This window comes from Drosophila eugracilis, unplaced genomic scaffold, assembly GCF_018153835.1.
Source record: "Drosophila eugracilis isolate 14026-0451.02 unplaced genomic scaffold, ASM1815383v1 contig_656, whole genome shotgun sequence".
Classification (NCBI taxonomy): Eukaryota; Metazoa; Arthropoda; class Insecta; order Diptera; family Drosophilidae; genus Drosophila; species Drosophila eugracilis.
Window position 1 is genome coordinate 13,254 of NW_024573543.1, and position 62,805 is coordinate 76,058.

Genomic DNA, 62,805 nt, shown 5'->3' on the forward strand with positions numbered 1-62,805 from the left:
ACAATGCCCGACCCAGATCCACAGTCAGCAGTGGTGGACTAAGGGTAAAATAAAAAATAAATGCAAAATAATAAAAAAATCGATTTGAAACAGGCTCCAATTGGAATTGAATAGACTCGACTCAACTCAACTCAGCGCCATCGTTCGATCCGCAGGATGTGGCGATGCCGAGCACTTTGCACGTTGTCATTTGATAACCCATTGTGGCAGACGCAAATTGAAAAAAGTGCCGTCCGTCGGGCAGAATGTGCGAAATAGGGATGTGGATGTGGCTGTGGGGTTCAAAAGCTCCATTCCATTTTAGACAAAAAGGGATCGGAGGACATGTGGCGGATATGTGTGAAAGTGAGGTCTAACATGGATATAATAGTGTGCAGCCTGCCGCTAGTTCAACTGCTTACCATTCTAATACGAGAAAAATATTCATGCAAAAAGGGTTCTGGGTTCTGGGCCATTGCCTTCCACCAATCGACGAACTTTGAACTTTCCGGGCGACAAGCGTCGCCAAACCGCAACAGAAAAGCAATTAACATGGAATGACACTTTGATTGAAATGTCTAATGTGCTGGACAGTCCAACAACCCCCCCGTTGGTCAAGGGATTCGGATTTGGGGTTCATCAGCACTTCGAACCGAAAGAACTAAGGTCGATGGAATAAAGCCGTTCTGGCTGCATTAACACGAACTATCATATCAAATTAATCTGACTTTAGACACTGAAAAGGATTTCAAGTTGATTTATTTATATTTAAAGAGAACCTAAATAACTCCTCTAAATCTATATTTTAAAACAAGAATCAGTCACATTAAAAACAATCATAATCAAAATTTTCATTCAGAATATAGAAATGTACTATATAGAATATCTATGCACAATATTTAAAAAATGAAATCTTTTTGAAAAGGTAAATTTGTTCCTTGTGTAGAAGTTGCAATCCCCCATTTCACATCCAACGTCAGTCAGGCGAAAAGATAAGCGGCATAAAATATCTTTGTGCCCACCTCTTTCTGGCCAAAAACGTAAGCCAAAAATCCGGCAATGCCAAGAGCCCGCACAATTTTTGGCCTTGGCATCAGCCGGAATTGGGAGCTCAGGAATTGCACAAGTCGAAAGCGATACGTGCCCAGGCATTTGCATTTGCATCTCCATCCGTATGTGATACTCAGCTACCCAAAAGTCGTTTATTATCTCAACTGGCCGAGAACATCGGCTCTTTTGGCTGGACTCCATTGCGTATGTGTGTTTCCAGAAATGCGGGAAATCGAAAGCAAACAGTGGTCATTTTGCTCGGTCAGAAGTTTACGGTCACAGGCAGAATCGAGATCTTGAGGATGCTTAAACTCAGTGAGGCGGGCACGTGTTAACCATTTAATGACATTCGTAAAGTAGGAAAAGTCGTTATTCACAACCATCGAACTAGACAAATTAAATTTTACATCTCTCTTTAAGGTTCTGCGACCCAGTTAATACTCTTTGGACTTTCGCCCAAAAGTAGACTGTGCCAATTGGCTACGCTTAAAATGAGATACCTGAAATGCCCCAGGAAATTGGCAGCTGCCTCTTGTCAAATCTCTGCGATTAAAATCCAACTGTAATTTGGATTCTACGACACCAAAGGCCTTTGCCTACGCCTCCGCCTTCGAATCCGCCTTCGTTTTGATTCAACAATCCACACCATGTTTAAGATTTAATTTAAATGTATATGTAGGCCTGTAAACTGGCATTCGCATGGCAAAACTGGCAAATCCTAAGCATGCTCTTTGGCTCGGAAATAAACAGAAAAGCAAACCCTTGCTCAACTTTGTCCGGAGTTTTTTGTCTGGGCATAAAATTAAAGGAAGTCGGCAACGGCAGCGGTGGTAGTGGCTATAGGGGCAACTTTTATGATTGGGTTGCTGGGGCCGCGTCCCCGCGTCCTGAACCGGCTGTTTGGGTTAATAAAATATGCAAAAATTCAACACAAAAATTAAGTTTACTTTTCGCTGTAGCGACCTTTCGCACTCGACTCTATATTTCGGTAAGGATGAAGAGAAGGAGGAGAAGCAACATATGCTTATCCTAGGATCCTATCATCACACGTTCGCCCTGTTGCTCTCACCCGTTGACTAATAATCAAATTATTTTATAAAACTAAAACTTTTCAGAGGCTGTCACGTCTCGGTTTTCTAATGGGTTAACTGTGTTTTTACCGCACAAATCTGATGTCATTATAATTATCATGTTGTTGAGTTAATTACACATGCAGAGTGGATTCTGTTTTTAGCTGAAAGCTATTTTGACAGCTTAAAGCTTAAGTTTTTGAAATTGACAGCAGCAACCCTTGTGGCGGTTGAAATTTGTAAGCTACTGAATTCAGATGATTACAGCCGGTCATAATTTGAGGCCATTCATACCCCGCCATTCAATGGTAAATTCATTTAGCACACAAACAACGCAATTCTATTAAATAAATTGAATATATGCACACGGGCCCAGAAGGAAGCCTTTTAAACTAATGTGTGGGTGGTGTACCTGAACCTGCTCCCTGATACTGCTTCGGCCCATCCTTTCTCATCCAACTTAGCTCAGCACACAAATGTTGGCGAGCGAAAACGCCATAAAATGAAATGAACGGAATAAGCCAGAAAGTCAAGGGCCTTTCATTCCAGTCGATTCGATTGTTGTACACCCAGGCATGAGGCCCAATATATCAATACATGATGCTCGGAAAAGAGCCCCTACTCCAATACCAAACAATCCATGGACTCACAAAGGTATATATTATTTATGGGTGTGTATTTTAACTAAACAGAAATCGAATTGTTGTTCCTCGGCCTGTTTGCTATTTGTGCCTGCACGTGGCTTTTCGCCGCCAACAACGTCAACAATTCCTTTACTCGCATTTCCCATTTTTATTATATTTTTGCGGTTTATTTATAAGTGAGCAAAATAAGAGCGGAACGTGTTTATGGGACAAATGAAGTACTTTAGATTCAATTATGCATTCGTCAACAGAACACATAATGGAATCCCAAATTGTGTCATCCGTTTCGGGACGGAATCTTATGTTTGTTTATGCCGCTTAAATATCAACCGAAATTTTTACGTCATTGTTTTTGCCCCTGCAAAGGAGTTTGGTTTAAAGCCACTGATGAGGTCTCTATGTCTCAGTTTTGGCCGTAAATCAGATTTGTGATTTATGCTCCTACCGGTATGATGAAGTAGTCCTGGGGCCAGTGATGCTAGGAGGCGGGATACCCTTGCCAACCGCAGTCGGAGATTTCTGGCGGGCTTTCAAGAGGTTTCATGTCTTAATGTTAAACGATAACTTTTGTGTACACTCGACAGAAGCAGCAGCAGCAGCAGCAGCAGCAGCAGCAGCAGTAGCAGCAGAACGACTTCAAATCAAAGTTCCGCCCTATCTGTCTGATCGCTTCAGTGTTTATTAATGGTTACCAACAACATCAACTAGACGCCGTTATCGAAAGAACATCCCAAGACCACAACACTGCCGAACAAAGGAAAACTAAGTGAAGCCGAAATCCTTTGAGAAATTAGTCGACTCGACCAAGTGGCTTTTCACTTATTTGGACATTTTCAAGTTGGTGAAAGCGCTTTCGTGAAAGCGGTTTAGTAGCTAGCTATGTCAAGTCACTGCTGCAAATGTGGTACTTTCTGCAAAATTTAAAATTCCAACCTATCAACAAATATGAGATTTGCCAACAAAATTTTCAAACGACGCCAAAAAATGGTATGGGCTTTAAGTTCCGGTTGAAAGTTACACATAACATTCTTTGACATAGCCTGGGATTGGCTGAATTATGGCATAAAAACCAAGAAAAATTAGCATTTTGTGGTTTGGCGGTTTTTGCAAAAATTGATTACCCCAACCTATCAAAAAAGCTAAAATTTGGCAAAAAATTAAGTTTCCGAATGCGGCCACAGCAGTTTATGGGGTAAAATATGCGGTCGAAAGCTGCACAAAACAGTCTTTGACTTAGCTCTATTACTTGTTTTGGCTGAATTATGGCATAAAAACCAAGAAAAATTAGCATTTTGTGGTTTGGCGTTTTTTGCAAAAAATTATGACCCCCGACCTGTCAAAAAAGTTAAAATTTGGTCGAAAGCTGCACAAATCAGTCTTTGACTTAGCTCTATGACTTGTTTTGGCTGAATTATGGAATAAAAACCAAGAAAAATTAGCATTTTGTGGTTTGGCGTTTTTTGCAATAAATTATGACCCCCAACCTATCAAAAAAGCTAAAATTTGGCAAAAAATTAAATTTCCGAAATGGGCAACACAACAGTTTATGGGGTAAAAGATACGGTCGAAAGCTGCACAAAACAGTCTTTGACATAGCTCTAGGACTTGTTTTGGCTGAATTATGGCATAAAAACCAAGAAAAATTAGCATTTTGTGGTTTGGCGTTTTTTGCAAAAAATTATGACCCCCAACCTGTCCAAAAAGTTTAAATTTGTCCAAAAATTAAATTTCCGGAATCGGCCACAACAGCTTATGGGGTAAAATATGCGGTCGAAAGCTGCACAAAACAGTCTTTGACTTAGCTCTAGGGCTTGTTTTGGCTGAATTATGGCATAAAAACCAAAAAAAATTAGCATTTTGTGGTTTGGCGTTTTTTGCAAAAAACTATGACCCCCAACCTGTCAAAAAAGTTAAAATTTGTCCAAAAATTAAATTTCCGAAATCGGCCACAACAGTTTATGGGGTAAAATATGCGGTCGAAAGCTGCACAAAACAGTCTCTGACTTAGCTCTAGGACTTGTTTTGGATGAATTATTGCATAAAAACCAAGAAAAATTAGCATTTTGTGGTTTGGCGTTTTTTGCAAAAAATTATGACCCCCAATCTATCAAAAAAGCTAAAATTTGGCAAAAAATGAAATTTCCGAATGCGGCCACAGCAGTTTATGGGGTAAAAGATGCAGTCGAAAGCTGCACAAAACAGTCTTTGACTTAGCTCTAGGACTTGTTTTGGCTGAATTATTGCATAAAAACAAAGAAAAATTAGCATTTTGTGGTTTGGCGTTTTTTGCAAAAAATTATGACCCCCAACCTATCAAAAAAGCTCAAATTTGGCAAAAAATTAAGTTTCCGAATGAGGCCACAGCAGTTTATGGGGTAAAATATGCGGTCGAAAGCTGCACAAAACAGTCTTTGACTTAGCTCTAGGGCTTGTTTTGGCTGAATTATGGCATAAAAACCAAGAAAAATTAGCATTTTGTGGTTTGGCGTTTTTTGGAAAAAAATTATGACCGCCAACCTATCAAAAAGCTAAAATTTGGCAAAAAATAAATTTCCGAATGCGGCCACAACAGTTTATGGGGTAAAATATGTGGTCGAAAGCTGCACAAAACAGTCTTTGACTTAGCTCTAGGACTTGTTTTGCCTGAATTATGGAATAAAAACCAAGAAAAATTAGCATTTTGTGGTTTGGCGTTTTTTGCAAAAAATTATGACCGCCAACCTATCAAAAAAGCTAAAATTTGGCAAAAAAATAAATTTCCGAATGCGGCCACAACAGTTTATGGGGTAAAATATGTGGTCGAAAGCTGCACAAAACAGTCTTTGACTTAGCTCTAGGACTTGTTTTGGCTGAATTATGGCATAAAAACCAAGAAAAATTAGCATTTTGTGGTTTGGCGTTTTTTTGTAAAAAATTATGACCCCAACCTGTCAAAAAGTTAAAATTTGTCCAAAAATTAAATTTCCGAAATCGGCCACAACAGTTTATGGGTAAAAATATGCGGTCGAAGCTGCACAAAACAGTCTCTGACTTAGCTCTAGGACTTGTTTTGGATGAATTATTGCATAAAAACCAAGAAAAATTAGCATTTTGTGGTTTGGCGTTTTTTGCAAAAAATTATGACCCCCAATCTATCAAAAAAGCTAAAATTTGGCAAAAAATTAAATTTCCGAATGCGGCCACAGCAGTTTATGGGGTAAAAGATGCAGTCGAAAGCTGCACAAAACAGTCTTTGACTTAGCTCTAGGACTTGTTTTTGGCTGAATTATTGCATAAAAACAAAGAAAAATTAGCATTTTGTGGTTTGGAGTTTTTTGCAAAAAATTATGACCCCCAACCTATCAAAAAAGCTCAAATTTGGCAAAAAATTAAGTTTCCGAATGAGGCCACAGCAGTTTATGGGGTAAAATATGCGGTCGAAAGCTGCACAAAACAGTCTTTGACTTAGCTCTAGGGCTTGTTTTGGCTGAATTATGGCATAAAAACCAAGAAAAATTAGCATTTTGTGGTTTGGCGTTTTTTGCAAAAAACTATGACCCCCAACCTGTCAAAAAAGTTAAAATTTGTCAAAAAATTAAATTTCCGAAATCGGCCACAACAGTTTATGGGGTAAAATATGCGGTCGAAAGCTGCACAAAACAGTCTTTGACTTAGCTCTAGGACTTGTTTTGGCTGAATTATGACATAAAAACCAAGAAAAATTAGCATTTTGTGGTTTAGCGTTTTTTGCAAAAAATTAATACCGACCTGTCAAAAAAGTTAAAATTTGGCAAAAAATCAAATTTCCGAATGCGGCCACAGCAGTTTATGGGGTAAAATATGCGGTCGAAAGCTGCACAAAACAGTCTTTGACTTAGCTCTAGGACTTGTTTTGGCTGAATTATGGCATAAAAACCAAGAAAAATTAGCATTCTGTGGTTTGGCGTTTTTTGCAAAAAATTATGACCGCCAACCTATCAAAAAAACTAAAATTTGGCAAACAATTAAATTTCCGAATGCGGCCACAACAGTTTATGGGGTAAAATATGCGGTCGAAAGCTGCACAAAACAGTCTTTGACTTAGCTCTAGGACTTGTTTTGGCTGGATTATGACATAAAAACCAAGAAAAATTAGCATTTTGTGGTTTGGCGTTTTTGCAAAAAAATTATGGCCCCAACCTATCAAAAAAGATAAAATTTGGCAAAAAATATTAAATTTCGGAAATCGGCCACAGCAGTTTATGTGGTAAAAGATGCGGTCTAAAGCTGCACAAAACAGTCTTTGACTTAGCTCCATGAATTGTTTTGGCTGAATTATGGCATAAAAACCAAGAAAAATTATCATTTTGTGGTTTGGCGTTTTTTGCAAAAAATTATGACCGCCAACCTATCAAAAAAACTAAAATTTGGCAAACAATTAAATTTCCGAATGAGGCCACAGCAGTTTATGGGGTAAAATATGCGGTCGAAAGCTGCACAAAACAGTCTTTGACTTAGCTCTAGGGCTTGTTTTGGCTGAATTATGGCATAAAAACCAAGAAAAATTAGCATTCTGTGGTTTGGCGTTTTTTGCAAAAAATTATGACCCCCAACCTGTCAAAAAAGTTAAAATTTGTCCAAAAATTAAATTTCCGAAATCGGCCACAACAGCTTATGGGGTAAAATATGTGTGGTCGAAAGCTGCACAAAACAGTCTTTGACTTAGCTCTAGGGCTTGTTTTGGCTGAATTATGGCATAAAAACCAAGAAAAATTAGCATTTTGTGGTTTGGCGTTTTTTGCAAAAAACTATGACCCCCAACCTGTCAAAAAAGTTAAAATTTGTCCAAAAATTAAATTTCCGAAATCGGCCACAACAGTTTATGGGGTAAAAATATGTGGTCGAAAGCTGCACAAAAACAGTCTCTGACTTAGCTCTAGGACTTGTTTTGGATGAATTATGGCATAAACAAAAACCAAGAAAAATTAGCATTTTGTGGGTTTGGCTTTTTTGCCAAAAAAATTATGACCCCAACCTATCAAAAAAAGCTAAAATTTGGCAAAAAATGAAATTTCGAATGGCTACACAACAGTTTATGGGGTAAAAGATGATGCAAAGCTGCACAAAAACAGTCTTTGACTAGCTTAGGACTTGTTTTGGCTGAATTATTGCATAAAAACAAAGAAAATTAGCATTTTGTGGTTTGGCGTTTTTTTGCGCAAAAATTATGACCCCCAACCTATCAAAAAAGCTCAAAATTTGGCAAAAATTAAGTTTCGAATGAGGCCACAGCAGTTTATGGGGTAAAATATGTGGTCGAAAGCTGCACAAAACAGTCTTGACTTAGCTCTAGGGCTTGTTTTGGCTGAATTATGGCATAAAAAACCAAGAAAAATTAGCATTTTTGGTTTATGGTTTTTTGCAAAAATTATGACCCCAACCTATCAAAAAGCTAAAATTAGGTAAAAATAAATTTCCGAAATGTGGCCACAACAGTTTATGGGGTAAAATATGTGGTCGAAAGCTGCACAAAAACCGTCTTTGACTTAGCTCTAGGACTTGTTTTGGCTGAATTATGGAATAAAAACCAAGAAAATTAGCATTTTGTGGTTTATGCTTTTTGCAATAAATTATGACCCTAACCTATCAAAAAGCTAAAATTTGGCAAAAAATTAAATTTCCGAAATGGGCAAACACAACAGTTTATGGGGTAAAGATATGGTCGAAAGTTGCACAAAAACAGTCTTTGACATAGCTCCAGGACTTTTTTTGGCTGAATTATGGTATTAAAACCAAGAAAATTAGCATTTTGGTGGTTGTGTTTTTTTGTAAAAATTATGACCCCCCAACCTGTCCAAAAAGTTTAAATTTGTCCAAAATTAAAATTTCCGGAATCGGCCACAACAGCTTATGGGGTAAAATATGGTCGAAAGCCGCACAAAACAGTCTTTGACTTAGCTCTAGGGCTTGTTTTGGCTGAATTATGGCATAAAAACCAAAAAAAAAATTAGCATTTTGTGGTTTGGCGTTTTTTGTAAAAACTATGACTCCCAACCTGTCAAAAAGTTAAAATTTGTCCAAAAATTAAATTTCCGAATGCGGCAACAACAGTTTCTTGGGTAAAATATGTGGTCGAAAGCTGCACAAAAACAGTCCCCTCTTGACTTAGCTCAGGGACTTGTTTTGGATGAATTATTGCAGATATAAAAACAAGAAAATTAGCATTTTGTGGTTTTGTGTTTTTTGCAAAAATTATGACCCCAATCTATCAAAAGCTAAAATTTGGCAAAAATGAAATTTCCGAATAAAATACAGTAGTTTATGGGTAAAAAAGGTGAATGAAAGCTGCAACAAAACAGTCTTTTGACTTAGCTCTAGGACTTGTTTTGGTGAATTATTGCATAAAAACAAAAAAGAAGTACCAGATTTGTGGTTTGCTTTTTCAAAAAATTATGACCCCCAACCTATCAAAAGCTCAAATTTGGCAAAAATTAGTTTCCGAATGAGGCCAAGCAGTTATGGGCAAAAAATGCGGTCGAAAGCCGCACAAACAGTTTTGACTTAGCTCTAGGGCTTGTTTTGGCTGAATTATGGTATATAAAAACTAAGAAAATTAGCATTTTGTGGTTGATGTTTTTTGCAAAAATTATGACCGCCAACCCATCAAAAGCTAAAAATTTGCCATAAAAATAAATTGAAGTATGGGCCACAACAGTTTATGGGGTAAATATATGTAAGTCTAGCAATAACAAAAGCCTCTTGACTTAGCTCTAGACCTGTTTTGCTCTGAATTGTGGAATAAAAACAAGAAGATTAGGTATTTGTGGTTTGCGTTTTTTTAAAAAATTATGACCGCCAACCTATCAAAAGGCTAAAATTTGGCAAAAAATAAATTCCGAATGGTCACAAATAGTTTAGTGGGGTAAAATATGTGGTCGAAAGCTGTGGCACAAAAAACAGTCTTTTGACTTAGCTCTAGACTTGTTTTGGCTGAATTATGGCATAAAAACCAAGAAAATTAGCATTTGTGGTTTGGCGTTTTTTTGCAAAAAATTATGACCCCCAACCTGTCAAAAAGTTAAAATTTGTCCAAAAATTAAATTCCGAAATCGGCACACAACAGTTTATGGGGTAAAATATGGGTCGAAAGCTGCAACAAAAGAAGTCTCTGACTTAGGTCTAGGACTTGTTTTTTTGATGAATAAGCATAAAAACCAAGAAAAAATGAGATTTTTGTGGTTAGCCTTTGTTTGCAGAAAATTATGACCCTAATCTATCAAAAAGCTAAAATTTGGTAAAAAAATTAAATTTCTGAATCGTACACAGCAGTTTATGGGGTAAAAGATGCAGCGAAAGCCGGTAATCAAAAACAGTCCTTGACTTAGCTTTAGGACTGGGTTTTTGGTTGAATTATTGCTATAAACAAAAGAAAATTAGTATTTGTGGTTTGGAGTTTTTTAAAAAATTATGACCCCCAACCTATCAAAAAAAGCTCAAATTTGGCAAAAATTAAGTTTCGAATGAGTTACAGCAGTTTAAGAGGGGTAAAATATGGTCGAAAGCTGCACAAAACAGTCTTTGACTTAGCTCAGGGTCTTGTTTTTTGAATTATGCATAAAAACCAAGAAAAATTAGCATTTTGTGGTTTGGCGTTTTTGCGCAAAAAACTATGACCTCCAACCTGTCAAAAAGTTAAAATTGTCCAAAAAAATTAAATTTCGAAATCGGTCACAACAGTTTATGGGGGTAAAATATGCGGTCGAAAGCTGCACAAAAACAGTCTTTTGACTTAGCTCTAGGACTTGTTTTTGTGGTGAATTATGACATAAAAACCAAGAAAAATTAGCATTTTGTGGTTTAGCGTTTTTTGCAAAAATTAATACCGACCTGTCAAAAGTTAAAATTTGGCAAAAATCAAATTTCGAATGCGGCCACAGCGGTTTATGGGGGAAAATATGTGGTCGAAAGCTACACAAAACAGTCTTTTGACTTAGCTCTAGGACTTGTTTTGGTGAATTATGGCATAAAAACCAAGAAAAATTAGTATTCTTGTGGTTTGGCGTTTTTTTAAAAAAAATTATGACCCGCCAACCATCAAAAAAACTAAAATTTGGCAAAACAATTAAATTTCGATGGCCACAACTTAGTTTAAGGGTAAAATATGGGTCAAGCTGCACAAAACAGTCTTTGACTTAAGCTCTAGGACTTGTTTTTGGCTGGATTATGACATAAAAAACCAAGAAAATTAGCATTTTGTGGTTTGGCGTTTTTTGCAAAAAATTATGGCCCCAACCTATCAAAAAAGATAAAATTTGGCAAAAAATTAATTTCGTGGAAATCTGGCCACAGCAGTTTATGGTAAAAAGATGCGGTCCTAAAGCTGCACAAAACAGTCTTTGACTTAGCTCCATGAATTGTTTTTACTGAATTATGGCATAAAAACCAAGAAAAATTATCATTTTGTGGTTTGGCGTTTTTTTGCAAAAAAAAATTATGACCGCCAACCTATCAAAAACTAAAATTTGGCAAACAATTGGAATTTCCGAATGAGGCCACAGCAGTTTATGGGTAAAATATGGTCGAAAGCTGCACCAAACAGTCTTTTGACTTAGCTCTAGGTTTGTTTTGGCTGAATTATGGCATAAAAACCAAGAAAAATTAGCATTCTGTGGTTTGGCGTTTTTTGCAAAAAATTATGGCCCCCAACCTGTCAAAAAAGTTAAAATTTGTCCAAAAATTAAATTTCCGAAATCGGCCACAACAGTTTATGGGGTAAAATATGCGGTCGAAAGCTGCACAAAACAGTCTTTGACTTAGCTCTAGGGCTTGTTTTGGCTGAATTATGGCATAAAAACCAAGAAAAATTAGCATTTTGTGGTTTGGCGTTTTTTGCAAAAAATTATGGCCCCCAACCTATCAAAAAAGATAAAATTTGGCAAAAAATTAAATTTCGGAAATCGGCCACAGCAGTTTATGTGGTAAAAGATGCGGTCTAAAGCTGCACAAAACAGTCTTTGACTTAGCTCCATGAATTGTTTTGGCTGAATTATGGCATAAAAACCAAGAAAAATTATCATTTTGTGGTTTGGCGTTTTTTGCAAAAAATTATGACCGCCAACCTATCAAAAAAGCTAAAATTTGGCAAAAAATTAAATTTCCGAATGCGGCTACAACAGTTTATGGGGTAAAATATGCGGTCGAAAGCTGCACAAACAGTCTTTGACTTAGCTCTCTAGGACTTGTTTTGGCTGAATTATGGCATAAAAAACCAAGAAAATTAGCATTCTGTGGTTTGGCGTTTTTTGCAAAAAATTATGACCCCCCAACCTGTCAAAAAAGTTAAAATTTGTCCAAAAATTAAATTTCCAAATCGGCCACAACAGTTTATGGGGTAAAATATGCGGTCGAAAGCTGCACACAAAACAGTCTCTGACTTAGCTCTAGGACTTGTTTTTGATGAATTATTGCATAAAAACCAAGAAAAATTAGCATTTTGTGGTTTGGCGTTTTTTGCAAAAAAATTATGACCCCCAATCTATCAAAAAAGCTAAAATTTGGCAAAAAATGAAATTTCCGAATGCGGCCACAGCAGTTTATGGGGTAAAAGATGCAGTCGAAAGCTGCACAAAACAGTATTTGACTTAGCTCTAGGACTTGTTTTGGCTGAATTATTGCATAAAAACAAAGAAAATTAGCATTTTGTGGTTGGAGTTTTTGCAAAAATGATGACCCCCAACCTATCAAAAAATCTCAAATTTGGCAAAAAATTAAGTTTCCGAATGAGGCCACAGCAGTTTACGGGGTAAAATATGCGGTCGAAAGCTGCACAAAACAGTCTTTGACCGCCAACCTATCAAAAAAGCTGAAATTTGGCAAAAAAATTAAATTTCCGAATGCGGCCACAACAGTTTATGGGGTAAAATATGTGGTCGAAAGCTGCACAAAACAGTCTTTGACTTAGCTCTAGGACTTGTTTTGGCTGAATTATATACATAAAAACCAAGAAAAATTAGCATTTTGTGGTTTGGCGTTTTTTGCAAAAAATTAATACCGACCTGTCAAAAAAGTTAAAATTTGTCCAAAAATTAAATTTCCGAATGCGGCCACAACAGTTTATGGGGTAAAATATGTGGTCGAAAGCTGCACAAAACAGTCTTTGACTTAGCTCTAGGACTGTTTTGCCTGAATTATGGCATAAAAACCAAGAAAAATTAGCATTTTTGTGGTTTGGCGTTTTTTTCCAAAAATGATGACCCCTAACCTATCAAAAAGCTAAAATTTGGCAAAAAATTAAATTTCCGACTGCGGCCACAGCAGTTTATGGGGTAAAATATGCGGTCGAAAGCTGCACAAAACAGTCTTTGACTTAGCTCTAGGACTTGTTTTGGATGAATTATTGCATAAAAACCAAGAAAAATTAGCATTTTGTGGTTTGGCGTTTTTTGCAAAAAATTATGACCGCCAACCTATCAAAAAAGCTAATATTTGGCAAAAAATTAAATTTCCGAATGCGGCCACAACAGTTTATGGGGTAAAATATGTGGTCGAAAGCTGCACAAAACAGTCTTTGACTTAGCTCTAGGACTTGTTTTGGCTGAATTATGGCATAAAAACCAAGAAAAATTAGCATTTTGTGGTTTGGCGTTTTTTGCAAAAAATTATGACCGCCAACCTATCAAAAAAGCTAAAATTTGGCAAAAAATTAAATTTCCGAATGCGGCCACAACAGTTTATGGGGTAAAATATGCGGTCGAAAGCTGCACAAAACAGTCTTTGACTTAGCTCTAGGACTTGTTTTGGCTGAATTATGGCATAAAAACCAAGAAAAATTAGCATTTTGTGGTTTGGCGTTTTTTGCAAAAAATTATGGCCCCCAACCTATCAAAAAAGATAAAATTTGGCAAAAAATTAAGTTTCCGAATGCGGCCACAGCAGTTTATGGGGTAAAATATGCGGTCGAAAGCTGCACAAAACAGTCTTTAACTTAGCTCTAGGACTTGTTTTGGCTGAATTATTGCATAAAAACAAAGAAAAATTAGCATTTTGTGGTTTGGAGTTTTTGCAAAAATTATGACCCCAACCTATCAAAAAAGCTCAAATTTGGCAAAAAATTAAGTTTCCGAATGAGGCCACAGCAGTTTATGGGGTAAAATATGCGGTCGAAAGCTGCACAAAACAGTCTTTGACCGCCAACCTATCAAAAAAGCTAAAATTTGGCAAAAAATTAAATTTCCGAATGCGGCCACAACAGTTTATGGGGTAAAATATGTGGTCGAAAGCTGCACAAAACAGTCTTTGACTTAGCTCTAGGACTGTTTTGCCTGAATTATGGCATAAAAACCAAGAAAAATTAGCATTTTGTGGTTTGGCGTTTTTTGCAAAAAATGATGACCCCTAACCTATCAAAAAAGCTAAAATTTGGCAAAAAATTAAATTTCCGAATGCGGCCACAGCAGTTTATGGGGTAAAATATGCGGTCGAAAGCTGCACAAAACAGTCTTTGACTTAGCTCTAGGACTTGTTTTGGATGAATTATTGCATAAAAACCAAGAAAAATTAGCATTTTGTGGTTTGGCGTTTTTTGCAAAAAATTATGACCGCCAACCTATCAAAAAAGCTAAAATTTGGCAAAAAATTAAATTTCGAATGCGGCACAACAGTTTATGGGGTAAAATATGCGGTCGAAAGCTGCACAAAACAGTCTTTGACTTAGCTCTAGGACTTGTTTTGCTGAATTAGTTGGCATAAAAACCAAGAAAAATTAGCATTCTGTGGTTTGGCGTTTTTTGCAAAAAATTATGACCGCCAACCTATCAAAAAAACTAAAATTTGGCAAACAATTAAATTTCCGAATGCGGCCACAACAGTTTATGGGGTAAAATATGCGGTCGAAAGCTGCACAAAACAGTCTTTGACTTACCTCTAGGACTTGTTTTGGCTGAATTATGGCATAAAAACCAAGAAAAATTAGCATTTTGTGGTTTGGCGTTTTTTGCAAAAAATGATGACCCCCAACTTGTCAAAAAAAGTTAAAATTTGTCCAAAAATTAAATTTCCGAAATCGGCCACAACAGTTTATGGGGTAAAATATGCGGTCGAAAGCTGCACAAAACAGTCTTTGACTTAGCTCTAGGGCTTGTTTTGGATGAATTATGGCATAAAAACCAAGAAAAGTTAGCATTTTGTGGTTTGGCGTTTTTTGCAAAAAATTATGACCCCCAACCTGTCAAAAAAATTAAAATTTGTTCAAAAATTTAATTTCCGAATGCGGCCACAGCAGCTTATGGGGCAAAAGATGCAGTCGAAAGCTGCACAAAACAGTCTTTGACTTAGCTCTAGGACTTGTTTTGGCTGACTTATGGCATAAAAACTAAGAAAAATTAGCATTTTGGGTTTGGCGTTTTTTGCAAAAAATTATGACCCCCAACCTATCAAAAAAGCTAAAATTTGACAAAAAATTAAATTTCCGAATGCGGCCACAACAGTTTATGGGTTTTGGCGTTTTTTGCAAAAATTATGACCCCCAACCTATCAAAAAGCTAAAATTTTGCAAAAAAATTAAATTTCCGAATGCGGCCACAACAGTTTATGGGGTAAAATATGCGGTCGAAAGCTGCACAAAACAGTCTTTGACTTAGCTCTAGGACTTGTTTTGGCTGAATTATGGCATAAAAATCAAGAAAAATTAGCATTTTATGGTTTGTCGTTTTTTGCAAAAAATTATGACCCCCAACCTATCAAAAAAGCTCAAATTTGGCAAAAAATTAAGTTTCCGAATGAGGCCACAGCAGTTTATGGGGTAAAAGATGCAGTCGAAAGCTGCAAAAACAGTCCTTGACATAGCTCTAGGGACTTGTTTTGGCTGAATTATGGCGCATAAAAACCAAGAAAAATTAGCATTTTGTGGTTTTGGCGTTTTTGCAAAAATTATGACCCCCAACCTGTCAAAAGTTAAAATTTGTCCAAAAATTAAATTTTCGAAATCGCCACAACAGTTTATGGGGTAAAATATGCGGTCGAAAGCTGCACGAAACAGCCTTGACTTAGCTCTAGGACTTGTTTTGGCTGAATTATGGCATAAAAACCAAGAAAAATTAGCATTTTGTGGTTTGGCGTTTTTTGCAAAAAATTATGACCCTCAACCTATCAAAAAAGCTCAAATTTTAAAAAAAAAATAAAATTTCCGAATGCGGCCACAGCAGTTTATGGGGTAAAAGATGCAGTCGAAAGCTGCACAAAACAGTCTTTGACTTAGCTCTAGGACTTGTTTTGGCTGACTTATGGCATAAAAACTAAGAAAAATTAGCATTTTGTGGTTTGGCGTTTTTTGCAAAAAATTATGACCCCCAACCTGTCAAAAAAGTTAAAATTTGGCAAAAAATTAAATTTCCGAAATCGGCCACAACAGTTTATGGGGTGAAAGTAGCGGTCGAAAGCTGCACAAAACAGTCTTTGACTTAGCTCTAGGACTTGTTTTGGCTGAATTATGGCATAAAAACCAAGAAAAATTAGCATTTTGTGGTTTAGCGTTTTTTGCAAAAAATTATGACCCCCAACCTGTCAAAAAAGTTAAAATTTGGCAAAAAATTAAGTTTCCGAAATCGGCCACAACAACAAAAAAGTTAAAATTTGTCCAAAAATTAAATTTTCGAAATCGGCCACAACAGTTTATGGGGTAAAATATGCGGTCGAAAGCTGCACGAAACAGCCTTGACTTAGCTCTAGGACTTGTTTTGGCTGAATTATGGCATAAAAACCAAGAAAAATTAGCATTTTGTGGTTATGACCCCCAACCTGTCAAAAAAGTTAAAATTTGTCCAAAAATTAAATTTCCGAAATCGGCCACAACAGTTTATGGGGTAAAATATGCGGTCGAAAGCTGCACGAAACAGCCTTGACTTAGCTCTAGGACTTGTTTTCGCTGAATTATGGCATAAAAACCAAGAAAAATTAGCATTTTGTGGTTTGGCGTTTTTGCAAAAATTGATGACCCCGACCTGTCAAAAAAGCTAAAATTTGTCCAAAAATTTAATTTCCGCATTCGCCACAACAGTTTATAGGATGAAAGATGCGGTCGAAAGCTGCACAAAACAGTCTTTGACTTAGCTCTAGGACTTGTTTTGGCTGAATTATGGCATAAAAACCAAGAAAAATTAGCATTTTGTGGTTTGGCGTTCTTTGCAAAAATTGGTGACCACCGACCTGTCAAAAAGCTTAAATTTGTCCAGTCCTTGATTTAGCTCTAGGAGTGGTTTTGGCTGAATTATGGCATAAAAACCAAGAAAAATTAGCATTTTGTGGTTTGGCGTTTTTTGCAAAAAATTATGACCGACCTGTCAAAAAAGTTAAAATTTGTCCAAAAATTAAATTTCCGAAATCGGCCACAACAGTTTATGGGGTAAAATAAGCGGTCGAAAGCTGCACGAAACAGCCTTGACTTAGCTCTAGGACTTGTTTTCGCTGAATTATGGCATAAAAACCAAGAAAAATTAGCACTTTGTGGTTTGGCGGTTTTTGCAAGAAATTATGACCCCCAACCTGTCAAAAAAGTTAAAATTTGTCCAAAAATTAAATTTCCGAAATCGGCCACAACAGTTTATGGGGTAAAAGATGCGGTCGAAAGCTGCACAAAACAGTCTTTGACTTAGCTCTAGGACTTGTTTTGGCTGAATTATGGCATAAAAATCAAGAAAAATTAGCATTTTATGGTTTGTCGTTTTTTGCAAAAAATTATGACCCCCAACCTATCAAAAAAGCTCAAATTTGGCAAAAAATTAAGTTTCCGAATGCGGCCACAGCAGTTTATGGGGTAAAAGATGCAGTCGAAAGCTGCAAAAAACAGTCCTTGACATAGCTCTAGGACTTGTTTTGGCTGAATTATGGCATAAAAACCAAGAAAAATTAGCATTTTGTGGTTTGGCGTTTTTTGCAAAAAATTATGACCCCCAACCTGTCAAAAAAGTTAAAATTTGTCCAAAAATTAAATTTTCGAAATCGGCCACAACAGTTTATGGGGTAAAATATGCGGTCGAAAGCTGCACGAAACAGCATTGACTTAGCTCTAGGACTTGTTTTGGCTGAATTATGGCATAAAAACCAAGAAAATTAGCATTTTTGTGGTTTGGCTTTTTTTGCAAAAATTATGACCCTCAACCTATCAAAAAAGCTCAAATTTTAAAAAAAAATAAAATTTCCGAATGCATCACAGCAGTTTATGGGGTAAAAGATGCAGTCGAAAGCTGCAAAAAACAGTCCTTGACATAGCTCTAGGACTTGTTTTGGCTGAATTATGGCATAAAAACCAAGAAAAATTAGCATTTTGTGGTTTGGCGTTTTTTGCAAAAAATTATGACCCCCAACCTGTCAAAAAAGTTAAAATTTGGCAAAAAATTAAATTTCCGAAATCGGCCACAACAGTTTATGGGGTGAAAGTAGCGGTCGAAAGCTGCACAAAACAGTCTTTGACTTAGCTCTAGGACTTGTTTTGGCTGAATTATGGCATAAAAACCAAGAAAAATTAGCATTTTGTGGTTTAGCGTTTTTTGCAAAAAATTATGACCCCCAACCTGTCAAAAAAGTTAAAATTTGTCCAAAAATTAAATTTGCGAAATCGGCCACAACAGTTTATGGGGTAAAATATGCGGTCGAAAGCTGCACAAAACAGTCTTTGACTTATCTCCATGACTTGTTTTGGCTGAATTATGGCATAAAAACCAAGAAAAATTAGCATTTTGTGGTTTGGCGTTTTTTGCAAAAAATTATGACCCTCAACCTGTCAAAAAAGTTAAAATTTGTCCAAAAATTAAATTTCCGAAATCGGCCACAACAGTTTATGAGGTGAAAGTAGCGGTCGAAAGCTGCACAAAACAGTCTTTGACTTAGCTCTATGACTTGTTTTGGCTGGATTATGGCATAAAAACCATGAAAAATTAGCATTTTGTGGTTTGGCGTTTTTTGCAAAAAATTATTACCCCCAACCTATCAAAAAAGCTAAAATTTGGCAAAAAATTAAGTTTCCGAATGCGGCCACAGCAGTTTATGGGGTAAAATATGCGGTCGAAAGCTGCGGCCACAGCAGTTTATGGGTTAAAAGATGCAGTCGAAAGCTGCACAAAACAGTCTTTGACTGAGCTCTAGGACTTGTTTTGGCTGAATTATGGCATAAAACCAAGAAAAATTAGCATTTTGTGGTTTGGCGTTTTTTGCAAGAAATTATGACCCCCAACCTGTCAAAAAAGTTAAAATTTGTCCAAAAATTAAATTTCCGAAATCGGCCACAACAGTTTATGGGGTAAAATATGCGGTCGAAAGCTGCACAAAACAGTCTTTGACTTATCTCCATGACTTGTTTTGGCTGAATTATGATGACCCCGACCTGTCAAAAAAGATAAAATTTGTCCAAAAATTTAATTTCCGCATTCGCTACAACAGTTTATAGGGTGAAAGATGCGGTCGAAAGCTGCACAAAACAGTCTTTGACATAGCTCTAGGACTTGTTTTGGCTGAATTATGGCATAAAAACCAAGAAAAATTAGCATTTTGTGGTTTAGCGTTTTTTGCAAAAAATTAATACCGACCTGTCAAAAAAGTTAAAATTTGTCCAAAAATTAAATTTCCGAAATCGGCCACAACAGTTTATGGGGTAAAATATGCGTTCGAAAGCTGCACGAAACAGTCTTGACTTAGCTCTAGGACTTGTTTTGGCTGAATTATGGCATAAAAACCAAGAAAAATTAGCACTTTGTGGTTTGGCGTTTTTTGCAAAAAAATTATGACCCCCAACCTATCAAAAAAGCTCAAATTTGGCAAAAAATTAAGTTTCCGAATGCGGCCACAGTAGTTTATGGGGTAAAAGATGCAGTCGAAAGCTGCACAAAACAGTCTTTGACTTAGCTCTAGGACTTGTTTTGGCTGAATTATGGCATAAAAACCAAGAAAAATTAGCATTTTGTGGTTTGGCGTTTTTTGCAAGAAATTATGACCCCCAACCTGTCAAAAAAGTTAAAATTTGTCCAAAAATAAAATTTCCGAAATCGGCCACAACAGTTTATGGGGTAAAATATGCGTTCGAAAGCTGCACAAAACAGTCTTTGACTTAGCTCTAGGACTTGTTTTGGCTGAATTATGGCATAAAAATTAAGAAAAATTAGCATTTTGTGGTTTGGCGTTTTTTGCAAAAAATTATGACCGACCTGTCAAAAAAGTTAAAATTTGTCCAAAAATTAAATTTCCGAAATCGGCCACAACAGTTAATGGGGTAAAATATGCGGTCGAAAGCTGCACGAAACAGTCTTGACTTAGCTCTAGGACTTGTTTTGGCTGAATTATGGCATAAAAACCAAGAAAAATTAGCACTTTGTGGTTTGGCGTTTTTTGCAAGAAATTATGACCCCCAACCTGTCAAAAAAGTTAAAATTTGTCCAAAAATTAAATTTCCGAAATCGGCCACAACAGTTTATGGGGTAAAAGATGCGGTCGAAAGCTGCACAAAACAGTCTTTGACTTAGCTCTAGGACTTGTTTTGGCTGAATTATGGCATAAAAATCAAGAAAAATTAGCATTTTATGGTTTGTCGTTTTTTGCAATAAATTATGACCCCCAACCTATCAAAAAAGCTCAAATTTGGCAAAAAATTAAGTTTCCGATTGCGGCCACAGCAGTTTATGGGGTAAAAGATGCAGTCGAAAGCTGCACAAAACAGTCTTTGACTTAGCTCTAGGACTTGTTTTGGCTGAATTATGGCATAAAAACCAAGAAAAATTAGCATTTTGTGGTTTGGACTCTAGGACTTGTTTTGGCTGAATTATGGCATAAAAACCAAGAAAAATTAGCATTTTGTGGTTTGGCGTATATTGCAAAAAATTATGACCCCCAACCTATCAAAAAAGTTAAAATTTGTCCAAAAATTAAATTTTCGAAATCGGCCACAACAGTTTATGGGGTAAAATATGCGGTCGAAAGCTGCACGAAACAGCCTTGACTTAGCTCTAGGACTTGTTTTGGCTGAATTATGGCATAAAAACCAAGAAAAATTAGCATTTTGTGGTTTGGCGTTTTTGCAAAAAATTATGACCCCCAACCTGTCAAAAAAGTTAAAATTTGTCCAAAAATTAAATTTCGGAAATCGGCCACAACAGTTTATGGGGTAAAATATGCGGTCGAAAGCTGCACGAAACAGCCTTGACTTAGCTCTAGGACTTGTTTTGGCTGAATTATGGCATAAAAACCAAGAAAAATTAGCATTTTGTGGTTTGGCGTATATTGCAAAAAATTATGACCCCCAACCTATCAAAAAAGTTAAAATTTGTCCAAAAATTAAATTTTCGAAATCGGCCACAACAGTTTATGGGGTAAAATATGCGGTCGAAAGCTGCACGAAACAGCCTTGACTTAGCTCTAGGACTTGTTTTGGCTGAATTATGGCATAAAAACCAAGAAAAATTAGCATTTTGTGGTTTGGCGTTTTTGCAAAAAATTATGACCCCCAACCTGTCAAAAAAGTTAAAATTTGTCCAAAAATTAAATTTCGGAAATCGGCCACAACAGTTTATGGGGTAAAATATGCGGTCGAAAGCTGCACGAAACAGCCTTGACTTAGCTCTAGGACTTGTTTTCGCTGAATTATGGCATAAAAACCAAGAAAAATTAGCATTTTGTGGTTTGGCGTTTTTGCAAAAATTGATGACCCCGACCTGTCAAAAAATCTAAAATTTGTCCAAAAATTTAATTTCCGCATTCGTCACAACAGTTTATAGGATGAAAGATGCGGTCGAAAGCTGCACAAAACAGTCTTTGACTTAGCTCTAGGACTTGTTTTGGCTGAATTATGGCATAAAAACCAAGAAAAATTAGCATTTTGTGGTTTGGCGTTCTTTGCAAAAATTGGTGACCACCGACCTGTCAAAAAGCTTAAATTTGTCCAGTCCTTGATTTAGCTCTAGGAGTGGTTTTGGCTGAATTATGGCATAAAAACCAAGAAAAATTAGCATTTTGTGGTTTGGCGTTTTTTGCAAAAAATTATGACCGACCTGTCAAAAAAGTTAAAATTTGTCCAAAAATTAAATTTCCGAAATCGGCCACAACAGTTTATGGGGTAAAATAAGCGGTCGAAAGCTGCACGAAACAGCCTTGACTTAGCTCTAGGACTTGTTTTTCGCTGAATTATGGCATAAAAACCAAGAAAAATTAGCACTTTGTGGTTTGGCGTTTTTTGCAAGAAATTATGACCCCCAACCTGTCAAAAAAAGTTAAAATTTGTCCAAAATTAAATTTCCGAAATCGGCCACAACAGTTTATGGGGTAAAAGATGCGGTCGAAAGCTGCACAAAACAGTCTTTGACTTAGCTCTAGGACTTGTTTTGGCTGAATTATGGCATAAAAATCAAGAAAAATTAGCATTTTATGGTTTGTCGTTTTTTGCAAAAAATTATGACCCCCAACCTATCAAAAAAGCTCAAATTTGGCAAAAAATTAAGTTTCCGAATGCGGCCAGCAGTTTATGGGGTAAAAGATGCAGTCGAAAGCTGCACATAACAGTCCTTGACTTAGCTCTAGGACTTGTTTTGGCTGAATTATGGCATAAAAACCAAGAAAAATTAGCATTTTGTGGTTTGGCGTTTTTTGCAAAAAATTATGACCCCCAACCTGTCAAAAAAGTTAAAATTTGTCCAAAAATTAAATTTTCGAAATCGGCCACAACAGTTTATGGGGTAAAATATGCGGTCGAAAGCTGCACGAAACAGCCTTGACTTAGCTCTAGGACTTGTTTGGCTGAATTATGGCATAAAAACCAAGAAAAATTAGCATTTGTGGTTTGGCGTTTTTTTGCAAAAAAATTATGACCCCCAACCTGTCAAAAAAGTTAAAATTTGTCCAAAAATTAAATTTTCGAAATCGGCCACAACAGTTTATGGGGTAAAATATGCGGTCGAAAGCTGCACGAAACAGCCTTGACTTAGCTCCATGACTTGTTTTTGCTGAATTATGGCATAAAAACCAAGAAAAATTATCATTTCGTGGTTTGGCGTTTTCCTGTCAGAAAAATTAAAATTTGTCCAAAAATTAAATTTCCGAAATCGGCCACAACAGTTTATGGGGTAAAATATGCGGTCGAAAGCTGCACAAAACAGTCTTTGACTTAGCTCTAGGACTTGTTTTGGCTGAATTATGGCATAAAAAACCAAGAAAAATTAGCATTTTTGTGGTTTTTGGCGTTTTTGCGAAAATTGATGACCCCGACCTGTCAAAAAAGCTAAAATTTGTCCAAAAATTTAATTTCCGCATTCGCCACAACAGTTTATAGGGTGAAAGATGCGGTCGAAAGCTGCACAAAACAGTCTTTGACTTAGCTCTAGGACTTGTTTTGGCTGAATTATGGCATAAAAACCAAGAAAAATTAGCATTTTGTGGTTTGGCGTTTTTGCAAAAATTGATGACCCCGACCTGTCAAAAAAGCTAAAATTTGTCCAAAAATTTAATTTCCGCATTCGCCACAACAGCTTATAGGGTGAAAGATGCGGTCGAAAGCTGCACCAAACAGTCTTTGACTTAGCTCTAGGACTTGTTTTGGCTGAATTATGGCATAAAAACCAAGAAAAATTAGCATTTTGTGGTTTGGCGTTTTTTGCAAAAAATTATGACCGACCTGTCAAAAAAGTTAAAATTTGTCGAAAAATTAAATTTCCGAAATCGGCCACAACAGTTTATGGGGTAAAAGATGCGGTCGAAAGCTGCACAAAACAGCCTTGACTTAGCTCCATGACTTGTTTTTGCTGAATTATGGCATAAAAACCAAGAAAAATTAGCATTTTGTGGTTTGGCGTTTTTGCAAAAATTGATGACCCCGACCTGTCAAAAAAGCTAAAATTTGTCCAAAAATTTAATTTCCGCATTCGCCACAACAGTTTATAGGGTGAAAGATGCGGTCGAAAGCTGCACAAAACAGACTTTGACTTAGCTCTAGGACTTGTTTTGGCTGAATTATGGCATAAAAACCAAGAAAAATTAGCATTTTGTGGTTTGGCGTTTTTTGCAAAAAATTATGACCCCCAACCTGTCAAAAAAGTTAAAATTTGTCCAAAAATTAAATTTTCGAAATCGGCCACAACAGTTTATGGGGTAAAATATGCGGTCGAAAGCTGCACGAAACAGCCTTGACTTAGCTCCATGACTTGTTTTTGCTGAATTATGGCATAAAAACCAAGAAAAATTAGCATTTTGTGGTTTGGCGTTTTTGCGAAAATTGATGACCCCGACCTGTCAAAAAAGCTAAAATTTGTCCAAAAATTTAATTTCCGCATTCGCCACAACAGTTTATAGGGTGAAAGATGCGGTCGAAGCTGCACAAAACAGTCTTTGACTTAGCTCTAGGACTTGTTTTGGCTGAATTATGGCATAAAAACCAAGAAAAATTAGCATTTTGTGGTTTGGCGTTTTTTGCAAAAAATTATGACCCCCAACCTGTCAAAAAAGTTAAAATTTGTCCAAAAATTAAATTTTCGAAATCGGCCACAACAGTTTATGGGGTAAAATATGCGGTCGAAAGCTGCACGAAACAGCCTTGACTTAGCTCTAGGACTTGTTTTGGCTGAATTATGGCATAAAAACCAAGAAAAATTAGCATTTTGTGGTTTGGCGTTTTTTGCAAAAAATTATGACCCCCAACCTATCAAAAAAGCTCAAATTTGGCAAAAAATTAAGTTTCCGAATGCGGCCAGCAGTTTATGGGGTAAAAGATGCAGTCGAAAGCTGCACATAACAGTCCTTGACTTAGCTCTAGGACTTGTTTTGGCTGAATTATGGCATAAAAACCAAGAAAAATTAGCATTTTGTGGTTTGGCGTTTTTTGCAAAAAATTATGACCCCCAACCTGTCAAAAAAGTTAAAATTTGTCCAAAAATTTAATTTTCGAAATCGGCCACAACAGTTTATGGGGTAAAATATGCGGTCGAAAGCTGCACGAAACAGCCTTGACTTAGCTCCATGAATCTTGTTTTGCTGAATTATGGCATAAAACCAAGAAAAATTAGCATTTTGTGGTTTAGCGTTTTGCGAAAATTGATGACCCCCGACCTGTCAAAAAGCTAAAATTTGTCCAAAAATTTAATTTCCGTATTCGCTACAACAGTTTATAGGGGTGAAAGATGCGGTCGAAAGCTGCACAAAACAGTCTTTGACTTAGCTCTAGGACTTGTTTTGGCTGAATTATGGCACAAAAACCAAGAAAAATTAGCATTTTGTGGTTTGGCGTTTTTTGCAAAAAAATTATGACCGACCTGTCAAAAAAGTTAAAATTTGTCCAAAAATTAAATTTCCGAAATCGGCCACAACAGTTTATGGGGTAAAAGATGCGGTCGAAAGCTGCACAAAACAGTCTTTGACTTAGCTCTATGACTTGTTTTGGCTGAATTATGGCATAAAAACCAAGAAAAATTATCATTTTGTGGCTTGGCGTTTTTTGCAAAAAATTATGACCCCCAACCTATCAAAAAAGCTAAAATTTGGCAAAAAATTAAATTTCCGAAATCGTTACAACAGTTTATGGGGTAAAAAGATGCGGTCGAAAGCTGCACAAAACATTCTTTGACTTAGCTCTAGGACTTGTTTTGGCTGAATTATGGCATAAAAATCAAGAAAAATTAGCATTTTATGGTTTGTCGTTTTTGCAAAAATTTATGACCCCCAACCCTATCAAAAAAGCTAAAATTTGGCAAAAAATAAGTTTCCGATGCGGCCACAGCAGTTTATGGGGCAAAAGATGCGGTCGAAAGCTGCACAAAACAGTCTTTGACTTAGCTCTATGACTTGTTTTAGCTGAATTATGGCATAAAAACCAAGAAAAATTATCATTTTGTGGTTTAGCGGCGTTTTTGCAAAAAATTATGACCCCCAACCTATCAAAAAGCTAAAATTTGGCCAAAATTAAATTTCGGAAATCAGCCACAACAGTTTATGGGGGTAAAATATGCGGTCGAAAGCTGCACGAAACACCCTTGACTTAGCTCTAGGACTTGTTTTGGCTGAATTATGGCATAAAAAACCAAGAAAAATTAGCATTTTGTGGTTTTGGCGTTTTTTGCAAAATTGATGACCCCGACCTGTCAAAAAAGCTAAAATTTGTCCAAAAATTTAATTTCCGCATTCGCCACAACAGTTTATAGGGTGAAAGATGCGGTCGAAAGCTGCACAAAACAGTCTTTGACTTAGCTCTAGGACTTGTTTTGGCTGAATTATGGCATAAAAACCAAGAAAAATTAGCATTTTGTGGTTTGGCGTTTTTTGCAAAAAATTATGACCGACCTGTCAAAAAAGTTAAAATTTGTCCAAAAATTAAATTTCGAAATCGGCCACAACAGTTTATGGGGTAAAATATGCGGTCGAAAGCTGCACGAAACAGCCTTTGACTTAGCTCTAGGACTTGTTTTGGCTGAATTATGGCATAAAAACCAAGAAAAATTAGCATTTTGTGGTTTGGCGTTTTTTGCAAGAAATTATGACCCCCAACCTGTCAAAAAAGTTAAAATTTGTCCAAAAATTAAATAAATCGGCCACAACAGTTTATGGGGTAAAATATGCGGTCGAAAGCTGCACGAAACAGCCTTGACTTAGCTCTAGGACTTGTTTTGGCTGAATTATGGCATAAAAACCAAGAAAAATTAGCATTTTGTGGTTTGGCGTTCTTTGCAAAAATTGATGACCACCGACCTGTCAAAAAGCTTAAATTTGTTCAGTCTTTGATTTAGCTCTAGGACTTGTTTTGGCTGAATTATGGCATAAAAACCAAGAAAAATTAGCATTTTGTGGTTTGGCGTTCTTTGCAAAAATTGGTGACCACCGACCTGTGAAAAAGCTTAAATTTGTCCAGTCTTTGATTTAGCTCTAGGACTGGTTTTGGCTGAATTATGGCATAAAAACCAAGAGCCAACCTATCAAAAAAGCTCAAATTTGGCAAAAAATTAAGTTTCCGAATGCGGCCACAGCAGTTTATGGGGTAAAAGATGCAGTCGAAAGCTGCACGAAACAGCCTTGACTTAGCTCTAGGACTTGTTTTGGCTGAATTATGGCAAAAAAACCAAGAAAAATTAGCATTTTGTGGTTTGACGTTTTTGCAAAAATTGATGACCCCGACCTGTCAAAAAAGCTCAAATTTGTCCAAAAATTTAATTTCCGCATTCGCCACAACAGTTTATAGGGTGAAAGATGCGGTCGAAAGCTGCACAAAACAGTCTTTGACTTAGCTCTATGACTTGTTTTGGCTGGATTATGGCATAAAAACCAAGAAAAATTAGCATTTTGTGGTTTGGCGTTTTTTGCAAAAATTGATGACCATCGACCTGTCAAAAAAGCTGAGATTTGTCCAAAAATTAAATTTTCGAATTCGGCCACAACAGTTTATAGGGTGAAAGATGCGGTCGAAAGCTGCACAAAACAGTCTTTGACTTAGCTCTTGACCGACCTGCCAAAAAAGCTAATATTTGTCCAAAAATTAAATTTCCGATTTCGTCGAGGATATTTCGTGGATATTTCCAAAGAACGGTTAAATAATTTTAGAAGAGGTTTGGCCAGGACCTAAGAACGCAGTCCGATACCCCGTCTGGACTCGGTGAAAATACCGATTTCACATTCTGAAGATCCTTTATGATTCCACATACCGACAAAGTAGTTTGAGAGATGAGATTGGACAGGGGGATATCAGAAGCGTAAGATTGTGTGGTTGCTATTAAAGGTGAGTGAGTGGTTTGAAAAAACTGAGCAAAAAGATCGGCAATGTACTGATCCGTACTTTCAGTAGATTCTCCAAACGATAGCAACGACGGAAAAGTTTAAGGTTTTTAGGTTTAGGTTTATAGAGCCATCATATAATGCGCATTATTTTCGTTGCTACCAGTTCTTACGTATTTTTTATTAATTCTTAACTTAATGTTTCTTAGGTTAGTGAGATGCTAAAATCGCTAAAGCTTAGGAACTATTAGAGCTAAAAAAGCAATAAATATGTATAATCTTGAGATGCCAACGCATCTTAAAGAATTACCATTATCTGGCCACGCCCACTCTTACGCCCACCAAACTCGAAAGACGGTTTTCGCTTTTTGTAGAATGGATGATATCTCGGTATATAGAAGTGATAGAAATTTTACGATGCTACCGCGAACTGTCTTGTCTCGTGTTCTAGTATTCTAGTATTCTAGTATTCTCTTTTCATTATCTGTCTTGCCTGCCAAATACCGTTCCATCCTCCTAATGATCATTTAACACTTTTTCTATTTTCAATCGATAATTTCCCATATATTAACTCCCATTTTTATTCGTTCATCATTTTGCAAAATATTTTGGTCTTTTACTCGTTAGGTTTCATTTTCAATTCATCTTTTTATACCCGTTCTTGAGGTCCCTGAACAGGGCAAGTTTATTACAGCATCCTGCCACGCCTACTCTAACGCCTACAAATCGCGAAAAACTAAAATCGCTTAAATCTCAGTAGCTATAGGAGCTAGAAAGTTGAAATTCAGTATGTATAGTCTTGGGATGCCAGCGCATCTTAAGGTGGTACTATTATCCGGCCACATCCACCCAAGAGCTTGATAACTATAAGTGATAGAAAGTTCGCATTATGCATGTAGGGTTTTAACATTCTTTTTGCTTAAACCCTTTCTCTTTCCTGGCTTGCTTTAGAATTTTGAGCTACTGTTCCTTCTTTTTTCAATGATATTGAGTTCTTTTCTTTCGGTTTCTTTTTTCAAAAACTTTTCCTTTGAACATCTTTTTGCTGGCGTTCCTTCTAGGCGTTATTAAGGAATACTGATCAGAGCACGAAAGATTCCATTCTTTCGCCGCTTAAGAAAAGCACAAAAGATTGCCAACGACCAACGCCAGAGCATTAAGATTGCAACTTCCTTTTATTTTCTAAACTTTCCGATGAACTTTCCTTTTTTAATGTTTTTCTAATGCAGTTGATAAAACTAGCTTTATCAAAACAGGACTGATGTGCATATATTTTCCAATGCAAATTTCCCTATAAATACTGTGATGCTTTATGCTAGCTTGACAGTTATAAATCGTTTTTTTTGCAAAAAAAAAATGCGTTTCTTTTTAATTACAGCTGCAGCTTTGTTGGTAAATTTTTAATAGTTATTATTTACTTAACTTTACTTTAATTTTATTTCAGAGCTCTACATGCGGCGCTCCAACGGACTTGGAAACTTCATCGTCGAATGAAGTAGACAGTACAACATCAGTAATTGCAAAAGGCTCCGGACAGAGTTCCTCTTCGATAAACTGGTATGAATATTATATGACGACCACGCCTCTCCCTCCGATTGTCATCTTGCCCGAAGCGGATAAAAAGATACTGTGTAACTTTGTGGGTTCTTTTCAAAGAATTGGAATGCAAATGTTTGCAGTCATTGCTGGTGCTAATTTTGAATTTCTATCCAATGCAGAGAAATATTTCGCAGATGAGTTTCGAGAAATGGTAAACATTACAGTCAATGCAAATAACAGCCAAGAGCTTTTTGGAATCGACGATTATGAGGCGCACAAGATTATACAGAACAAGACCGCTTTAGCGGCCGTTGATAACATTGTTAAAGCTCAATACCTTAAAATGCTCAGTACGATTTTTCAAGGAATGACGATCATCTATGACGATTTATTACTTAATGCCAAAAAGGTTAACATCAGTTTAAGCAAAGAAACAGTGGAATCTGAGCAAGAATTGTTCGCTTCTTTTGAAAATCTAAAATCGCCCAAGGATAACCCAAACTACGACAACGACTTGCCCGATCTTTTGAATCACCTTGAACCAAGGCTCAACCATAAATATCAGTGTCTCAATAAATAAAATATTTGAAGACAATAACAAACAGTTCACTGATACTTTCAGATTGGAAATACATTAACACCTTCGCAGTCTTAATCATTTTTTGAAGGATACATTTTTAACAAGTATCTCATGAGTAATCTTAAGTAAAAACTAACGACCAATCGGAAGTTTCTGTCGGCTGTAAGCTGGTCGAATCTGTTATTTTATTCTCTTTTAAAAAAACTGCTACGCATCGGATCGTACGTAATAATGCCATTGTTGTTGTCCTTAAACCCCGTAATAAATAATAAATAAATAAATAATAATAATGAATAAATTTTAGTATTTGGATTGAACTTATCGTTAATAGTGATTGGTTCTGAGCTGTCACAGCCTAACGACATCGAGGCTCTGTTTCTATATGGGATTAACGGTCTGATACTAGAAAATGGTTGATCTACTATGTTGGGATGCTTGTCCTTTATTCTTCACTTGTTCAGATGTTGCAGGCGATACTTTTTTTTTCTTTTTTTACAGTTAGTATATAACTATTTTTGCAAACACAGTTTGTATCTAAGTAGCGAACACGATATCGGTACTTAAATGCTTTGGAAATGATTCACAACTAACAACTTGAGGTACATATTTTATTTAAAAACATTAAGATCGGTTGCTGAGACTTAAGCATTTTAATACAAATAATAATTAATTTCCAAACAAAATGGGCAGGAACTGAGAAATTATCAACAATTGTTAAGAAAAGCTCCAGCCTAAATCTAGATAATGATATTCGGCTAATCTCATTATATGATAGTCATAGATAGTCAAGACGCAGACAAAGAAGACGACGACGAGATGAACGATGTTTACGACGAGAGAAGCGTCATGAGGATCGCGGAGTGGGTAAGAAGATGCGACGACGGTAAGACGTGCTCAGTGAGGAGCTAATAAAACGCGGAGTTCGATTTAAGAAGTTATAGCAATAAGACGAGCCAATGAGAAACACATTCGACACGGCGACGTTTAAGTTAAAATAGTGTAACATAAACTTACATAAGTTAATCAATAAATATTATATAAACTTAAATATATTATATAAAGCCCCACATTACTGTCATTGCCACCAGTTCTTAAGAATTTTTTTTAAGTAATAACTAGATATTTTTTAGATTATTGAGGAGCCTTGTGTATCAAGGGGGTTTATCCACCATAGCCGGATACGGCAATGGAATACAGCGATCAAAACATAGTTAAGATTAAGCAAGCAGATTCTTAAGGTCCCCAAGGAACGCAAATCATGAAAACCTATATTGGCTGAAATCTTAGGAACTATTAGAGCTATAAAGGGATTAAGTATGTATAATCATGAATGGATGATGTCTTGGTAAATAAAAGTGATAGAAATTTGGGATTAAGCATGCAGTATTATTGTTTGTTTCTCAATTATTATAATAATATCCTTTATCCTTATTTCTATTTGCGAACTCCATGTCTCGTGTTCCACCTAGTATTCTCTTTTCTTTATCTGTCTTGCCTGCCAAATACTCTTTTATCTATCTAAGGATCCTTTAAAAGTTTTTCTATTTTTAATCGATAATTTTCTAATTCAATCAACTCCCACTTTCATTCGTTCCTCATTTTGCTTAATTTTTAGGTCTTGTAATCGATAAGTTCCATTTTCAATTCTTCTTTTTTCTTACCGTTCACGCTTTTCCCGCCACTTTCTATCAGACATTTTAAAATACTTTTTTTTCAAACTGTTGGTGGTTTATCAGCTTCCGATATTTTTTGACATTCTTTTTGCTTAAACCCCTTCTCTTTCCTGGCTTGCTTCCGAATTTTGAGCCACTGTTCCTTCTTTTTTCAATGATATTGAGTTCTTTTCTTTCGGTTTCTTTTTTCAAAAACTTTTCATTTGAGCATCTTTTTGCTGTTCCTTCTAGGCGTTATTAAGGAATACTGATCAGAGCACGAGAGGTTCCATTCTTTCGTCACTTAAGAAAAGCACAAAAGATTCCCAACGACCACCGTCAGAGCATTAAGATTGCAACTCCCTTTTATTATCTAAACTTTCCGTTGAACTTTCCTTTTTTAATGTTTTTCTAATGCAGTTGATAAAACTAGCTTTATCAAAACAGGACTGATGTCCATATATTTTCCAATGTAAATTTCCCTATAAATACTGTGATGCTTTATGCTAGCTTGACAGTTATAAATCGTTTTTTGCAAAATGCGTTTCTTTTTGATTACAGCTGCAGCTTTGTTGGTAAATTTTTAATAGTTATTACTTACTTAACTTTACTTTAATTTTATTTCAGAGCTCTACATGCGGCGCTCCAACGGACTTGGAAACTTCACCGTCAAATGAAGTAGACAGTACAACATCAGTAATGGCAGACGATGGCAAATTAAATGATTCAAAAGGCTCCGGACAGAGTTCCTCTTCGATAAACTGGTATGAATATTATATGACGACCACGCCTCTCCCTCCGATTGTCATCTTGCCCGAGGCGGATAAAAAGATACTGTGTAACTTTGTGGGTTCTTTTCAAAGAATTGGAATGCAATTGTTTGCAGTCATTGCAGGTGCTAACTTTGAATTTGTAATCAATGCAGAGAAATCTTTGCAAGACGAGTTTCAAGAAATGTTACAGGGAGTCAATGAAACTGATAGGCAAGCGCTTATTGGAATCGCACACGTGATTATTCAGAACAAGACCGCTTTAGCGGCCGCAGAAAATATTGTTAAAGCGCAAGACCTTAAAATGGAAAGTACGATATTTCAAGGAATGACCATCATCCATGACGATTTATTACTTAAGGCCAAAAAGGTGAACATCAGCTTAAGCAAAGAAACAGTGGAGTCTGAGCAAGAATTGTTCTCATCTTTTGAAAATCTAAAAGCGCCAAATGATAACCCAAACTATTACAACGACTTGCCCGATCTTTTGAATCACCTTGAACCAAGGCTCAACCATAAATATCAGTGTGTCAAAAAACAGTAACCGAACATGCTTTTGTTTATTTTTTAGACATCATAATCAACTTTGTTTTGAATTATGAAGCGGCAATTCTCAATAAAGTTATAAATATATATATATTATTTTTTATTTGATCTTTTTTATCTTTTATCATTTTTATCTTGAAACAATAGACTACTAAATTTGTTTGATATAATACGATATAAAAAAGGAAAAAAAAAACCTAAAATATTTGAAGTCAATAACAAACAGTTCACTGATACTTTCATATTGGAAATACATTAACACCTTCGCAGTCTTAATCAGTTTTTGGATACATTTTTTAACAAGCATCTCATGAGTAAACTTAAGTAAAAACTAAAGACCAACCGGTAGTATCTGTCGGCTGTAAGCTGGCCCAATCTGTTGTTTTAATCTCTTTCAAAAAACTGCTTCGCATCGGATCGTACGTAATAATGCCCTTGTTGTTGTCCTTAAACATCGTAATAAATAATAAATAAATAAATCATAATAATGAAAAAATTTTAGTATTTGGATTGAACTTATCGTTAATAGTAGTTGGTTCTGAACTGTCAGAGCCTAACGACATCGAGGCTTTGTTTCTGTATGGGATTAACGGTCTGATACTAGAAAATGGTTGATCTGCTATGTTGGCACGCTTGTCCTTTATTCTTCACTTGTTTAGGTGTTGGAGGCGATACCTTTTTATACCCGTAACTCGTAGAGTAAAGGGATATATAATATTCGTTGAAAAGTATGTAACAGTTAGAAGGTAAGGAAGGTTCCGACCCAGAAGAGGGAGTATTCTCCTAGATATTACCTGGTCAGGGTTTATTGCATTGTTGTTCCTTGTTTTTACGTTACGTTAAATAAAACAATAGCTGTTCCTCTTCGTTATAATAGTGTATTTCTTAATCAAGAGTCGCCGCTCAAGTTGGGGGTACACCATTCAAGTCCATCGGTCAAATCGCTGTTTTAGAGACCGTCGGCATATTGTTGCCCGCGCAGCTGCGGAAAAACCGATCCCGACTAACGCTGCCTTCGCCGACGTTGAGTCTCTCCCTCGCTGTCGCTGCGTCGTTATATCTGGTATAGAGATTAAGAGGAGGTGAAGGGTACTTGACCGGCGTCAACTTATATATTCTTGGTCAGGATTAATAGCGAAGTCGATTTAGCCCTGAGATCTCAGGAACTATAAGATTAACAAAGTTGAGATTAAGCTGGCAGATTCTTGAGGACCCTACGCATTTCGTTTCAGCATCCACGCCCACTGTACCGCCCACAAATCATGGAAAACTAAAATCGCTGAAATCCTAGAAAGTATTAAAGCTTGGAAGTTATGCCAGTGCATCTTATGGTGGTATCCGGCCATGCTCAGTATTACGCCCACCAAGCTCGCTTTCGTAGAATGTAGTTTATTTATGATGCTCTCAATGTGAATTGCTTTTTTCTATCTAGCCACGCACATTCAAACGACCACTCGGAAAACCAAAAATTCAAAAATTTTGGGAACTATAAGAGGTAGAAATTTAGGGTCAGGAATACGTATTTTAGAGATGCCACTGCAGCTTGACGCGAGTTTTCATCCGGCCATGCCCACTTTAAAGCCCACAAACCGCGGAAAGCTGTGGCCTCCATAATATAATATTATATTGAGTGTCTTTATTTGACCTATATAACACATTTTTGTCAATATCTATCAATTTAACAAAGATTTTCAAATAGGAACATTAGTTCGCTATTTATGAAGAAATGTAGGTTAAGATGCGCTGGCATCTTAAGATTATAAATATTTAATATCAAATTTCTAGCTTTAATAGTTCCTGAGATTTCAGCGATTTTAGTTTTCCGTAAATTGTGGGCGTTAGAGTGGGCGAGGCAGGTAATAAAAGAATACCGATTGGAGCTCGAAAGCATAGACTCTATTTTGACGTCATTTAAGATAGGCAATAAATATTTTCTTAGGACCAACGTCAAGGAATTAAGATTGCAATTCCCTTTTAGTTTATTAATATTTCCTACTTGCTGCTGATTAAAAAAATCTGCCTATAAAAAAGCTTTATCAATATAAGGCTGATATGTATAAAATACCATTGTAAATTTCCCTATAAATACTGAAGCGCTCAACGGCAGCATCACAATAATAATTCATTTACTGAAAAATGCGTTTCATTTTGCTTATAAGTGCTTCGTTGTTGGTAAAAAAGTATTATATTTTCTTTATTTTTCGTTACTTTATTGTCATTTTAGAGCTATACATGTGGAGCTCCAAGTGATTTCGACACTTTAACAGATGCGGACAGTGACACATCAGCAAGTACAGACGAAGACACATCAAAGGAATCTGATGGCTCCACAGATATTTTTGGATATTCGACGACGGATAAGTCCCTGCCTCCGATCGTCACCTTACCCGAGTCGGATAAGAAGATCCTGTGCAATTTTGTGGGCTCTTTTCAAAATACTAGAATGGAAATATTTTCTATTATTATGAATGCCAACTTTATGTTTGATGCGGAGAAATATTTCACGAACAAGTTACGAGAGATAGTAGAGGGATCGGCCAATGGAACGAATGACCATGAGTATTTTGGAATCGATAAAGCTCAAGCACTTATGATTATCCATAACAAGACTGCATTCGAGATATTTTCCAAAGAAAACATCGTAAAGGCGCACACTCTTAATCTGCGCAATACAATTCTTCAGGGAATGATGACCATTTATAAAGAATTATTAATCGACGCCAAAAAGGTGAAAAACAGTTTAAGCAAGGAAACAGCGGAATCTGAGCAGGAATTCCTCTCATTATTTGAATACATAAAAACACCAACGTACGAGTACATCTTAAACTATCCCATTTATTTGGCTAATATTTTAAATCGCCTTGAACCAAAGGTCAAGCATAGGTATCAGTGTCTAAAAAAACATTTATAATTTAATGATACAAATTTTTCTAAATTATTTGCCCTTTATAGTTGGTCAACTTTGTTTCGGAATAATAATTTGAAATTCTCAATAAAGTCATTAAACCTATATATTGATATATATAATATATATTATTTTATTTTTCTGCTTTGGGAGAGTATCGTCGCGTGACGTGCAACTGACCACCTCGCGCCCAACCGACCGAAGGGTGCAGTCTTCTGGCGTACGTCTCTACGTAAAACCAAGCACACCTTTGGCTTTATTAACCATATAGGAAATGTGGTCGGAAAATTTAACTTTTGAATCGAGTAAGATGCCAAGATCTTCGACTGCCTTAATTCTTTCCAGAGCTACACCATGCAGGATGTAAATGGGTAGATGAGGGTTTAGGCCATTGCTTTGCACTTAGAGCCGTTAGGATTTAATAAGTTTTCAGTGCACCAGGCAGGAGCGTTGGAAAGGGCAGGAAGGTGCATTTATTTTTTTGAAAAATTTTCACTAATCAATTTTTTGAAAAAAAAAAAAATGAAACAACAAAATGCTAATTTTTCCTGGTTGTTATGCAAAAAATCAGGCTCAGAGCTTAGTCAAAGATTTTTGTAGCTTTAGACCGAAACTTTTTTGGCCGAATGCGGAAATATAATTTTTTAGGAATATTTGCTCATTTGACAGGTCGAGGGTATTTTTCGAGTATATTTTGCATTTGGCTGTCAGTAAAATGAGTGATGAATTGGCTAGCGAAAAGAAAGTTTTTCTTTCTCTCAGTGCAAAGCTGCAAGCCAACACAAAAACTTCAATAAATATGAGCAGTGCTCATTGAGCACCATTTCATGTTTTTGTGTTAGTAAGGGCTCTGCCGTATAGCGAATTTTTGCACCCGCTGTGTTAAATAATACATTTACGATATTCGTCTGGAACTACTGAACCAAAAAGCAACTTCAGCCCTGGTTGCTTGCGCAGTGCCCGACCCTGGGACTTAATCAGAAGCAGGGCTGTTAATCAAAACAAAACAATAGTGGTTGTACAATTTAAATGATTTTTAAAAATGTCGAGTATTTCCGCTGGAAAACAAGTCGCTAATGGAGATCCTACACTTTGGCATCGATGGTGTCGCCTGTGTGCCCACGAGCACCCGACAAACCGTACTTTGTACACCGAAGAAGATCAACCAAACTCTCAAAACACGACTTTGTTGGCCATGACTATAGGAAAATACTTCTGGGTGGATGTAATTATTGTTAATTTAAATGTGTATCCTATGAAACTAAAATAATTCCTTTCAGATCAAAAGAGAGGATGCGCTGAGCAATTATCTGTGCTCCGAATGCTTTACATTGATGGATTGCCTCATTAACTTTTCAGATAGAGTTCGCAAAGTGCAGATCGTTTTCAACAGATTACAGTCCTTAAACCCGGAAAATTTAGTGAATTATCCGGAAATTCGAAAGGATTGCGGTTTAGAAAACGATGAATGGAAACATATGATATCCAGAACAGTTGAAGCGCATCTTATGCAGAAAGAAGAGGGATTCGTGGATGAGGTTGGAGCAATAGCTGAAAATGAAATAACCACTGATGAGGTGGAAGAGCAAATTTTAGTAATACCCCAACTGGTGGAAAAAGAAGAACACTTTCAGTCAAAAGAAGCGATTATTAATGAACTAGATGTCGTTCAGGAAGAACTTGAAATCAGTAGAACGAACGAAGAACAGGAAATCTTGGAGGAGAGTGAATACCTTGCGGAGGAAGAAGTTGAAACTGTGGAGGAAGAAATAGACGAAGCAGAAGCGCTGGAGACCTCAGAAAGCTTAATAGAAGTTGATCACATACCAGAGGAAGACTACATCGAAGAGTCGCAAATAATAGAAGAAAGTCAAGTGGAAGACTTTCATGTGGAAACCTATGAACTTTTATCTCAAGCTGAACAAAGTTTAAAAGAAAAAGAAACTGAGGAATCCACTGAATCCGAAACAGATACTCAAGATGATTCTATTCCGGATAATCTCGTTAAGGACGTGGAAGATATACCCGCGGAACCAGTCATCTATACTTGCCACATTTGCAATAAGCCGTATAAGAAACCCATGGCATACAAACGACACATGGTGGAGGTGCACGACACTGAGGCCAGGGATTTACCGCGTTTGGAATGCAACCAGTGTGGACAATGTTTTCTTACCGCCACCCAGATGGCCTCCCACTATAAATGCCATTTACCCAGCACACCAAAGCCTGATAACTCTTGTATATTCTGCAAAAAACTTTTCACCACCCCGGGAACTCTCAAGCGACATATCGAAGGGGTACACAAAAAGATCAAGCCCTATGTATGTGATCTCTGCGGCAAGAGCTTCAATTACGTCACCGGCTTAAAAGATCACAAACTGGTCCACACTGAAGAGTGCCCCTTCGAGTGTCCTGTGTGCAAACGTCGTTTTAAAAACTTGACGAGACTAAAGGTAGGCAAACACATTTATAATGGCTTCTTGGTTTCCAAATTTTTAGAGATGTATATGACTACCCAATTCTGTTTTAGATTCATTCCGATACGCACAGTGACAAAATCTACGAGTGTACTATATGCGGCGTAAAACTTAAGACCCGGCGCACCTTCAATAAGCACAAATTGGTCCACTCAGATGAACGGCAATTTAAGTGTGATGTCTGCGGATCGGCATTCAAGCGGAGCAAGACACTAAAGGCGCATCTCATCCTGCACACCGGCATCAGGCCTTACAAATGCAACTTCTGCGGAAGGGACTTTTCCAACGGCTCCAATTGCCGATCGCATAAGCGCCAGGCGCATCCTAAAGAGCTGGCTGAGGAGGAATCGCGGGGAGTGTCTCGTTCCATACTTTTACCCATGCTGAATGAACTGACCAAGGCGTAAGTAGCAGCAATATAATATATTATCTTATTATTTTAAATTAATCTTTTAAATTTGTTTAGTTCCAAACTTATAAAAACACCCGCGAGGCCCAGCAAAACGAAAGGTAGTAGGCCAAAAGTGTCTACTAAAGAGCCAGAAAGTCACACTGAATCTCCCACAAAGGAAACGGATGGTGCTATCCTCTACGAGCTGGTCGAGGAGCTTGATTACTCCTAAGTATTTAAATAAACTTTATTTAGAAACTATTTTAAAACTTATAAGTGGTTTATTCACAATTCATTTTTACGTTCTTAAGAGCTAGATTACAAATCGAGGGCTGAGTGTACAATTCTTAAATGCTTGACAGGCAGCAGAAATAGAAAAACACATTGAACTTAAGCGAAACTAATCGAATAGATAAATCACAAGGCAATCAACAAATTTCGAAAACCATATTCATAATAAATAACAAAGAATTAAACAAGCAAAGTGGAACTGCTTAATGCCACAGTACCAAATATCAAATATTTTTCGCAACAGGCTTTGGAATGTAGATCAGAAACATAATTCTCTTTGGATGCTCCACATTGAAGTATATAGAGCCGTTTCAAAGTGCATGAAACATCCAAGGACACATAAAAAAATCACATTTTGGGATGGACAAAATACAAATACGATTAAATAGCAATATGTTTCGAGGGAGCGGTCAAATTGAACTGTTGAGCAACAATTAATAAAATGAAGCTACAAAAAGTAGTCTAAGAACAATGTTTAGTTCTTTTACTAGTCCATAATTCGAACTTATTTTTGATCTGGCAATTAGAAAAAATGGAAATTCTAATTTGTTGTCCAAAGAGGCTAAATTTCTTTGCTTAAAAATCCGACCCACTCAGATTTTGGTAGTATTCCACTTACGATCGACCTAAATTTAGACAAGTTGAGCTTATATCATACAGCTAAAATGTACAAATTTCACTAAATACATATAGAGCAAGTAAAACTGCACCCCTGCATCATCCTGACCAGCCTAACTGAGTCCACATCGCAGGCCGAAAAGCAGGAGAGCAGCGGTCATTATGGCCACGGAAAGTGATACTTCGCTGCCCGCTCCACAAGCGAGAGTGTCGCGCGGGTACTTGTTGAGCGGATCGGGCTCCTCGCCCGGGCGACACTGTTTGCCCTGGGCGGCAAACTGTTCTCCGCATAGCTCATGGCACGACGGACACATGATTGCCCCCTTGTGCAGCCATCCATTAGCCGCAATTCGAATGGAGAGCTTTTGTCCGGGAAATGAGCACTTGTAACTATAGTTGCCCACCAAGATGTACAGTCGCCCATCGAAACAGTCATACTTGTAGCATCCACTGCCCCAGTGCTGCCACTCACGAGTCTGGTGACAGGATCGCTCCTCCCACATGGACTCACTGTGGTCGAAGCACTTGGCTCCCTCGCCATAGCTCTCCAAGGCGAAGTTCTTTTCAGGTTCTGCAAGATAAGATAAAATGTGAGTTAAGCTAGTAATTCAGGTCATGATGTTGCCTTGGCTTACTAGGATTATTCTCCATGAATCGACAATGAGATCCTCGCACTATCACATTCTTGCTGCGCCAGGTGAACTCCTGAATGTAGGGACAATGGTCGGCCAGAGAGACGGACCCACCGTAGTATCCCTCTTCTCCATCCTTCACGTGATTCAGGCTGTCAAAGTTCTGATAGCTCTTAGGCAGCTCGAACTCATGGCGAATAAGGTTGCACAACGCCACAGAGTTGCGATCATCTGTGCACTCGGTTTGAAGGGGATCCTGTTTAACCTTCGAACAGAATGGATGTATGGAGCGGCCCCTGGCATGGTTATACTGTATCCAGTCCTTGCAGCTGCGCATGGCAAACGCACATCCCAATCCCTTTCCCCAAGTAAGCGGCGTTGCCATGGAATAGTTGGCCCGATACCAACCGGAGTCCTCCATCAAAGCGAGGGTGATGCGCGAGAAGACCGGCGACTGTGTGTGCGTGCCAGTCATGGCCTCATTCTCGAGGATGCGCTTTTCCCAGTGGGTCAGGGCAGTACCTTCACCACCCTGATCCTCCAGCTCAGCGCCCTCCAGTTTATTGCAATTGAAGTGGGCACGCACCTCGGCAATCACTCGCGGCGTGACCATCATATCCACTACTTTGTTAACATGGCCACCACGCACAGACCAGTTCTCTCGCACCACCTTGCGGATGGTTTCGTTACTCCATTGATGTATCTGCAATCTGAGATGGGATTTTGTGAATTTCATTTGGATTTTCAAAGGGAAATGGAAACATTGTAAGCTTACTTCTCATTCAGGTACGGCTTGCCAGTGTCAGACTTTCTTGGAGTCCGGGGTTTTCCTTCATCATCCCTGAAGAAAGCGTACAGACTTACGGAGAAGCCCAAAGCATGAAGGATTTCATGTTTTACAGTGGAGATCAGTGTCTGTAGCTCCTGCGGCTTTGTACTGATGCTCTCCGGACAGAGATTCGCATGACCAGCGATTGGACGATCCAGAGCTGCTTCCTGCTGACAATGGGCCGCATAGGCCACCGTCAGACCCTTGAAACAACGCTGTGTTTGTCTAGCAGACACATAAAAGACAAAATCTGCATTCTCAATTCCATCTCCCGGTTGCGTATTGCTATCTATTCGACAGTTCTGACCTGTGGCATTACACACTCGACAGACCTAAAAGAATAAAGAAATAAAGAAAAGAAGAAGAATGTTAAGAAGCTTTTAAATATTTTACACAAAATAAATGCTAATAATATTAACTTTTTTAAAATGAAAAAACTTATTTGTTACATCACACGAAAAAGCAATTTGCGAAGGGTGTTGTAAGCTTCCAACTATTTAAGTGACCCATGATCAAAGCTGCAATTGTTCATTGCCTAAACCAGTTTTGAATTAAGTTGCATGTATTTTCCTCAAGGCCTTTCCTCGAAATTAGGCGTTTCGAGCCAAGTTAGGTGTGGTGGTAATTTCCCAGAATTTTGTTGACCTAAACTTGAATGGAATTCATGGAAAACTTTGTTAAGGATACGTACGTCCAAGTGAGCGTCGGGCACCTGGACCTCACCACACATCGTCGTCGCCTTGCAGTGGTCAATGCAGTGGGTGTGGCCGTTCTTCACGTACACCTGGGTGCTGTCGCATTTCCTGAAATTTCAGTAATAAATATTTAATACAGTTTGCCGATTTTGTTCAAGCGGAAGAACATACCTATTGAGACGAATGACGCCTTTGGTCTCTCGCACCATCAGCGCCTGTTCCCAGAACTGCACGGCTTCAGGGAGCACGGTATCCTAAAATGGGTTAAATCAAAGACTTCAGCCACGTTGCCAAGAAAACCAAGAAATGTCAACTCACATTTATCAAATTAAATTTCTCTTCCTCCAACCTGGCAGGGGGTAAGACCATGAAACAACAAGAAAATAGTTTAGTTTATTAGATTCTCTGGGAAAAGAGGTGGCCACAGCAGACGTGGGTGTAGTTTCTGTTAAGATGTAGGCGTTCTGAGAAGTGCTAGAAATCTGAAAAGCCAATTTTGTTTTTATGATAAGAAGCCCTGACAACCGTTTTAGGGTAGGAACTTCATTACGCCGTTAAAGCTTATAAGTCAAGGACAATTCTGCAAAATTTGATTTCCAAGAGAAAGTTTTTTTCTTAAGGAAATAATTTCCAACTAACCATTATTGGTTATCTACTTATCTACGGATAAACTAGCTTACAACAGTTAACAATAACTACAGATATTTTTGATGTACTTTAATTTCCGGATTAAATACGTCGTCCAAAACTTTAAGCTGATATCAATACAGCCAAATAATCGGATTTCAATCGTCTCAGCATTACATTAAACTCAAAACAAGCTTGAAATCAATTTGTAAATGTAAATTCTTCAACGAAAGCACTTTTACGAGAAGGTCGCCCGATATTTACTGTCAACTGTCTGATACTTATACCGGGTAATTGTGTACCTGTTAGCACCTGTTTGAGTCACTTATTCGCGGCTAAATTATTCATTGAATTGAAACCGACAACGAGACCCCAAAATTATAGTCAAGTCGAGTCAACTCTCCGCTTTCCTGTTGACCTTGTCCGCTGCCAATACTCTCTAAAATCGATCGGTCAGATCGAAACGAGTGTTAACTGTCAGCCAATCTGGCCAGTTATAGTGGCCAAATGGCTAGTGGCTAGTAGCTAGCAGCTAGTGACCATGTGGATGGAGCAATCGATGGCCAACCTTAGGAGACAACACCTCGGCCCACTGCGTTTGATTTGGACAAATTGCGCACACACATGGCCAACTGATTCGGGCCTGAAGTATACGTATATTGTTACCCAACGCGGAGCGGCCGTAACGGTGCATGGCCAAAGCAAAACGGTCGGGAGAGTGAGTTATTTACTCGCTTTTGCGCGGCTTTATGTTAACTTGACATTCGGCCAAGTCAAATTGTAAACTGTGTTTTTTCTGTCTGCTTGGCTGGCTGCCATTAAAGTGCAATTAAAGCCAATTTTCAGAGCTGGAGCACAGATTTACACTAAAAGAAACTTAACTAGGTAAAGTGCGCTTTTAGGGCAAAATAAATCAAATTGCACTTAAAACTTTTCTGCATTTATTTTCAGTCTAACTGCTAATATCAACTAAATGGAAAACTGATGAAAAAGAAAATAAAAGTTTATTTGAAAAGACAATACTTCGGATGAGTGATCAATGTGGTAGCAATTAATCTTATTAATCTATACCAAAAGCTATTAAAGTTATTAAGAAGTCAATTAAAAACTTATTAATACCAATTTTCCTGACTAATATACATAATTTTGGAGAAATTATGTAACTTTCCTTTAGAGTAGACAAAGGAATTTTAGCTTCCAAAGCTAATGTTAAAATTTAAAATTTTCTTAAAAATATGTTCATAAATTCCAGCTGTTATATATTTATTTTCCAGAGTGTACCCCTTGTTACTCACCTGTAGACGGACTCATCGTAGACAAGCAGAATTCGCAGCGGCTGCACGGCGGCAACGCTGCGCCGGCGCACGCTATGCCTGGCTGGCTCTCCGGCGGATTCGGAGTCATCTTCGCTATCAGCCAGTTGGATGCGCACGCCATGGACGACCTATAAAACGAAAGATGGATGGATATGATCAGATAGTGCCGAAAGGGAGAGCGGCGGCGGACGGATGCAGAAGAGAAGAAATCAAGATATTTTGTATATAAAGAAATCAAGAAATCACTGAACGGAGCTTAAACGAAAGCGAAATTTCGTTGTTAACTATTAAATGACGACATGTAGTCAGACAAAGGCCACACAAAAAGGCAGTTCCACGGCGGTAATTGGTCTGCGCAAATTGCAGGGAAATTAATTTTAAATTGCCCGCCAAAATGTCGAACGATTGGCACATCGAAATGTCAATGATTTGTTGGGCTGGTTATTTTTTGTTTCAGATTTGAATTTGGGTTTGGATTTGGGTTTTATTTTAGCCCGTTGTTTCGGCGATGCCATTGTTTCGATGCTGTTGTTATTATTACTATCGTGCTCTGCGGTCGCATTGTGCAATCTGTGCCAATTATTAGGAATAAATTAGATGTCTTCGTTGAATATGCATGGCGGGCCTTTATCCACAGATAATTCGTCGACAGACAGACAAAGCACTTGACACTCATCAGCATAAATTGTCGACGACATCTGTGAGATGCGCTTGAGTGCTGCTAAAAATATGTGCTCATCCAAAATGTATGTACATTCTGTCTGTCTGTAGGACCGGAAAGCGGTCTTAAAAGGTTTCTAATGCTGTCTCAAGAAGCCGCCGAGGAGAGGGGCTTCGAAAACGAAAGTATCTTTCTTGTCATCAAAGAGTGTCTATCATATATGAATGAAAAGTTAGACAAAGTGAAAGGCAACAACGACAACATCATCATCATCAACATCATCAAGAGGGGCAATTGAAATTATAATAAAGCTAATTTGCACACAAGAATTGTATTGACATACAGCTTAGCTGCCGTAATTAATGGAGCACCATATGTCCCTCATCGTGGGAAGTGATTGGTTAGGTGTTCTCACTGCCCAAGTGTGGTTTGTAACTGCCGGTAAATGGCAAAGTTAGACACCTGCACGAACCCGTTGAAGAAAAAATAACATTCCTATTTATCCAAGAACAACAATAGTTGTGGCAATCGCGATCAGACAAAAGAGTTTGGCATTGAAATGAGCTAAGCAAACAGTGGTGTGGCTGCGATGAAGTGCCGCAGGGTTTGACTGAATCTTGGGATTTATCTAAACACCCATCAAAGTCATCGAAGCTCTAATGACTGCAGATCAGCTGCCAACGTGACAATATCTGTCTGTCATTGTTTTTTAAGTTTTCAAACATCATTGTTTACGAATAATTATGGATATTAAAGTAATCTCTTACAAATTTGATTTATATTTTTAGAACATTGAAATGCGAATTTAGGAAGCGTTCTATAATTAGAAGAAAACTACTACCATTTATAGAGTTTTTTAATTAGTGTTAAGTTGCATTATAAAGTAAAGTAAAAACCCTGATGAGAAGATTAGCCATCTGCAATTAGTCTCTCAGTCACGTTCATGAATGATGTACTATATAAGCCCCAATGTTAACCCCTCTATGGCAACGCCCTGCGAAAGTCATGTGCCGTTGAGATAAGTAAAGTAACCATAAACCTTCGAAGAGATAAATTTCCAAAGCTGGCCATAATCGTGACAACGACCCTCGAAAAAAAAGTATAACCAACATAATGTACGATCTTCACATTGATCGTGCCCAGATAGGAGGCATTATCCCCCAAAAAAAACCCCGTAAGCTGCGCTGCGGTTGAGTGCATTGAAAAAGCATTTGAAAAACCGCACAAATTACAAATCATCTGCGAAACGTTTGGCAGGTGAAAGATGATGACGCACAAAACCATTTAGACGGGGCAGCTCGATGAGTTCGCTGTCATTAATGGGGGAAGAGATATAGAAGGGGGCTGGCAAGCGGGTTTATAGCGTTGTCAATATCTTTGCGGTATTAATGCAACCCAAATGCATTGTGATGCGGACCGTTTACAGTTGAATGGCGGTACACATTAATGAACACGATTTTTCTATAATGGGCAACTTAAATCACATTTATGATTATGTATAAGGGTCTACCATTGAATGAACAAAATATATTTGACGGTTTTAATTGAAATTTAATACTAGTTTTGATGGGTAGTTTATACCTTCCTAAAAAAACACGTTAATCTAAATGATTAAAATCTATGATATTTGATTCATTTATAAACGCTTAGTTGCAAAAAAAAAACTAATTGAAGAAACGAGTTTTTTATTGCTTTAGAAATTTATAAATAAAACATATATTCCAAATAGTTTTAATGGCTTGTATTGAACCAGAAAAATACCCCAACAAACTATAAATAATTGAATAACGAATATATAGCAACGACTATTAGATACCCATTATTTTTACAGCCCAGTAGATAATGTCATCTGTACTTTCCATAGAGACACCTGTTGGTAATATCATGTCCTTAAATATATCTTTCGAGACATGTGAGGCATCTATCTGGCTGGACATCTCTAAAGTCTGCATGACCAATCCCCACTCTTGCTCAATCTGTTTCTGAGTTGTCAGCACTTATAAGGACTTACGGATGGTCATTGGTGATGCTCCAAGTGATCCCATAATTTATTACATTATTTTCAACGAATACAATATACCCTTTCACTTTACGATCAAAGGGTATAACTACACGACGAACTATTACTAACATCGAAACCATAAGTTTTAGTACTCATCAATAAAATGTCCAGAGCACTAGTTATATATTTCTGCATATTTTGTTTAAAACTTATTACCTATATCCATGTAAGTAAATCGTTAAATATATAGGACTTAAGGATGAAAACGTAGCTCTTTTGAAGGTTGTCAATGGGTCCTATAAGTTTAACTCACTTAACTGCGAAGTCACCGCTCCAGAAATTGTCTATTTAAAGGAGTGCCGCATCAAGGCTATTGACCGAAAGCATAACAAGTTGAACGTAACAGTTGTTTTAAAAGAAGACATAACCCAGGTAATTTGGGATGAGAAATGTAGAAAATTTAAAAGTAATCTCTGCTGTAGATTGACCTGAATTTTAGAATCGTAAAGCGAGAAATTGGCGGTTGGCATCCCTTTTTTTACAATATCAGAATGGAGGTTTGCGAGTTTTTTAGGAACCGAAGGAAGTTTTTCATTGCCAATTATATGTATTCCATTATGAGGCCTTTCTCAAATATCAATCACACCTGTCCATATGTGGTAAGACCACCTATTAAAATATCTTACTGTATTAACTTATTAATTTATATATTTCATATATTCTCTTCCAAGGCTAACGAAGAGATTTCAATTAAAAATTTTTCTCCAAGTGAAGATACAATTCTGGCAAAATTTCCAGTGGACTACGGCCAGTATGGCCTTCAATCAGTTTTTTACGTTCGCAATGCGGTGGCATTTAAAGTAAATGGATCTGTTTTATTTTTCAGATAACAGTATAAATGAAAATTCTACGATTAAAAAGCACATTAAAAAAATCATTTTTAATAAAATTTTCATGTATTTATTAAAGAAAATAAATGTAATTAGCAGAAATCAAACTTTTTTAATGCTTTTTTGTGGCCATCAAGAACTGTACTCTTTTGGCCATAAACGCACAGATATTTTTTAACCGTAAGTAACAGAAATACATTAAATACATAAAAACGTAATTAAACTATATGGTATTGTATTAATAATAAAACTATAAAAAGATTTAAGAATGAACAACTTAAAAATAGATAACACACTTAGAAATAGAAAACATGTCTTTTATTCATTTTAATATTATAAATAAAAATCCAACTAATATAATATAAACATATACCGAATATGTACTGTACTTCAGTGCCATCAAGTTCAAATATTAAATCAGACAAATGTCATCAGCAATTAGTAAAGTAAAAATGAACCTGCTAGATTACATCCAATTCAGTGTTAAATAAAAACATGATCAGAGCGCATGTTCCTTGTACATTTGTCTATAAGTTGTTTAAACTGTAAAATATAGTAAAATGTTCAAAACACAAGTTATATATTTGTGCGTATTTTGGATAAATCATTTTAGTTATATTCATGTTAGTAAATCATTGAATAACATATCAGATAAGGATTAAAACCGTTTCTTCCAAGGTCAATGGTTCCTACAAGTTTAATTCACTTAACTGCGAAGTAAGTGCCCCAGAAATGGGGTATATGAAGCTGTGCAACATCAAGGCCATCGATCGAAGGCATAATATGATGAACCTAGTGGCGGTCCTTAATAAAACGATATCACAGGTAGTTTGATAACTGAGATATGTACCAAAAGAAAAATATTCTAAAGACTATCTCAACTTCAGTTTCAGATACATTTCAAGATAGTTAAACGCGAGAGTGGCGGCTGGCATCCCTTTTTGTACGATATCAAAATGGACATTTGCCAATTCTTTAAGAACCGAAGAAGGTTTTTCATTTCCAATCTTATATATTCTTTTATGATGCCTTTTACAAACGTCAATCACACCTGTCCATACTTGGTAAAGCCGGAGTTCAAATTTTGTTATTAAATCAAATTAATTTTCATTAATTACTCTTAGGTTGGCTCCGAAATGGCGCTTTTGAATTGGACTCCAAACGAGGAAAAAGTTATAGAGAAATTTCCAGTGGACCATGGCCAATATGGCATGCAGACCACTTGGTACGTCAACAAAGTAGCAGCCTTAAAAATAAACGGATCTGTTTTATTTTTCAAATGATAATTACCAGAAAAAATGATATTTTAATTTATTCACGCCTAAATTTAGCTGTGATTAAGACAGAAATACCATAATGTATTATGAATTATTAAAAAGAAATTATCGAACTTATTTTTTACGCTCTGCAAATCGAGAAAAAATGTAGTAATTTTTCATGAAATGGAGAGGCAACAAGTTATTTATTTATCCGTACTCTGGCTAAATATCCTTTGTATTACTAACGTAAGTAAGATAACGAAGTTCGAAGCATTTTAAAGAACAAATTTCATAGGTGCAGGGGGCCTACAAGTTTAACTCATTAACTTGCGAGGTTGTTCCACCGGCAAGTATTAACAATTATGTGTGCCGCATAAAGGCGATTGATCGAAAACATAATATGCTTAGCGTTGCATCCTACGCTCTTAAAAACGTCTCAGAGGTAATTGAAATATTTAAAACATATTTAATGACTACTCAAAGTAATGTCTACTGCAGTTTGGAATCCATTTTAAAATGGTTAAAAGAGAGATTGGCGGTTGGCATCCTTTTTTGTACGACATGAAATTGGACCTTTGCGAGTTCTTTAAGAACCGAAGGAAGTTCTTTATTCCTAATTTTATATATTCCTTTATGAAGTCATTCACAAATATCAATCACACATGCCCATATCTGGTAAGAAAAAATATCTTACAATAAAATATTAGTTCCATATTTTCAACTAAAGGCTGGCGCAGACTTGGGACTTTGGAATTGGACACCAGACGAAGCTGGAGTCTTATCAAAATTTCCAGTTGAACATGGCCAATACGGTTTGCACACAACTTGGTACTTTAATAAAAAACTGGCATTCAAAATGAATGGTTCAGTACTATTCTTTTAAGTGCTTACTTCTTAAGCAAATCATTTCAGTTTCACTGGAAACGAATTAAAAAATATTTTAAAAAGTTATGGATTAATAAAAGGGCTTAATAACGGTAAAAAAAATACTTTTAATTTCTTGTAAAAATACTTAAAAATATACATATTAAAAATATTCTTTGGTAAGGCTGACTAAATCCTAAATTATTCTTTATTTGATCATGTTTTTAGCCACACTTTTCAGCTATACACGCTTTGGCTTATTTAATCTTTGATACGACGTAATGGCTAACCCGCTTGACAATAAATGTACAGATAAAATCGGGATATTAAAAATATATTAACAAAGTAAACCAGTATAGTCTAAAAATCGAGCAAAATTTGTATTATTATATCACGAAATGGAGAGAGCGCAAGTTATTCATTTCTTAGTACTCTGGCTAAATATCCTTAATATTATTAATGTGAGTAAGAAAAGAAAGTGCGAAGCATTTTAAAAAACTTATGTAATAGGTACGAGGGTCCTACAAGTTTAACTCATTAAATTGCGAGGTTGGATCACCGGATATTATTCCCCATCATGAGTGCGGGATAAAGGCGATTGATCGGAAACATAATATGATCAACATTGCAGCCTTTATTAATAAAACCGTATCAGAGGTATTTTCAATAACCAACATATTATGATTAGCAAATGACAACTAAAAGTAATATCTAACCCAGTTTGCAATCCATTTCAAAATTGTTAAACGAGAGATTGGCGGTTGGCATCCCTTTTTGTACGACATAAAAATGGACATTTGCGAGTTCTTTAAGAACCGAAGGAAGTTCTTTATTTCCAATCTTATTTATTCCTATTTGGCGGCATTCACAAATGTCAATCACACATGTCCTTACGTGGTAAGTTTGACAAACAAAATATGTTACCATTATACGTTAGTTTTATACTTTCATTTAAAGGCTGGCACAGAGATGCGACTTTGGAATTGGACTCCAGACGAAGCTGGATTTATATCAAAAGTTCCAGTTGATCATGGCCAGTATGGTTTGCACTCAAATTGGTACATTAATCAAGTATTGGCATTTAAATTGAATGGCTCAGTACTATTTTTTAAATGATTTTTTATCAAGCAAAACACTAAAAACGTATTTTCTGCACGATGTCACTTCAGTTTTATTGGCAACAAAAATTTGTAAACAATTCATAAATTAATAAAGGGATTAAAAACGGTAATTGCCTGCTTTTTATATCTTGTAAAAAATAATAATATAAAATATATTAAAAATATTCTGTTGATAAGAAGGTCGACCAAATGATATCGCCATCCTATAAATGGCCATATTTTTAGCCACACTTTCTAGCCACACCGGTATACTCCTCGTATGCACATGACACATTGGCTTATTCAATCGTTGATAAGACGTAATGCCCAACCCGCTTGCATACTAACACACTTTCGAGTGGCAAACAAATTTTGTTCGGTTTGTGGGCCACATTCGAGCATGTCCAGCTTTGGCCATGCGACTCACGTTTAACTCAGAAATGGTAACAATTCAAACAAAAAATAAAAAATATAAATAAAAATGCCAAAGACCGGCAAAGAAAAGCAAAGAGAAATGTTCGTTTCGGCCACAGTTGGCTGAGCATGCGGCCGCCTGATTACCTCCCGTATTTACTTTTAAAGCCAAAACAAATAAGAGGTGGCTTAAAAAGACCAAATAAAAAAAGAGCTGTCATAAATGGCCAACTGCAAGCCACGCACGTTTGCTCCGGGTGGAGATCTCTCGGCATGGAGATCGGGATTACGAGGCGCCAACGCGGTTTGTCCAGTTGCGCATGCTAATTTGGGCGCGGGAATCGATCATCGATGGCGGTTGAGTAATTATTAACGTCTGTCTCTATGGCTCGGAGCCAGTCGCCCGGTCTGCCAATCGCCAAGCAATCCGTAACTGACAACATTTCTGCGTCTTCATCTCACTCGTTTACACTCTCTTCCGCCCAACAATGTTGCACAGGAAAAAATATCATTTAACGCTTGGAAAAATGAAATAACCATTAGCTAGGTTTTTAAATCTAGATATAAATATATTTTTGAATTTATTAATATTATTATTATTTGGATAATTAAAAGCTTTAAATCATTTTTTAATATGAATTCCATTTTTAATGTGAATTCAATTAAAGTATTTTTGAGCACATTGTAATTTCCTTTCATAATTATTTTTGCAAAGTTTAAGCATCAGTTTTCCTTTTGTTTAAAATAAATCAATCAAACACTATGTTATCATATTGAAATTAAGTAATACAGACAAATTTATTCACTGCTTATAAATATTCATGTAATTATTGAATCAAAACAGAAATGCAATTTCCATAACGATGGCACGATGTGTTGATATTAAATAATATAATCAGCTTTGTTCCCGTTTCTAATAGCCCAATTTTAGGATTACACATTTTGGAAAAATACGAAAAAGTGAATAGTTTATAAATATTAATGCAACAAACAACAAAAGCAGGTTGTATTGATATTAATCAATGAAATCAACCTTGATCCCTATTTTGATAAACTAAATGGCAATTTCAATTTAATTTAATCAAGCGAATATTTTGTTTAAATTTACAAAACAAAAACATAGTAAATGGGTTAAACATTACAACAAACATTAACCCTATACTTTTTCGAGTGTACTTTTCCGCCGGCTGTCACCTGCGTTCAACGCTCGCTCAAGTTCGGCAGATCAATCGAAATCCCGTCTTTCCATTGAGCGTTTGTATTTGGGCTTTCACTTTCGTTCGGCCAGCACTCTCACTCTTGGATTCTCTCGACCAGCTAAGCTTCGGCTCACCAATTTGTGTTTTTACTTTTTTTTCTTGTTAATATTTTTCTGAGCCGGGTTTTGCCGATGGCCACACTTTGCATGCTGTGCCACTTTGCTGGCTCTTTTGGTCTGCTCTTTTTTTTCAAAGTCCCTGGCTGTCTGACTCATCTGTTCGCCAACTGCTGATTATTTTTACTCAATTCGTTCGTTACCTCACAGTTTGACCGCAAAAAAGCTGTGTGTTTGTTACTTAATTGAAATTATGAACTGCAGCTAATCTAAGGCACTTTAGCACCAGCTGAACGCCCGGATCAGCAGCTAGTCAAGTGGCACAATTTACGCCGCAATAAATTGGATGAGTTCTGAGCGGGATGATGGACCCAGCCAATTGAATAATTGCATTAAATGACAGTAAAAGTTCCATGAAAGCGCTGGTTTTTCGTTTTGTTATAAATATTTCGAGTGAAATTCCAATGAAAATTCCCTTGAATATATTGCACTTCGACAGGTGAAATCTATGAAAAATTTAAACGTAATTCCAACAAGTGAATGTATCTCATGCAGCTGATTTTACTTTTTACTCCACAATGCAAAACATTAAATGTTGCATTAAATTTACTTAAGATTTGCTTTGCTCTTTTAAATTATTCAAACTTATTAAAAACTAATGTGGATTTGCTATATTCCCGATATTCATAAAAGCTTTAAGCATACATAATCGTACTAATACTATGTTGCATGAAATTAATTGTTGCATTAAATTGCCTCAAATGAAATAATCTTGTTAAATGTTCTATATGTTTGAATACCTCAACAATTTTATAAAATTCGAAGAGCAAAACGAAGGAAGTTTATTGTTGAGATGCCAAAATTAATTAAAGTCAAATCAAAGACACACACAGCTAAAATCCATTTCATAAATAAACTAATATAAGCAAATTAAATGTGTATTAAGGATTTCATGTAGAAGTCAGTTTAAGTTCCTTTAATTATTAAGACAATGCCTAATTAGTTTGGCATTCAATTTGAGACACGTTCGAGAAACAGCTTTTTGTATTGCACAAGTTGAGCATGAATGGAAGTGAAATTTAATGCCTGTGTTTGCAATTCGAAACGCTGTTGATTGGAGCAAAATGCACAGGGATTTAAAGGGGCTTATGCAAGGACCCTGCTGAAGAATTGACCTCGCCCAAAATGGATTCACTTTGGGCATGAATCTCTTCCTGCTGAAGACACTTGTTTGCTCGCTTCCAGTTGCCAGTGTTTTGTTTCAAAACAGTTTCGCTTTAATGGCCCTGAAGCGGCATCAACGTGTACATCCATCAGCCATTTGGCCAACTGCGTTTGGCATTCGTTGATAAACGTGTTTTCTCCCCAGGTGCCCAACTACGCAACTGAGATAAATTCCAGATTTTTACTAGTAGCTCGTCTATTTGCCATTGCTATGGAAACTACTTTGCTACCAATGAAAGCTTCTGCTCTAACAGCAGTTTTAATTGAATGAAAAGAAAAAACGGAAGGCCAGTGTAACTGCTAACGTGATGAAGTTCGTCGTTTCTGGTTGAAAATATAACAGGAGCCACTGGATATTAAACTTTTTAATTTGCCAAAATTACATATGTACGTACCTACCTACTTTCTGATTGCTTTTCATATGAGAGAAATGGACTCATAAAATGAAACATGAACATAAAACTAATGTTTTATAATTGACAGCCAACAAAAGCTATGAATAGTTAAAGATTAACTTATTTCATTAGGAGGTTTTCATTTAAACTTTTTTTTAATAACATTGGAATCCCCACAGAGTTTGTTAATTTGTTTTTATATATAATACTATAATAGTTTTCATTATAACAAATACTTTTTGAGGCCATAATTTTTGAATGAAAGCTTTTGCTTGTTATTTCATTTTTACTCCGCCTCACGACTTTCCAATTGTATGCAAATTTCATTTGACGGGAATCCCTACAATTTATTTGCTGCAACTCAAGCTTCATGGCTCCTAATTGGCCAATTACACTTGCAATTCCATGAATACCTCACTAGCAAGACGAGTCAGTTCTATTTTTCTGGAAAATACCCGAAAATCCATCATCGATCTCCTTCTCATTCTGCAAGTCGAGGATGCTTCAAAGTTTTGTGAATGGCTTCTTGTTGGCTGTCTAAAACGTTTTGCTACAAAGTAACTTTGCTGTTTGTTTAAAGTTTGTTTTCCTCAGGTTGATAAATATTTAATCGTGAGGAATGGTAGAGGGTCTATGATGCAGAAGTATGGCAAGACGGCTATCCACTTAAAATGTAAATGGAAATACAAGCAGATGTTGGCAAAACATATTGGCGAGATGAATGCATTTGCATTTCTGTGTTTATAGTTACCAAGGGGCTCAGCCAAACGGTGTGGCAAATGTAATTTCGACATATCAAAACAAGAAAGTTTGTAAATACTGCAGGAAAGATTATACAGGGGAAGAGTGAGAACTTATTAAATCGTTGTTAATATAAATTATTATCTTGTTTAAGCTCAAAGAAAATTTATGTTGACTGCGATTTTTATCCTCCACAGAGAGAGAACCTGCAGTCTTAGCTCAGTTTGATGAAAGCCAAAAAATAATTAAAACCACCTGAAGTTTCGAAAGTTTGAACTGAATCCTGATTGTACGTTTAAAGTGCACTTTAGGTTCGCTGAGTTGATCGGATTACTGGGTCAGAGAGTACAGTCCGCGGCATCACTGACAGTCACGCAAACTGGCAACGTGACAAATGATTCAATTTGGGGATTTTTACACATTATTGCGCTCGTTCTGCCAGTTGTTGCTGCCATCTTCAATTTATATAAGTCTAATTACAATTGAGTGCTTCGGTTTCAACTGGACCGGTATTTGGTATGGGTATCAGTGGAGGTATGAGTACTACGTACATATTTTTGGGGTCGTTCGCCCACGCGGTCAGTGGACCCAGCCCTGCTGCGGGCTGCTCTAACACAACAACTGCTCCTGACAGGATCAATTTAAATGAGCATGGAGACAGTCAGGCAGACAGATAGACAAAAAGAACATTCCGTTGCCAAAGAAAAAGATACACACAATCTGGGCGACTGTTTTCTGCATTTATAGCAGTTTAAGTTAGAGATAATTCAATTAATTACATGCTGGGCGACCTCGACAGCATCGTTAGCCATCGACAGACAGTCGCTGAATTAATTTTCCCCTGCCATTCCAGTTCACTTTTACTTGCTCGAAACCAAAGTGGTTACTCGCTAATTAAGACTTTGTGGTTGCACAGTTTTTCCATATTTTCCCCTGGGTTTTAAATTATTAATTCGTGGTTAAGCAGGTTGAGTCATAAACATTTTTTTCTACCCTTATTATAAAGTTCTGGGAATGGTGACTAAAAATATAAAGATTTAAAACTTTTAATGAAAATATTTGTTTTCTGCAAAATAATCATAAGAGCAAATCAACAAATTTTATAATCTACAAAATGTACGACTTTTTTGATTCTTAGAAATGAAACTATAAACTCGAGATGTCAAATGATTTCTTTCCAAGAATAATAACTTCGCCGAAAAACTTAATTAAAAAGTTTTAAAAATAATTTTTTCATTTGAGAAAGTGCGATTTCCGGTTTCCTGAACATTACAACCACAGAGGACCGACTGTACCGCATACGATATAGTAATCATGTAAATTTCCCCTTTTTGCGCAATTGACTGCGACCTTTATTTATGGCGACGCGGCAATTAAAATGCCGTTGATTGGAAAGCAGTAAAGTGTAAGGAAAAACCCCTTAAAAGAAAAACAAAAGCCGGGCTCAATCTGAATCCAGAGCAACAAGTTGGCGGACATAGTCTGACATTAAACTCTAACTAGACCACTGGATGTGGTGCAGGTGGATGGCGGTTTGGTAACCGGCACCATGGTGGGTTACCAGTTATGAGTTACCTGTTAATATGCAGCACCACCTGACTTACTGACAAAACCAACCACACAGATTGCATTGACTGAATACTGAATTACTATACATCTCGAATGCGCATATTATTATCCGGCGGAATTAGTCAATAAGCTGTGGTTGCCATCACCTGCTTATTGTTTCAGTTTCTATTTCCATGGCAGAATGGAATTATGAGAACGGCAATTCAGAGCTCCTCTTAAACTCGCACTAATTAGGTATTTTCCAAGGCAGAACGAATCAATTATGAATTTCCAGTGAAAACAGTACCAATTAGGAGCTTACTGTAATGAGTACAAAGGACACAGACCCGAAGGCGTCGTCAAAACAAGCTGGAAATTTGAGCATCGAAAGTCCAATTTTCCTTTGACTGCCCGTTCAAGCTTTTCTGCAAGTTGGTTTTTCCAATCAGATTTTGTGCAAGTGCTTACGGGTGGTTATTTCATGTTCATGTTCAACTTTGATCGAAATGCCCCAATAAGCTTGTAGATTTTAAGAGCCAATTTGGAAGCTAATCTGCGTGTAAAGTTGAATAGGCTTTTGGCCAATAGTAAAATATTTTGTTAGAGGATCTCTTGATACTTTTACAAGTTTACTCATGCAAATGAATTGGTTTTTTAGGTAAAGTTTAGAATATCCCTTACCCTTCTTTATTAAGATTTTAATTTATTTCTGAGTACATTTAATTTTCATAATTGTTAAAAAGGATTGACGTAACGTTAGCCTTGATGAAGCTAGAGATACAACATCGTCACCTACTTTTAAATAGTCATCATATACGATTATCTGTTATTTGCAGACAATTATCTAAGAAATCATAAAAAATCTGACTAAGCAATCTGGTACTGGCTTATGCTATTGAAATAGTGATAGCTGCTTTTCAATCTCTAAAATTAACTGCCTTATTAAATTTTAAGAATATTAAATTAATATATATAGTTTATCAATTTTGTAAAATAGTTGATAATAAACAACTTTCAAAATAGCAAAATTCTAGATCGGGAATTCAGCCCTTTTAAGCTGAAATTGATTTTGTGAAATACTTGCAGTTAAATCCTATGGAAATGCTACGCACGTGTTTGCAGGTGCGAAAAGCTCCGGTTCCCAAAAATAGCCCTCTCCCCAGGTATTATTATTGGTTTTTGGTTGCCAGGGAAGAGGCGAAAGGGGGAACCAAAGAGGAGCAAAAGAGGGCCAACACAAACATTTGTGGACTCAACTCACCTCATGGGCCTTGGGATGCTGATGCTGACAGTTGTGAGCGGTGGCCGAAACGAGCAGCCAACAGCAGATTCCAAGGGCTGCCAGGAATTTCGCCATATTCTTTACGGGGCGGGAGAGGGGGCCTTGGGCCATAATGTTTGGGGGTTGGAATATCGAAGCTAATTATAGAGTATTTTGCATTGTTGTGGTCTCCCTCGCATCCGCTAGATGATGAGTAAGCGTACGATTCTCAAAAAATCTTTTAGTTTTCAGTTTGTTTGGAACGACATTATTGCCTTTTGTTTATATTACGCGTTGTTTGCTTGTTTGCCAATTTTTCTCTGTTTGCTTTGTCAATTAACTCGCGAAAACCGGCTCGATTCGATTCGAGTCCCTTTCCTCTCACTCGCACACAATCTCACACACACAGAGAGAGAACTATTGGGGCCTTTGGACTACTTTTTGTTTTTGTTTTCGGGTGGGTGTGTCCGCCAATCTTAGCCCACGCCACAAAATAAAGCCGAACTGCAGTTTGCGGCAAAACCAAAGCCCGCACTTAAATGTCAAATTCTCATGAACTGTCCGTGCAGCGAGTGCATTCTGTAGGATTCCCCGTTAACAGCCGGCACCGTGAGGCCTCAATAGTCGCGATACTTGAGCCTTTTCATTCAGTAAAATGATAAAAGCACTTGCTAAGGAGGTGGCGGCGGAGTTCCGGCTGGGGTGCTCGAAAACACAAAATACGAGAAAAACGTCCGACGGCGACGTTACCGTTCGCTGGACGATTTTGTTTTGAATCGAGTTTCTATATACAAACAAATATACACACTACATATATACAGAAATGTGACCAACTTTACAAAAGGACTATTGCTAGCCACCTTTTGTCTGCATTATTTTCTGGCCCAAGAGAAGCCACACTTTTTCTGGGTATCGATTGCTATCGGGTGAGTATCCCAGCTTTGTCAGGATTGTGTCTGTGCTATGTCTGGGATGCGTAATCGCAAACTGTTATAATATCGTCAGTTAATGTACAAGTATTTTACCTTAACATTTTGTAAATATGTTACTTAACATGTGTACTGTTTTAAACAGCAGGAATGTTACTGCTATCGTTATATTTTACAATTAATGTTGAAAGTCGTTTACAACTGCCATTTCTGCCACTGTTAAAAGATTTAATGTTAACATTTCCGCTAAGTATTCATAACATTTTCGGTGTGACCGTCCGTAAGTGAAGCAAAAATAGACAGCTGAAAAGATTACATTGTCTCTGCGAGTCTGGTCTCTCCTATACGTATGTAACGTATGTTTGTATATAGAGACCCGATTTTACATAGAAACGCGATTCAAAACAAAATCGGGCAGCGAACGGTAACGTCGCTGTCGCTCTGCTGTCTGCGCGTGTGTGTTTGTGCGGGTGTGTGTGAAGATTGTGGTCAAAGCAAATTGAATTGTTCCCGAAAAAAATAATATAAAGCTAAACTGCCGCTGATGATAGTGCCCACTTTAATAAATAAAAATTATGCTGAATTTAAGATTGTGAATGGGCGAGAAGCTCTCGCATATTAGAAAAATACCAATAGAAGGCCAAAAGTTCTGCAAAGCACATGAAAAGCGGAGTGAGAGAAGGGGGCAAAAAGGTAGAAAAGAGAGGGCCCAACAACAGATAGGCAAAACAACAGAACACCAAAGTCGTCTCTATCCGAGGAGTAATTTCTGCCAGCGAATGTTTTAGCCTTTGATCAACGCGCGTGCTTTTTGTTTAGAGCTCCTCAAAAGTCCAGTTATGCGAATGGTGCCTGCGAGTTGCCAAAACATTCATCCCGGTTTTGTCAAACCTCCCCGGCCCAATAAAACTATCTTAAAATTAAAAGATGCGGAAGTGTGATGTCACCACATTGGCCCTCACGGCAACAAACAAGTTATACTTATCGCCAGCAAAACAGCAAATATCGCCCTTACATCCACAACAACAAACAGCATTAACAAATAACGTCAGCTTATTGCAACGATCCGAAGATGTTGCGCTTGCACTTGTCTTTGCATGCCGCTGCTGCTCAACACATGCTTTCATCAACATATTTTCCAGCCGGCGGAAGCGACGGCGTTGTTCCATCAGTCAGAGAAAAGCCAAAAGGTGAGTCCGCGGAAACTCCTGGGGCAGTCGTCACTTGTTTACTCCAAACACCCTTTCTTGGTTCTCACTTGACAGGTGCAAACAACCAACATTGCCTTTTTAATGGTTTACGAATTTCACTTTTTTGTCCTTAAAGTTAAATCAATTTTTTAAGGATAAGTTTAATAATAATAACGTTAATAAAAAAAACAATTCGAATTCAATGTTTGGCAGATGGTGGTTTTAAAAAAGACAGCACATTTCATAAACGTAATTCAAAAATATTAAGAGATGTTTGCAAAAACATTTCTGCAACCTCAAACACTCATATTCAACGTATCATATAGCCTTTAATTACTAGTGCAACATTCTATATTTCTATCTTTTTCACAAATTTTTAAAGGTATCTAACCCCTGATAATAAAATATTTCCCAGATTCAATTACCTACTTAGTAATGATATAGGGTAAAAACTAACTCCAGTCAATACTTCTTATTCTGTCTCGAATCGAGTATGTGGCCTAATCAAGTTCAGCTAAAACGCGCACTACAGTGGTTAAAAAAAGCTCAAAGAATTCCTCAAAATTTGGGTGCAAAATAGATAATAAATTAACAAGTGTTGGTGGCACAAATAAAATGAGGAATTAGTTGTGGATAAACCGTCAGTCAGCTTCAGATTCATTCAGGGCTACTCAAATAAAACAAAATAAAAGCAATGGTCATTGTAAATTATATTAAATAAAAAACTAACACGGCATCTTATGTTTCATTTTAATGCAATAATATTTAATGATTGATGTTTGTTGATTATAATATAGATTTTTTGTTTACCTGCGCCAAGGCCTAAGTTAAAATCAGATACAGAAAAGTTTTCTGTGCTTTTACCATCAAGTTTTCTGAGAACTTGCTCAAAGCTTATTGTTTGTAAACATTTGTAGTTAAACATTCATTGACATATAAACAAGATAATTAAAGGCTTAAAAAGCCATTAATAAAAGCGGAAAATAATTTCTCGTGCCAGCTTTATCAACTGATTGTCCTTCAATAACAACCACTGTACTAACCCTTGTTGCCCCGACATACCCTTCTCGCTTTTCAAGCACTGCCCATCTGAACCTGAAAACTGGCTTCTATTTGTTGATTTTGTCGGTGGCTTGGCTACTGACAAAATTTTGCCAGGTGCCTCTGATCATGCGACAGGCACAAATAGAGATATAGATATATACCCACCTAAAAAACCCACCTCGTACCCCCCAACTACTTCACTTCCCTTGTCTGGTTATTCTGAGGAAGTTTTCGCTTTGTTTTGCCCATTTTGCGAGTGCCACTCGGGGTGTTTGGCTGGTGGCAGGTTGGGCGTTTAGCTTATCTTTGAGTGTCGCTTTATCAAAAATCTCACGTAGTTTTGAGATAGAGAAGGAACACTTATAGGGACAGCACTTTCCATGCAATACATAATTTTCGTCACTCACGTAGGTTTTAATTTACAAAACCCCAAATGATTCGTTTTGGCCCTTTTGCCACAAAAGTACAAAGAAATACAGCAAAAACTAACTCCAAAGTAAAAAAATCGATTTTTAAATGCAGTGGCGTGCTTTTACTTTACTCTCATTGTGGCAGAGATTTATCAATGCCAGGTAAAAACTTTCCTTTCTTCAACTTTTTCCTTTTGCTCCCTCTAAAAACGCCTCTTTGTCGTCACAAATTGTTCCAGCGCTTCTTGTCATGCTTAATCTTTTTTCGTTTCCATTCCATGAATCTTTACTTTTTACGTGTATTTTCATTGTCATTCACTCCTATTGGCCTGAAAAGGTCATGCCTTGTGCGCATACTGAACCTCCATCCTCCTGACAACAAGACTATACTCCTTGGCAACTTGTTTTCTGTTTGCGGTTAGGCTGTTGCCCTTGTCTCGATTTTATGTCTGCTACCGGCGTTTTCTTAACAATTTTTTATGCGTCATTATGCGCAATTATATGGCAATACGACCTCAGCTCGACAGGCCGAAATGGTCGAAAGTAAGCGGTTGAGTGAGGGTAAGACCTCGTTAACTCAAAATACTGAGTAGAGTGTCCTCACTAGATAATTATCTCGAAAAATGTAATAGGCGCTTTTAGCCGCATGAACATTAAATTATTATTTTTTGTTTGGTCTTATGTAGCAATCATCTGTTTGTTACTATACTTAATCTGTACTATGTATATTTCCCGGTTCACTTTTTAGCTTTTTGTACAATCTCCATGCCTTTCCTTTTTTAATATTCTCCTGAGGCACCGAAGACATTATCAGATGACGCCCCGCGGGCAGATATAGTTAGTCTGGTTTGCTTTCTTTATTTACCGCCCTTTGCTTTACCCAAGTTGAACAACTTACCATAATCTCTTATCACGAGCAAAAGGCCAGACTGGCGGATCATTAATATGCGGCATTGTTGATGCATGTCTTTTAAATGGGCTTGGCTTTCTAGAGCGTGGGAGCCTATCTTCCAACTTGGTCAGAAACAAGAAGTGTGAGACTGTACCAAAATGCAATAGCTCGTACTGGTGCTTTTCTACCTTCCTAAATTACATTTTAACTATGTGGTCAACCGACTGATCATCAGAAGCGATCGACTCCCATTGAGGCCTCGACCTAATCTATACAATTTCCAACATTTTCAGAACCCTAACCTTGGTCACCAAGCTTCTCTTGATTTCTGAGTCAGGTCAAAAGAATGCAAATAGTTTGAGCCACGATATATAGCTCTCACTCTCGGACTCCCCTCTGATTCCCTCCACTTTCCCCATTCTCGTCTTACAAATTCGGAAGCTCCCTTGAGCACGGCATATCTTAGTCGTCTTTCCCGGCCTGAGACTTCCAATGGGACCGACGGTGGGAAATTGCGTCGCCTCGCTGGAACGTGTTTTGAGAGCTGACAACGGGTATGGGCAGACTCCAGGAAATCTACTTTAAGACCAAGTCGGAGGAGTAAGTCGGCCCCGCAGCAATCAAGAAACAAAGATGAATGAGGCAAACTCTGTCAATATAGTCGAGCAGATAAAAACACAAAATTCATTAACAGAGAACATTTCTTGTGACAAATTCTTATGGAGATTTATTTCTTCACAAGCATTCATCATTCTAATAAGTAAAGGTTTTTCTTTATTTAGCTTTTTGTTAAGAACAAACTAAGCTTTTTAATGAAAAGATATCCAAATTGTTCGAAACTAAACGAACTCTCATTTGCATCCCCTTAATAACTTATAAATACAAATCGATAGAAATGATTTGCCTTGAATTGTGGAGGGTCATTACTATATAATTGTGTAAAGAAGACACGTGCACCGTATGCGCCTGCTGAATCACTTTTGACCTGGCCACGTGCCTGGGATTCCCCACGCATTACCAGCCCAAAAGTAGGGGTTGCAAGTTACGTGTGTGTGATCATTGCCATGTGAGATTAAGCCCAAATTAAAGTTGGGTTTAATTGCACCACAAAACTGCAAGTGGAGTGGTGAGATTGCATAAGTTTTGTATTTTTTTTTAATACCTCGAAAAACAAAAACTGAACAAAGTCACTTTAGAGGGCAACTCAAATATTTATGGTGACTCTATTTCCCTAACTCTAACCAAGGGTGAGTTTTCCAGACAAACCCCCTTTAGAAAAGCAAGGCCTTCGCAGTTAGTCATCCAAAGTGAGAGTTGGTAGTGAGCAATCACACCGTGCTTGGCACCCTGTACAGCAATAACCGAAACTAGCAA

At 37.1% G+C, this 62,805-nt stretch overlaps 6 protein-coding genes across 6 annotated transcripts; 5 read left to right on the top strand and 1 right to left on the bottom strand.

Annotated features, from left to right (window-relative positions):
- Positions 1 to 36,410: 36,410 nt before the first annotated feature.
- On the top strand, positions 36,411 to 38,545 carry LOC108105237 (zinc finger protein weckle). Its single transcript, XM_017211708.2, has 4 exons — positions 36,411 to 36,638; positions 36,694 to 37,869; positions 37,947 to 38,296; positions 38,360 to 38,545. The coding sequence occupies exons 1-4, from the start codon at positions 36,456 to 36,458 to the stop codon at positions 38,514 to 38,516; spliced, it is 1,866 nt and encodes a 621-aa protein (XP_017067197.2). The 5' UTR covers positions 36,411 to 36,455; the 3' UTR covers positions 38,517 to 38,545.
- LOC108105235 (leishmanolysin-like peptidase) lies at positions 38,546 to 57,763 on the bottom strand. Its single transcript, XM_017211706.2, has 8 exons — positions 56,967 to 57,763; positions 43,272 to 43,420; positions 41,668 to 41,698; positions 41,521 to 41,603; positions 41,346 to 41,457; positions 40,601 to 40,986; positions 39,829 to 40,535; positions 38,546 to 39,764 (listed from the first exon to the last, which is right to left on the bottom strand). The coding sequence occupies exons 1-8, from the start codon at positions 57,096 to 57,098 to the stop codon at positions 39,307 to 39,309; spliced, it is 2,058 nt and encodes a 685-aa protein (XP_017067195.1). The 5' UTR covers positions 57,099 to 57,763; the 3' UTR covers positions 38,546 to 39,306.
- On the top strand, positions 44,316 to 46,845 carry LOC121530387. The gene is made up of 4 exons (XM_041819396.1): positions 44,316 to 44,394; positions 46,206 to 46,387; positions 46,438 to 46,614; positions 46,687 to 46,845. The coding sequence occupies exons 1-4, from the start codon at positions 44,316 to 44,318 to the stop codon at positions 46,843 to 46,845; spliced, it is 597 nt and encodes a 198-aa protein (XP_041675330.1).
- Positions 47,563 to 48,142, top strand: LOC108105238. The gene is made up of 3 exons (XM_017211709.2): positions 47,563 to 47,670; positions 47,733 to 47,909; positions 47,970 to 48,142. Exons 1-3 carry the CDS (start codon positions 47,578 to 47,580, stop codon positions 48,126 to 48,128), a joined length of 429 nt encoding a protein of 142 aa, XP_017067198.2. The 5' UTR covers positions 47,563 to 47,577; the 3' UTR covers positions 48,129 to 48,142.
- Positions 48,288 to 48,987, top strand: LOC108105217. Its single transcript, XM_017211680.1, has 4 exons — positions 48,288 to 48,350; positions 48,406 to 48,546; positions 48,603 to 48,779; positions 48,832 to 48,987. The coding sequence occupies exons 1-4, from the start codon at positions 48,288 to 48,290 to the stop codon at positions 48,985 to 48,987; spliced, it is 537 nt and encodes a 178-aa protein (XP_017067169.1).
- Positions 49,367 to 50,084, top strand: LOC108105218. Its single transcript, XM_041819397.1, has 4 exons — positions 49,367 to 49,381; positions 49,479 to 49,625; positions 49,689 to 49,865; positions 49,926 to 50,084. Exons 1-4 carry the CDS (start codon positions 49,367 to 49,369, stop codon positions 50,082 to 50,084), a joined length of 498 nt encoding a protein of 165 aa, XP_041675331.1.
- Positions 57,764 to 62,805: the final 5,042 nt, after the last annotated feature.

Excerpts from the sequence above, each read along its gene's own strand:
- LOC108105237 (XM_017211708.2), top strand. The coding sequence starts at position 36,456 with ATGTCGAGTATTTCCGCTGGAAAACAAGTCGCTAATGGAGATCCTACA. Across the intron at positions 36,639-36,693 it reads GAAAATACTTCTGGGTGGAT|ATCAAAAGAGAGGATGCGCT; the intron begins GTAATTATTGTT and ends AATTCCTTTCAG. Across the intron at positions 37,870-37,946 it reads AAAACTTGACGAGACTAAAG|ATTCATTCCGATACGCACAG; the intron begins GTAGGCAAACAC and ends ATTCTGTTTTAG.
- LOC121530387 (XM_041819396.1), top strand. The coding sequence starts at position 44,316 with ATGGAGCACCATATGTCCCTCATCGTGGGAAGTGATTGGTTAGGTGTT. Across the intron at positions 44,395-46,205 it reads AGTGTGGTTTGTAACTGCCG|GACTTAAGGATGAAAACGTA; the intron begins GTAAATGGCAAA and ends TTAAATATATAG. Across the intron at positions 46,615-46,686 it reads ATCACACCTGTCCATATGTG|GCTAACGAAGAGATTTCAAT; the intron begins GTAAGACCACCT and ends TTCTCTTCCAAG.
- LOC108105238 (XM_017211709.2), top strand. The coding sequence starts at position 47,578 with ATGGGGTATATGAAGCTGTGCAACATCAAGGCCATCGATCGAAGGCAT. Across the intron at positions 47,671-47,732 it reads TTAATAAAACGATATCACAG|TTTCAGATACATTTCAAGAT; the intron begins GTAGTTTGATAA and ends TCTCAACTTCAG. Across the intron at positions 47,910-47,969 it reads ATCACACCTGTCCATACTTG|GTTGGCTCCGAAATGGCGCT; the intron begins GTAAAGCCGGAG and ends AATTACTCTTAG.
- LOC108105217 (XM_017211680.1), top strand. The coding sequence starts at position 48,288 with ATGGAGAGGCAACAAGTTATTTATTTATCCGTACTCTGGCTAAATATC. Across the intron at positions 48,351-48,405 it reads ATATCCTTTGTATTACTAAC|GGGGCCTACAAGTTTAACTC; the intron begins GTAAGTAAGATA and ends TCATAGGTGCAG. Across the intron at positions 48,780-48,831 it reads ATCACACATGCCCATATCTG|GCTGGCGCAGACTTGGGACT; the intron begins GTAAGAAAAAAT and ends TTTCAACTAAAG.
- LOC108105218 (XM_041819397.1), top strand. Across the intron at positions 49,626-49,688 it reads TTAATAAAACCGTATCAGAG|TTTGCAATCCATTTCAAAAT; the intron begins GTATTTTCAATA and ends TATCTAACCCAG. Across the intron at positions 49,866-49,925 it reads ATCACACATGTCCTTACGTG|GCTGGCACAGAGATGCGACT; the intron begins GTAAGTTTGACA and ends TTTCATTTAAAG.
- LOC108105235 (XM_017211706.2), bottom strand. The coding sequence starts at position 57,098 with ATGGCCCAAGGCCCCCTCTCCCGCCCCGTAAAGAATATGGCGAAATTC. Across the intron at positions 40,536-40,600 it reads AAGCCGTACCTGAATGAGAA|ATTGCAGATACATCAATGGA; the intron begins GTAAGCTTACAA and ends ATCCCATCTCAG. Across the intron at positions 39,765-39,828 it reads ATTCATGGAGAATAATCCTA|AACCTGAAAAGAACTTCGCC; the intron begins GTAAGCCAAGGC and ends CTTATCTTGCAG.